This window comes from Lathyrus oleraceus, chromosome 7, assembly GCF_024323335.1.
Source record: "Lathyrus oleraceus cultivar Zhongwan6 chromosome 7, CAAS_Psat_ZW6_1.0, whole genome shotgun sequence".
NCBI classification, from domain to species: domain Eukaryota; kingdom Viridiplantae; phylum Streptophyta; class Magnoliopsida; order Fabales; family Fabaceae; genus Lathyrus; species Lathyrus oleraceus.
The window spans coordinates 155,055,958-155,128,046 of NC_066585.1; the positions used below are offsets into that span (position 1 = coordinate 155,055,958).

Genomic DNA, 72,089 nt, shown 5'->3' on the forward strand with positions numbered 1-72,089 from the left:
ACAAGCGAAGCCCAAACCAAAGGACAAAAATCTGGCTCAGCCAGATTTTGCCTTGTGGCGCCCGCCATAGGACCTGTGGCGCCCGCCACAGCGTCTGTTAATGGTCGGGGCAGACCCTTTTTCTTCACCATTTTTGCAACTTACAACCTCCAAAACCCATTTTTTCACCTTGGAAAAAAGTCCTTGAACCCCCAAAAAGCTCATACTTTCCTAACCATCATACCACACATATCATTGTTCCACTTTCCATTTTCGATTTCATCCGCCGGATTTTGTAAAAAATCCAACCTTTTCACCAACCACTTCATCTTCTTCACCCACTTTTCAAGAGCATTCAAATGGAGTTCAACGGATTCATTCTTCGAGGAGGGAAACCAGGGGAGAGACAAAGAAAAATCATTGAACGGTTGCAAAATCGGGAAATTCTCCCGACAAGGTACGTTGACGAAAATTGTCTCTATACTTTAGGTATCTACCATAGTATTTTCCATTTATTAGACAACTTAGGTTTGCATAATTTCTTTATCAACAAAGAACCCACCTATGAGCGGCTGACAATCGAATTTTTAAGTTCCTTAATTTATATTGTCAGCCCTAACACTGCTAGCACAGTCGGTACTGTCAAATTTAGAATGTTTGCTGTTGAATACCAATTCAGTACCGATGAACTAGCTAGTCTGTTAGGGATCCCTCATGGGGAAGGTGCTATTTGTGAGGCCCCTTTGGATTCCGAATGGTCTGTTGAGGTATTTTCCTTCTGGGAGCGTTTATCAAACACTTCAATAAACTCTTTTGAAGGAGTTCTTGCCTCAACCATCCATAACCCGGCCATCAGAGTTTTTAGATATCTGTTGGCATGCACTATTTTTGGCCGGGAGAATCCAAATAAGGTTAACGCTAGAGAGCTTATATATTTGCAAGGAAGTCTCACAAATAGGCGAATTAATTCGGTTCCGTTTATGCTCGCCCATATGATTTTAACTCTGAATAAGGCGGGACCGATATCTTTTGGTGGATTGATTACGTCTATTGCTCGGGCACTTAACCTGAACAATGAGATGGCTACCCTAGACCCCTTACCTCCTCGCACAATTAACTTAAAATTTCTGAGAGATATGAAATTGTGTCGTTCAAGGAGAGAAGGAGGTTATACACTTATGATTCATGGTGTAGCCATCCCATATGTTATTCTACCTTGCACTAGACGTACAGATATACGTGATGAGAGGAATTGGACCTACGATTTAGATGCTCCACTTGTTTTGGGTCCTCTTCCTTCTAAGATTCTTGATGAGGGGGGACCAGACACTGATGATGAATATGATGGGAGAGAGAGATCTCCTGTACCACATGTGTCCCCCCATCATCCTTCACCACCACACACCGCACCATCTTCTTCTTCTGCAGGTACCACTCCTGGCTTCTATATTACAGAGGAGATGTGGTGTGACCACCTGGCTAGAGAGCAAAGGCGTGACGACCTACTCTCTACCCTCCAACAACAAATGACGGATAATATGAACTTCATGCAAGAATCGCAGCGGAGGACAGACAGGTCCTACGACACTGTTCTACAGTCTCTACAAGAGATCACAGACTCATAGGCTCGTCAACAACATTACCACCAGCGACACATTGCTCTCGTAGAAAACACTCAGGTACCATTTTAGGTCACCTTCGAGATGTGAAGACCGCTTAGGATGCCCTGCAGGCGAGGATGGATCAAAGAGACCGTCGTCGTACCCGATCCCGTTGTCCACCTCAGGATGGCGAGGGCACTAGTGGTCAGCAATAGGTTGCCAGGTAACTCTTCCTTATCTTATTTCGAAACATTAGGGACAATGTTCGATTTAAGTGTGGGAGGAGACTCTATCGTCTTTCCTTTATTGTTTTTCTCGCTTTTCCTTTATCGTTTTTTTTATTTGCTATTTTAGATTGTTTATTTCCTTTTAGTTGTTTAATTTTCTTTTTAGTATAATGCATGAGTCTGACGAGTCACCAAATATAGTAGATCCTTAGTACAATCCTACCTCCCCATACCTTTAGCCCCACCAATTTTTTTTTGCAAAAGAAAATAGTGTTATTTCGAAAGTTTTCAGATTTTAAGGACATGTTTTGAGTAAGGATGCGGTGACTTGGGAGAACTTTGCGAAACATCAGTATCTGTTTTAGCACCATAAGCTTCGTAAATATAGGAATCATTCCCGAAACCCCATATACCATGGCCTTAATCATCATTTCCGTATAAGTCCTTAGTAGTTTATCTCAGCAGTCAGCTCCGGCCTACGCATCCTCTACGTAGGGGACCGATGCAAATAAGTGAATGATCCAGAAAAACAAAAAAATAAAAGAAAGCAAAAAGGCAACTCCGGTATAGGTGACCCTCACAAAGTCATTTAAACCAAAGAATTGTAAAAAATAGCTACAAAAAGAAAAATAAAAAGAAAAAGAAAAGCAGTATTCACTGTTAGTTGGTTCAGAAGTATCTGGCACTGAACTCGGTAGGGCGGATTACGATCTGATCCCCCACAACTACAGTTGGGTCCAATAAAAGGGTTTACACATGTTTATGTGCCAGAAACCCCAAGCTCTGATCATAATCACTAACAGGCCACTCTACTATGAAGTATGTACTGGTAACGGGCTTAATGTGATTGCGCCTGAATGAAAAGGACACAAAAGAGATGAAGAGGCAGGCCTAGGTATTGTGGGATAATATGGGTTGGTTAATATAGGAATGACGTTTATGTCCGTATTCGCGGATCAGTGTCATCATGATACCCTTAGTTCACTCAGTTAGTACCTATCACTGCATCCCGACTTGAACTTGGAATTTTTACCTGAAGCACTCGTTTACACAAATTTTCTTTTATGAACTTTTCAATGTTTTGCTTGAGGACAAGCAAAGGTTTAAGTGTGGGAGAGTTTGATCACACTAAAATTTACGTATTTTCGACTCCGATTTCACATGCATTCTAGTTGTTTTATTGTCATTTTGTTGTGTTATTACTGTGTTTTCCTTTGTTTTCAGGTTTTTACTTTAATCGGAGCCCCGATCGAGAAAAGGAGTGAAAAAGGGCTAAAAACCCTAAAATTCAGCATTTTGTGCTTATGGCTTACCCCATGGCGGGCGCCACAGACCAATCCATGACGTGTCCAAGTCCAACTTCCTCAACTCCCACGTTTCCCCACTTCGTCCACTAAGGCGCCCCACTTTGTGCTTGTGGCGGGCGCCATAGCCTTGTGGCGGGCGCCACAAGAAGGAAACGATTTCCTCTATTTTCAAGTTGAAGGGCATCCAAGTCAATTCCACCTTTTTTATTTGCTTATAAATAGAAACGCGAATTCAGTTTTATAATCATCCAAACTTAGAGCAGAGGCAAACTCAGAAGCAACTTTGTTTCACTTAGGCATATATTCAGTATTTTATAGTGGTAATCGCTTCGCGTTGGAGTGTTACCACAATTGTGTAATCAAGTCTGTGATAGAGTCTGTAATCGAGTTTGGAGCACTTTGGAAGGAAGTTAATCCTGCCGCCATTTTCTTTTCCGCATTGCAATTTACTCAGCCCTCCGATTGGAGCAGGTTTTTATTACTCGTTTTTACTTTATTTATTTCCCGCACTCGCCTTTACTTTATTTATTTCCCGCACTCGTTTTTACTTTATTTATTTCCCGCACTCACTTTTACTTTATTTATTTCCCGCACTCGCTTTTACTTTATTTATTTCCCGCACTCGCTTTAAATTTGTTTATTTCCCGCACTCGCTTTTACTTTATTTATTTCTCGCACTCGCTTTAAATTATTTACTTTCCGCACTCGCACTACTTTTATTTACTTTCCGCACTCGCACTACTTTTATTTATTTTAATGCTCTTTTACTTTACCATGTCTAGCTAAATTTATAAGGCTAGAATGTAAGGATCGTAATTGAACCGATAATCCGTACAATTGTTCGTAGAAACACTTAAGGGCTATTTTAACTTTCAAATTAAGTTTTCCCGCACTTCAATTCCGTTGGGTAAGATCGAAAGCCGTCCAACGTCTTTTTAAACTTAATTGTTTTTAACTATTTCAAAAACAGCGAAAGCGCTTTGTTTAGTTCATTAGGAGTTTTTAACATTAAGAAGAAAAGAGATTTTAAAACTATTTTCGGACGCGTTTATAAGTTTAGAGTCTGGTTCGTAAGAACCTCTTTTGGTTAAGAAATCCAGGTTATAATACTTTTCAACTTAGTCAAGATACTATATTTCTTAAAAATAGGTTTACTACTCTAACGCAATGCGCGCCTTTTTATAAGTGACAATAAAAGGGTTTGATTAGGGAGTACAACTCGGTTCTGAATACGCGAAAATGACAGTTCCTATTAAATTAGTTCTTTTCAAAGTAGGAAACACTGCCCATAAGTAGCTCTACTAGCAAGTACCTGGATTATCAATTAATTATGTGAATTACATTTGACCCTGTCTTTATTAATTATATTCTATTTTCAATACTTTACTTTTCATTGCACACTACAAAAACACCTATTTCGATTGCCTTTGATAAACACCATAACGACAGATAACGATAGATTGACACTTGGTCTCTGTGGATACGTTAATCTTTTATATTACTCTGACGCGTTCGTACACTTGCGAACACCACATCAAGTTATTGACCACATCACCCGCTATGAGAATACTATATAGAATGTTATGCAAAGTGTCATAAGTTATTCTCATGGTGATAATGGTGTATACCACCCTTCAACCTGAAGCCACTATGGACCCTAGATGTAGAGTTGAGTGCCTTATTGTTGATCAAACATTGTCCGTAACTGGATGACCATAAAGACAGTTGATGGGTACTCCACGAAGCATGCTAAGGGACATGAGTGACCTAGATGGAATTTGCCCATCCCGCGTAACAGGATAAATGTCTATGGGCCCAATATTGAACTGGACAAGGATGACACTGTCTATGCCTTGTGTTAATATAGACATAAGGGCAAAAGGGTAATTGTACACATAAGTATTATCAAGGAAGGATTTGTCAGATCACATGACATTTTCGTGTCTTGGGTAGCAGTGATGTGTTGCTAGATACCGCTCACTATTTATTATGTTAAATACATGATTTAATATAATTGCCAATGTCGCGAAAACTTACAGGGTCACACACAAAAGGACAGATTGATGAGAGATAGAGTAACTAAGGAATACCGTAATGTACGGTGCACTTAAGTGAATTGTAGAACATCGTAAGGTACGGTGTACTTAAGTAGAATACGAAATATGGTAAGGTACCACGCGCTTAAGTGATTTTTGCATATTATAAGATATATGCCACATACACTTGAGTGGGCTTTTTAGCTTGCAGCCCACACAAGTGGTTCTATAAATAGAACCATTATGTAGAAGCATTTATGCAGTTGTAATTTAGTTTCTTTCTCTCTCTCTCTCACTAAAAGCCTTCATTCGTAGCAGCTAGCACTGACATTGAAGGTATCCGTTCATGTGGACTAAGTAGAGGCGTTGTCATCGTTCAACGTTCGTGATTGCTCCGTAGATATGCATCAAAGGTTACAATCGCCACAAGAGGTAACGATTCTATCACTGATCATGCCCATTCGTAAGGATCATTAAAAGAGAAATTTTAAATTCCATTGCGTTTTGGATCACTCTTCTCCTTCAGTGGTATTAGAGCCACTTATGAAACCATGCATCTGATAGATGTTTATTTTCTGTATTTTCTGTATTAATACGATTAAAAGAAGAATGAATCAAAGAATAAACGATTAATTAAATTTGGCATCATGTGTGTACGATTTGGATGATTGATGTTGACTATGCTTCGGAATCCAACATTAGTATGGTGAAGCAGCGATACATCGATCGTCCATAGGTTATGCAATTGAGATCGATCAAGTTATATATATGATATAAGTAATCTTGATGCAAAATACGGTATATATGATATACTGTTTCTATTTCGTTCATTCAAACACTTAATGGTTGTTTTCCTTTGAGCGATCAATGGTCGTTTGCTTCTTGATCCGACATTAGTATGGTGAAGCAATGACGTGTTGATCAATCATACTAAATTAATAATCGAGGTGTGTTTGAAGGTCTGAAATTGGTGCATTAGGGTTAATGACGGCACAAGGGTTGTGTTGCCAAAGAGTTATGCGATTAGGGTTGTGACTGCGCAAGAGTTATGCTTTAAAGTATCAAGTGTTGATGCGAAAAATGACGTCAATTTCAAATGAATTGTTCATTAAAAATTTCGGCCAGGGGCGCTGCCCCTTGACCCCCGTCCGCTGATCGATCTGTGGAAACCCCGTCCCGCTGATCGGGCAGCGGACCCCCGACTAACTCTACATAGTGTGATCGGTCGCCGAAATTTAATTTGGTTTTAATTAATTAAAAAACTTAAAATTAATAATAATAATGTGTTTATTATTATTGTCTTGTGGTGATCGGTTATGGCCTTAGTTTTCCTTTATTGTGTTTTGGGTTTTTAAAATACGACCTGCGTGTCGTGCCTCTCTTTTAATCTCATAATGTAACTTCTTTTCTCATCTCACTTCCTCGTATGTAAAACGAGTTTCTTTTATGTAATGTAATGTTGTGAAGAAAGAGAAGAATTCAATATCAAAGGAGGACAACCTTGAAGATCTTGCTTGGAGAAGCTTAGATCATTATTAGGGTAGCTTAGGTTCTCTCATTGGCTTGGGAGAACAATTGCGCTAGGGGTCATAATTGTTTCATTATGTATGTTGATGCATGTGAATGTATGTTGATGCATGTGAGAGACGATTTATATGATAAATAAGCCGGTGAGATCAGAATAATTGCAAATTCCCTCAAATTAAATATTAAGTTTATGCTTTCCAAATTTTAGCACTCATCAAGACTAGTATCAGACAATGTAGGTTTCGCCTACGCGAGGTGCATGTTCTATATTAGTAAGGTGCGATTGGATAATTGTAGTATCCAATTGCTAAAACAATGGGTCAAACTTAACTAAACAAATTATAATAAGATTATATATGTTTAGAAGTAAGAGTTGGAAATGATCCATGTGATGGATTGAAATAAGGAGTTATTGACCCAACTAAAATATTCGAGAGTTGTATTAGATACAATTGGAAGGAGTTCCTACCTAAATAACCTAGTTTTGTGTAATCCGTCTACGCGGACTTAAAACAAAGTGAAATGTGGATCTCGACCCACTAGAAAATCTTCCAACGGGATTTTCCGAATCAAATGGTGAGGGTCATTTGTTTTGAGTAAAATAGTGGGAGCATATTTAATTAAAGGCCTAATTAAATATGTTATTGATACATATGTTTTCATTATTTTCATATAGATTACCATGACAACAAACACCTCTAATAACATTTTACGATCAATCCTTGACAAGAAAAAATTGTCTGGGACAAATTTTCTGGATTGACACCGAAATCTGAGGATTGTTCTCAAACATGATAGAAAGTTGTATGTCTTGGAGAAACCTATTCCTGAAGAGGAACCTCCTAGTTCTGCACCTAAGGCAGAAAGAGATGCTTATCAGAAACATGTCGATGATGCCAATGAAATTGCTTGTCTCATGCTAGCTACCATGAACTCAGAGTTGCAAAAGCAACATGAGAACATGGCAGCGTTCGATATGATCGAACACCTGAAGATGCTCTATCAAGAGCAAGCAAGGCACAAAAGGTTTGAAGTTTCAAAAGCCCTTTTTTCAAGGCAAGTTAGCTGAGGGAGCCCCTGTAGGTCCCCGTGTGCTTAAGATGATTGGGTATATGGAAAACCTTGAGAGGTTAGGTTTTCCCCTCGGAAAGGAACTTGCGACTGATTTGATTTTGCAATCGTTGCCAGATAGATTCAGTCAATTTGTCCTAAATTTCAATATGAATGATATGGACAAATCTCTTCCTGAACTGCTAACCATGTTAAGAACTGCTGAGCAGAATCTGAAGTCAAAAGGGAAGTTCATTCTGATGATCGGAAATGGATAGAGACAGAACAAAAGACCCACCAAGAAAGGTGATAAAGGGAAAGGCAAGGAAGTTGCCAAACCCAAACCCATTGTTGCTGCTTTGAAGCTTAGTGGAGGCAGAGCAAAGGAAGGCACCTGCTTCCATTGCGGTAAGACCGGACACTGGAAGAGAAACTGCCCAAAGTACCTAGAAGATAAAGAGAATGGAGTAGAGACTTCAACTTCAGGTATTTTTGTTATTGAAATTAATTTATCTACTTCTGCATCATGGGTATTAGATACTGGATGCGGTTCTCACATTTGTACCAATGTGCAGGGGCTAAAAAGGAGTAGGGATTTGGCAAAAGGTGAAGTTGACCTACGAGTTGGCAATGGAGCAAAGGTTGCTGCTTTAGCCGTAGGAACTTATGTATTGACTTTACCTAGTGGTTTAATAATTCAGTTAGAGAATTGTTATTATGTACCTGTAATTAGCAGGAATATTATTTTTGTTTCTTGTTTGGACAAGTTTGGTTTTTCAATTATAATAAAGAACAATTGTTGCTCAATTTATTTGAATGATATATTCTATGCTACTGCACAAATGAATAATGGACTATATGTCCTTGATCTTGAAATGCCTATTTATAACATTAATATTAAAAGGATGAAACCTAATGAGTTAAATCCAACTTACCTTTGGCATTGTCGATTAGGCCACATAAATGAGAAACGCATTTCCAAACTCCATAAAGATGGACTCTTGGACTCTTTTGATTATGAATCATATGAGACATGCAGATCTTGTTTAATTGGAAAGATTACAAAGTCTCCATTCACAGGAAAAGATGAAAGAGATAATGATCTTTTGTCCCTCATACATGCTGATGTATGTGGACCACTGAACATACCAGCCAGAGGAGGTTTTCAGTACTTCATCACATTTATTGATGATTTCAGTAGATATGGTTATGTGTATTTAATGAAACACAAATCAGAGTCCTTTGAAAAGTTCAAGGAATTCAAGAATGAAGTACAAAACCAACTAGGTAAGAATATTAAAACTCTTCGATCAGATCGAGGTGGCGAGATGACCCCAATGGAATCGTGTATCTGAGAGAAGAAATCGAACCCTGTTAGACATGGTCCGATCCATGATGAATCACGCCGATCTTCCAAACTCCTTTTGGGGACATGCACTATTGATAACAACTTACACACTTAACCGTGTTCCATCTAAAAAGGTAGAGAAGACACCATATGAGATATGGAGTGGTAAGAAACCACATATGTATTACATGAAGATTTGGGGTTGCGAAGTTTATATGAAACGACAAATTTCAACTAAGCTTAAGCCCAAATTTGACAAATGCTTACTTGTGGGGTATCCTAAAGAAACAAGAGGGTATTACTTCTACAATCCTTCTGAGGGAAAAGTGTTTGTCGCTTGAACTGGAGTTTTCCTAGAAAAGGATTTTATTTCCAAAGGAATCAGTGGGAGGAAAGTAGAGCTTGAAGAAATTCAAGAATCACAAAGCATTGATACACCTATGGAGGAATTAGAGCAGGAAACATAAGTAATTGTGGAAGAGCAACCTGCTCAAGTAGAACAAGACCAGCGTAGGTCAAGCATGATATGTCACCTACCTGAGAGATATGGATATCTCATAACTAATTAAGGTGATGTATTACTCATGGATCAAGATGAGCCTGTGACCTACCAAGAGACCATAATTGGTCCCGAGTCTGAGAAGTGGCTAGAAGCCATGAAATCTGAAATGGATTCCATGTACACAAACCAAGTTTGGACATTGGTAGAGCCTCCTGTAGGAGTTAACCCTATAGGATGCAAGTGGGTCTTCAAAAAGAAGATTGACATGGATGGTAAGGTACATACCTATAAGGCAAGACTAGTTACAAAAGGATATAAACAAATTCATGGGGTTGACTATGATGAAACCTTTTCACCAATTGCAATGCTTAAATCTGTTCGGATTTTACTTGTTATCGCTGCATATCATGATTATGAAATATGGCAGATGGATATCAAAACTGCTTTCCTTAATGGGAATCTTCTTGAGGATGTGTACATGATACAACCTGAAGGATTTGACATACATCTTCTTCAAATTATCCCATGTAGCAGATGAATTCCACAAGTCACAAGTTCAAAATAACAGCTTCATAATGATCATGTTGCAGATGAACTCAGAGGGATCTGGAATGATGTACCAGATGAAGTTCAAATTACAAGCACTTGGTTTCTCAATAAGTTGGCATTGGCCAAGTCCTTTAGCATAGGATTGTTGCCTAAGTTCTAAGTCCATTTGTCCAAGATCAAGCCAACAGTCCACACAATTTTTTAGGGTTTTTGTTGTTGTTATGTACATTAATGGTCAAAGACCACACAAACAAGCAAAGTATATACAAACAAGAAGTATCACACAATATGGTCCAAATGGACAAAGTGAAAATTGCATTAACATAAACAATTAAAATGATATGAACAAAGGCAAGAATTAAATGACATTAAAGTAAATGGCTTGAAATTAAAAGTTAGTTGTCAATGAGTTAGAGGTTAATATTGTTTGCTTTTGCTTTTCATTTTAAGACATTCTTTGGAGAACACTCAACCCATTTATCACAAGCATGAATCCTTGAACCAAGACATCTTCCAAAGGAAGGAAAAAAGACCAAATTTCCACACAATACCATGAAAGAGGGGAGACTTACAATCTGACTAACTAGAATGCTATGCCTTTTATGTCACAAATTTAGCGCTATGTTAAGCAATCGTAATTGGACTTATGTAGAAGTCACAACTATTTGAGGTCGGGCAATAGAATTTTGGTGTTAATGCATGTTAGAGACATAGTATTATAGACTATGCTCATGAAACATACCACACACACACAAAATATGCAAAAGGTGTGACCTAATCTCATTCATACTCATGTTAATTTTTCAATCAACTAGCTTTAAGACTTTGAGATATCATATGCCAAATGAGATGAATACATAAAGAAGGGGAATGAGATGAAGAGGGAGGGGAATGGATCAAAACTCAAATTGATCAAAGGAGGGCTTCTACCAAATTAATATCATTCATTCATTTTGGGAGATGGAATGTACATTCCATCAATCCCCTAAATCCAATGATATTAACTTGACAAAGTCAAACCAACCTTGACCTAGGCCCAACAACAAGAGTCAAACACAAACAAGTCATTACAATTGGTCAACAAAATTATTTGGCATTTATTCAAAATTAAAAAATACTAAAAATAAGGCATTTAAATTAAATATGGTTTGTCAAATTCCTAAAACCTCATCAAAATACCAAATAAATGGCCATGAGATTTATCATAGGTCAAACAAGGTCAAAGGACCTTGGAGAATTTTTTTTCAGAATTTTTGAAGATTTAAAAGTGTTTTTAAACAATTAAAAACAAATGCAAAATCAATTAAATCATGAAAAATATTAATAATGATCCAAAAAATAATTTTAATTCAGAATATGAAAGAAGAAATTATTTGAAATTATTTGGTGAAACTCTCATAGTTTTTGGATCAATATTAAAATTAATATGAATTAATGAAAATAAAGCAATTAAAATGAAATTCAAATAATCAGAAAAAACGTGGACTATTTGATCTCCCTCATTAATTAAGGTGGCAGATCAAGTGGCCACCAGCGCGCGTTCTATGGTGGACTTGAGTCAACGCGGCATAGGCTTGGTATTTAAAAACAACGTATGAGATTAAAAAAATTTGAATAGGATTAATGGCTATGAACCATGTGAACACATCACCGGCGTCCAAAGGCCGGTCATCTTCTCCGATGACCCTGGTCGGATTGGTTCACTCATCACCATCAAGAAAATGAAAAAGGAGGACATGATCTGAAAGAAAAAATGGCGTAGAGCACGAATCTGACCTCAATTTTAACTAACTCCAAATATATAGAAAGATATGAGGAGTTGAATTTTGAGGTGTGTCAACTGAGTTGCTTCGATTTGACCTCTAAGCAACTCAATCTTCTTGCCTACATTGGTAGGACTTCAGACAACCAAAGATCCAAGAGAATTGAGTGGAATTAAGAGAGAATTGAAGAGATGAAATTTTCTGGAAAATACCTTCAATGCAGGTCTGGATTCAACTATTCTTGCTTTGGCTCCTGCTTGATCTTGCTCAGGATGCTTGCAGGAGTAGATTAGAATGCACAAAAGCTCTTGGATCCCTGGAGTTTTGAATCTCAAAACAGTGAGAATTCAACTCAATTTCCAATGGAAATTCTCAGGATTATCCTCTCAAATGGAAGGGTTATAGGTTTAGGATCAAAGCTGGCGCGAATGTCTGTTGAATTCTGAGCATATGGAGCTCTATTTATAGCTGGATCATGTGATATTTTCACCTTCCAAATGACTTTCCAAAATTGGCAATGAGTGATGCATGTGTGCATGGGCGTGTACAGGCCCATGAAATCATTCCTTTAGGTCCATAATTAAATGTGAGTAAGTCTAAAATCAACTTGGGATGCAAGGCAAATGTAGACAGCTGTTTGAAGTTTGATCATTGCCAATTTATGATGCAATGTTCATGCCATGCGCAACCCTAGCAATTCTTATCCAAAATAGATGAAATTAGACTTTTTGGAAAGGTTAGATCAAGAGGAACAACTTTCATGTTCACCACTTTTTCATTTGGAGCTTGTAACATGATAAAATTTGAGGTGGAAGTTTGAAAATTTCAACATATTGAAATTTTTCTAAGTGTCAAGCCATATATCTCAATATTCCACCTTGCTTAACTTTTTATATGAGCTTCAAATGAGAAACGTGTCTTCATAAAGTTTGTATATATTTCAAAGACATTCAAAATGGTCACCAATTTCATGTCATTTGGATTTGAAATGATAGAGTTATGCATTTTTGAAGTTTGGAAAAATCACTTGTTCAATGGTATAGGTCAAAAGTGACCTATAATGTAACCTCATATCACATGGTCCTAAAAGTTGAATTATCTCTCACTCCAAACATAAAAGTTGAAGTAGACATATTGAATTTGATTGTGCAACTCGGAAATATTTCATATAATAAAAATTGAGCAAGTTATGACCTTGGGAAGTTGACTTTCAAATTAGGGTTTAGACAAAATGACCTATAATGTTTCAACATAGAAAATGATTTTCCAAGCAAAATTAGCTCTATGTCTCGACATGAAAGCTGTTTGGAATGTTATTTAGAGTAACTTTTATCTTGGAATTATTTTCATATGGTGAAAATTGTAGGAGATAGGGTCTAGGGAGACCCAGTTTTGATCAGATGAATTCATCCGGCCAACCACCACCAACCAACTTGCTAACCTTCAATTCTTTGGACTTTCTTGGCTCATGGTAGATCATATATGCATAAGATGATGAATTTTGAAGTATCCCTTTAGAAATTTGATCAATTGGTGAGATAGCTTGTTGGAGAAGTTACTCAAGATACCTAGTCAAACTAGGGTTTCCAAGGCAAATCACCCTCAAACTCTTGAAGAAAACTTGATCAATATAACATATAGGAATCAATGGAACTCATATATGATGCTCATAACCATTCTTGTATCAATTCATGGTTGTGCTCTTTGTCATGAGGGTCTCAAACCCTAAATATGAACTTGATAGATCAATGGTGATAATGTCCTACCTACAAAAGAGTTAGGCAAATGCAAAGACATATTTTTGTATTTTGGTTAGTAAAATGATGATATACAAGTATGATACAACCATATAGTGCTTGATGATCTCTCCCAAAACAAACCCAATGAAAAAGGGGTAAGGAGGATGCCAAGGTATGATCCCAATGCTAATGCTTATGATGAAATTGCATGAGGGATCTTAGGGTCAAAATTGAGGTCTTACAACAAATTTCTATCATGTTTGAGGATAATCCTCAGATTTCGGTGCCAATCCAGAAAATTTGTCCCAGAAAATTTTTCCTTGTCAAGGATTGATCGCAAAATGTTGTTAGAGGTGTTTGTTGTCATGGTAATCTACATGAAAATAATGAAAATAATGAAAATATAAGTATCAATAACATATTTAATTAGGCCTTTAATTAAATATGCTCCCACTATTTTACTCAAAATAAATGACCCTCACCATTTGATTCGGAAAATCCCGTTGGAAGATTTTCTAGTGGGTCGAGATCCACATTTCACTTTGTTTTAAGTCCGTGTAGGCGGATTGCACAAAACTAGGTTATTTAGGTAGGAACTCCTTCCAATTGTATCTAATACAACTCTCAAATATTTTAGTTGGGTGAATAACTCCTTATTTTAATCCATCACATGGATCATTTCCAACTCTTGCTTCTAAACATATATAATCTTATTATAATTTGTTTAGTTAAGTTTGACCCATTGTTTTAGCAATTCGATATTACAATTATCCCATCGCACCTTACTAATATAGAACATGCACCTCGCGTAGGCGAAACCTACATTATCCGATACTAGTCTTGATGAGTGCTAAAACTTGGAAAGCATAAACTTAATATTTAATTTGAGGGAATTTTCAATTATTTTGATCTCACCAGCTTATTTTTCATATAAATCGCCTCTCACATACATCAACATACATTCACATGCATCAACATACATAATGAAATAGTTATGGCCCCTAGCGCAATTGTTCTCTCAAGCTAATGAAAGAACCTAAGCTAACCTAATAACGATCTAAGCTTCTCCAAGCAAGATCTTCAAGGTTGTCCTCCTTTGATATTGCATTCTTCTCTTTCTTCATAACATTACATTACATAAAAGAAACTCGTTTTACATACGAGGGAGTGAGATAAGAAAAGAAGTTACATTAAGAGATTAAAAGAGAGGCACGACACGCATGTCATATTTTAAAATCCCAAAACATAATAAAGGAAAACTAAGGCCATAACCGATCACCACAAGACAATAATAATAAACATATTATTATTATTAATTTAAATTCTGTTAATTAATTAAAACCAAATTAAATTTCAGCGACCGATCACACTACGCAGAGTTAGCCGGGGGTTCCGCTGCCCCGTCAGCGAACGGGGGTCAAAGGGGCAGCGCCCCGACTCAAATTTTTAATGAACAATTCATTTGAAATTGACGTCGTTTTTCGCATCAACACTTGATACTTTAAAGCACAACTCTTGCGCAGTCATAACCCTAATCGAATAACTCTTTGACAACACAACCCTTGTACCGTCATTAACCCTAATGCACCAATTTCAGTCCGTCAAACACACCTCGATTGTTAATTCAGTATGATTGATCAACACGTCATTGTTTCACCATACTAATGTCTGATCAAGAAGCGAATGACCATTGATCGCTCAAAGGAAAACAACCATTAAGTGTTTGAATGAACGAAACAGAAACAATATATCATATATACCGTATTTTGCATCAGGATTACTTATCTCATATATATAACTTGATCGATCTCAATTGCTTAACCTATGGACGATAGATGTATCGCTGCTTCACCATACTAACGTCGGATTCTGAAGCATAGTCAACATCAATCATCCAAATCGTACACACATGATACCAAATTTAATTACTCGTTTATTCTTTGATTCATTATGTCTTTTAATCGTATTAATACATAAAATATAGAAAATAAATAGCTATCAGATGCATGGTTTCGTAAGTGGCTCTGATACCACTGAAGGAGAAGGGCGATCCAAAATGCAGCGAAATTTAAACTTTTTCTCCTTTAGTGATCCTTACGAATGGGCATGATCAATGATAGAATCGTTACCTCTTGTGGCGATTGAAACCTTTGATGCAGATCTATGGAGCGATCACGAACGTTGAACGATGACAACGCCTCTACTCAGTCCACACGATTGGATTCCTTCAATCTCAGTGCTAAGTGCTACGAATGAAGGCTTTGAGTTTGTGTGTGTGAGAGAGAGAGAAACAAAATTGCAACAGCACAAATGCTTTTGCACAAGGGTTCTATTTATAGAACCACTTGTGTGGGCTGCAAGCTAAAAAGCCCATTTAAGTGTATGTGGCACATATCTTATAATATGCCAAAATCACTTAAGCGTGTGGTACCTTACCATATTTCGTATTCTACTTAAGTACACCGTACCTTACGATGTTCTACAATTCACTTAAATGCACCATACCTTACGGTGTTCCTTAGTTACTCTATCTCTCATTAATCCGTCCTTTTGTGTGTGACCCTGTAGGTTTTCGCGGCATTGACAATTATATTAAATCACATATTTAACATAATACACAGTGAGCGGTATCTAACAACACATCACTGTTACCCAAGACACGAAAATGTCATGTGATCTGACAAATCCTTTTGTGATAATACTTATGTATATAATTACCCTTTTGCCCTTATGTTTATATTGAACACAAGGCATAGACCGTGTCATCCTTGTCTAGTTCAATATTGGGCCATAGACATTTATCATGTTACGTAGGATGGACAAATTCCATCTAGGTAACTCATGTCCCTTAACATGCTTCGTGGAGTACCCATCAACTGTCTTTTTGGTCATCCAATTACGGACAATGTTTAATTAGCAATAAGGCACTTGACTCCACATCTAAGGTCCATAGTGGTTTCAGGTCGAAGGGTGGTATACACCATTATCACCACGAGAATAACTTATGACACTTTGCATAACATTCTATATAGTATTCTCATAGCGGGTCAATCTAGTATAAATATTACTCTTAATATTCATACCTATGTTTAAGACTTGATAACTCCTTATCCATGATCCATGAGATGTGATCATCAGTCTATATACATAATAGTCTTAATGCTTTAATGTTATCCCACTTCACAATAAAGCTCGACTACAGATACTTTAAGAATCGTGTCCTTATGTTTAATATGATCTTATGATTAAGTCACACTTGATACATTAAACGGACTAGCTATTTTAGGGACTTTATTAAACAAACATAATAAAGAAAAAACCTTTTATTATTAATAAATAATTCGATACAAGTACCAAAAGTATTGGTCTCTAGAGCTTACATGGAAATAAGAGATTATGGTGTGTAGGTGGGATGATGGTATTCTCGTGTAGTTGACGTAAAAAATGGTATTTTTACGGTGTTGTGCTCATGAAGTTTGAATGGATGAGAAATGAGATATTATGTGGGTGGAGTAATATGTAGTTTTAATGGAGGTTTAAGTATGTGTTGTTCTCATTTATGGAGATGATGAAGTGAATAAGAAAAATAAAGGTCGGTTTTTAAGAATTGCAGCATAATTAAAATGAATAAAGGAGATGCATTATGATGTGTGAATGGTGATTTCTGTTTGAATATGGCGTAAGTGAAAATATATGAGAGAGAAATCCAATGAAGGTGTGGCAACGCATTATTGGCCGATTTCCTTTGTATTTTCTTTTTTCAAATTTGAGATACACTAATGATAGGAAGAGGTGCATCTTTCGTGTCTTTGGTTGGTTGAGTGATTTCCTTCCCGAGGCAATCAAATTATAAATATATAATAAAAGTATTAAGGTTGCAACCTATTTTTATTCTAAATATGCCCTTAGATATTTTATAATCAAAATCATGACACATCACAAAGTTAATGAAATAAAAATCTAAAAAAAGTATAATAAAACAAAATAAAAAATTAATTGAATACTTATTTAATTCTATTTTTTTATTTGACATTTTGATCAAAAGAACAAAAATAAAAGGAATAAAAATGAATAAAAGTCAGACGCAAAAATGCACGAAAAATTAAAATGAATGCACCAAAATGATTAGTGCGAAATAACTTTGGAAAAACATACATGTTGTGATCAAATTTTGAAGTAAAAAATGACCGGTTAAAATGGCTCAGACTGGTCAAAATTCGATGAAAAATGAGTCAAAAAAATCAAACGAACACGTCAAGTTAAACTACGAAAAATGTAAATTAATAAAATTGACGTCAAGTTCGATTTAGAATTTTTTTGCCCAATAATTTCACGTGCATTTGAAAATTCATTCAACTAGTCTGTCTGTAGATCCAAAAATTTATTGTCGATATTTTAAGCATTATGCAAGATGAAATGCATATTATCTTTGCAAGTGAAGCAAATGTTACAATGAGTGTGTTGATTTATTGAATGAGGGCAAAATTGTGGTATTATAATATTCTCTATGACAAAGAAACAAGTCAAGTAACAGAGGTAATTGAGTATTATATTTTTGATATTTTACTATTTTATATAATGATTACAGTTGTCGGTAATGTGAATTGCTTGATTATGCAAGATTTTATAATTCATTATAATTTGTACATTACTGTGTTTATTTTGTATGTAGTATTGAAATATAACCTCATGTAACCCATATTAAACAACTTCATTATTTGGTGTATTGTCATAGTTTATTTTTAATTTATTGTTTTTATCTAAGATAATATTAATATCAATCAAACTGTTGAAGCTTTATGTATGCTGGAATAGATTCTGCATAACACATTTTTTAATGTTTCAATTATTTCAAAGCAGATTTCAAATCAAATTCTAGATAACTAGAGGAAAATTTTACCTTGTACCCCTACAATTAACCCCATACCCCTACAAAAATTTAAAAAATTCCATTTTACCCTTAATTGGTTTTAACCAATTTACCATTTCATTTTTACCATTCAGTTGAAAATTGCAAAAATTACACTTTCACACCCCTCGCACCGGAACTCTTGCAAAAAGACTTCCGGTATATATTTTTCCAAACCGGAAGACTTTAGGAAAGACTTCCGGAACACAAAAAAAGCAAACCGGAACACTTAAGGAAAGAGTTCCGGTTCAGATAAAAAAAAATTCAAAAAAATTTGCATACCGGAACTCTTTGGAGAAGTGTTCCGGTATACATTATGTGTGTTCCGGAAGTCTTTCCTAAAGTCTTCCGGTACGTTTTTTTTTTAATTTTTAATTTTTTTTTTTTTTACAGAAATGAGGGTATTTTGGTCAAAAAAAATTTAATGTAGGGGTATGGGTACAATTGTAGGGGTATAGGGTAAAATTTTCTAACTAGAGTCGTCAAAATGGGCTAGCCCATATAGGTCGGCCTGCCAAACCCGAAAATTCATAGGGCTCAAGCCTTAAAATTCATAATACTTAAAAATGTGTTATATTTAACATAATAATTTTTTATTATATTTATAATAAATATTATGGAGTTTTTATATTAATTTTTATTAATTTTTTTAGGACCGGGTAGCCCGAAGTCCGTATAGGGTCGGACTCAGGTAGTAATTTTTGAGCTCATATTATAACAAGGTTTTTTGGGGCCAACCCTAAAAAGCCCGAGGCCCTTCAGGACGAGTCCGTTTAGGGTCAGATAACCCATTTTGACAGCTCTATGCATAACACATCTTTGAATCATAACATTTTTAAGGATCTTATTTTGTTCACCACTATATTCTACAATATTTATAGTCATCTTAGTGGTTACCGAATCTTACTGTTTCTGATTTAAATAAAGTTATGTTTTTTTATATACTTTCACATAGTTGGAATTGACAGAGGAAGATACAAGAACTTTGACATTAATTGAAACTGAAAATCTGTTGCAAGCAAATCGAAGAAGTTTGAAGGACTTTAAAGGTATGCCTTATCCAAATTCATATGTCACATGACACATAAGCAACAAACTGATTTATGAAGAACGTGATTACAATATCGATAATGAACAACAAACATTCCGTGATTTATTTCATTCACTTATAGGTAGTTTATTTATTACCATAATAATCCAGATGTTAAAAATATTCTATTAAGTGATAATGTGTTATATTTATTGATAATCCTTACATTTCAATTGATTGATAGATGATCAATATGTAATATATCATAAAATCATCCAAGCGATGAACAATCTAAGATGTGAGGTGTTTTTTTTACATGGTTATGGAGGCACCCAAAAAACTTTCATGTGGAAAACTTTATCAAGGGCGTTGCGCTCGCAGAAAAATATTGTTCTTGCTGTTTCTTCAAGTGGGATAACATCGTATTATTGCTATGTGGAAGGACAACACATTCAAAGTTCAAAATTATGTACCAACATTTGATAACTCTACTTGCAACATTGAGAAAAATAATGTGCATTCATAATTATTAGTACAAATAAATTTGATAATATTGGATGAAGCTCATATGTCTCATAAAAATAACTTTGAGACCTTAGATAAAACCCTTAAAGATGCCACGAGCTTCCAAGGTTTTGGGAATACCATATTTGGTGACAAAGTAGTAGTTTTTGGAGGAGATTTTAGATAGATTTTTCTTGTTGTTCCAAAAGGAGGTCACTCTGATATAGTACATGCTCCAATTAACTCATCTTATGTATGAGATTATTGTTAGGTTCTTACGCTAACAAAAAATATGAGACTCCAACAAAGTTTACGAAATACAAGTTCGTCAGAACTAGCTGAATCCTCAAGATCTCTTAATATCCATCTTTTAGGATCCTATAAGGTTAATTGTTGAGAGCACTTATCCTAATTTGTTAGAAACTTACAAAAATGAAGAGTTCTTACAATGCAAAGCTATTCTTGCTTCAACCATTGAAGTATTGGAAAAAAAATCAATCATTATGTATTAAACTTGATTCCAGGTAAAAAAGCGCCAAGTTACATTAATTTGTGCATATAACAATTCTGTTATTATATTATATTACTATTGTTTTAATGTTTTATTTTTATTCAATTTTGAAGGAGAAGAAAAATAATATATGAGCTCTGATTTAATTGATAAAGTGAAAGGCAATTATAATCAAGCTTATGATGTTCTAACACCAGAATTTTTGAGTTCTCTAAGAAAATCAAGTTTATCAAATCACAAGATTAAATTGAAAGTTGGAATCCCCGTCATACAAATTCGAAATTTTATGTAATGAAACAATATTGATCGTGACAAGGTTACTAACTCTCGCCATTGAGACCAAAATTATGTTAGGAAAGAACATTTGTATCATAATTTATATTCCTCGAATGTTTATGTCACATTCTTAATCACCATGGCCATTTAAATTGGTTAGGAGAAAACTTCCGATCATTGTCTCATACACAATGACAATCAATAAATCCCAATGTCAATCACTTGACACTGTTGGATTATATTTGCCTACTCCTGTTTTTATTCATGGACAATTGTATGTAGCATTTTCAAGAGTTAAGAGCAAGAATGATTTGAAAAGACTAATACACAACAAGGACAATGAATTATGTATGACTTCTATCAATGTAGCGTATAAAGAGGTATTCCAAGCACTAAGTTAGTTGGTAAACAACTTTTCCTTTTTCTTTGATGCTTCAATACTAATCTTAATCTTAAAATTTCTTTTTTATGCGGATGTTTTTATGCAAATTGAATTGAGATAATCAACGGTACGTGTTATACACTTCAACAAACTTTTAATTGATGGATCACTGTAAATATTTTTGTTTTCAAAATGTTTGATATTGACATACTTTCTTTTTAAAAGATTTGATGATTTTATATGAAAATTGATAAATTATATTGATTCAGATAGAGCCTATTGATGAATGGTATATTTGATCTATGATAATATTTTACACCTTACTCTACATATGACTTAATATCACAATTGATAAATTTACGTATCTTTATAATTAAAACTCTAAAATATAGATTTTGCATTTTAAAAATTGAAATATAAATCTTTGCGGACCCATATATTTTTTTAAACTATATACACTATACTATATTTTAATTTTTTTCTCAATATTTTTATGATTGACTTGTGTAAATCCTTAAAAGTATTTTAGTTTTTTTCTTAATAAAAAGGTGTTATATTATATCCTAAAATGCGATGACAACTTTTTAAGAGTGTAAAAAAAATAAAGAGAACGGAAAATGGTGACACATACACGTTGGTTGGTAGCAACAAGAGCAGCAGCAATAAAGGATTGGAGCTGTTGCGAATCCATCAGGAGAAAATCCATCACCACAACCCTCTCTTGTTTCTCGTCAACGACAAGATCCTCTTCACTGTCTTGTACCTGGTCTCCATTAACGACAATAGTTTCTTCAATGTCTTACGACAAAGAGCTCGCCGCTGCTAAGAAAGCAGCCACTCTCGCTGCTCGTCTCTGCCAGGTACGCCATTCCCCAATCTCTTCATTCTGTAACCCTAAAACAACAACAATTGATTTCTTGCTTGTATTGTATGGATTGGTTTGTTGATTCAGAAAGTGCAGAAGGCTCTTTTGCAATCTGATGTTCACTCTAAATCAGACAAAAGTCCCGTCACTGTTGCTGATTATGGTTAGAAACGCTTTCATTTCCCTTGTTTTTTCATTCAAACATTCATACAGAAGCTTGTTTCTGCTTCTGTTGTGACTAGTTTATTATGCTCAAGCCTTTCGGATTTTGGTGATGGTGTTGATGTTGGAGGTTTAGTCCTCCACTAGGTCTGCATATTTTGCCATATATAAGCAAAACACAGGCTTCGGCTTTTGCTATTATTCTGTTTCATTAGGCTCTTGCATGAGGGTACCATTCTTGAGCCTTCACCAATAAACTTTAGCTTTTAGGACCTATTTTGTATAAATAACTTACTTAAGTGCTTATAGCATAAGTGCTTCTCACATAAGTGCTTATGTATAAGCTATTTCTATAGCAAAAGATGATAAAGTCAAAATGTTTTTCATATAAATTATAAGCTGTTTTCATGAACTATCACGGAGAATTTAAATAAGCTAAAACTAGCTTATGGACATGTCATAAGTTGTTTCCATAAGCTTTACCAAAACAGTTTCACAAGTGTTTATCCCTGTAGATAAATTCAAATAAGTCGATCTAAATAGACCCTTAGTCTTTGAAGAGCTTCTAATCTCATTTGGTTGACAGGTTCACAGGCCTTGGTCAGCTTGACACTTGAGAGAGAGCTTCCTTCTGAACCATTTTCACTAGTAGCCGAGGAGGTAAAATGGTAACTCTTGCAGATTTCTTGAACATGCAGAATCTGTTTCTTTTCTTAAAATCCAACTCTTATCAGGATTCAGGGGATCTTCGTAAGGAAAGTGGCCAGGATACACTGAGGCGCATTACAGATCTTGTCAATGATACTGTCGCTAATGAAGGATCGCATAGCTTTTCTACTTTAACAACGGATGATGTGCTTAAGGCCATTGATAGTGGTAAATCCGAAGGTGGTTCCGTTGGTCGCCACTGGGTTTTGGATCCGATAGATGGGACTAAAGGGTATGTTTCGTTCGTGAAACAAAAATTCATCGTGCTGACTAAAATTCATTGTGCTGAGTCACCAAGTAGATTTTGCTTGTCTGATGACATTACAGGTTTGTAAGAGGAGACCAATATGCCATAGCATTAGCTTTGTTAGATGAAGGTAAGGTCGTATTGGGTGTCTTGGCTTGCCCAAATCTTCCACTGGCGACCATTGGCCGTAATGAGCAGCATTCTTCTTCAAATGAAGTTGGGTGTCTTTTCTTTGCTAAAGTTGGTGATGGAACATATATGCAGGCATTGGATGGCTCTACACAGACTAAGGTGGTTCTGATAGAATGTTGTGTTATGTGAAACCTTTGCTTATGACAATTGTGTTATGATCAACTGTCTTGTTATCACCATCCAGGTGAATGTTAGTGCTGTTGATAATCCAGAAGAAGCGTCATTTTTTGAATCTTATGAAGCAGCACACTCCTCACATGACTTATCCAGCACTATTGCAGAAGTAATGCTATCTCTATTGTTAACCATTTTTCCTTTTTATAATTATTTATTTATTTTTTCTTTTATCTCGCAGTTTTTAGATTTAATCTGATGACATTCCTTGAATTGAACATTATGATTTCATGAACAGAAACTCGGTGTCAAAGCACCGCCAGTCAGAATTGACAGCCAAGCAAAATATGGAGCTCTGTCGAGAGGAGATGGAGCTATATATTTGCGTTTCCCCCACAAAGGATACCGTGAAAAAATATGGGATCATGCTGCTGGGTGTATTGTTGTGACAGGTGTGTTTCATTCCTGTTTGTCTTTTGGTTACAAATGATTTCCTTTCAGTCAATGAAGCATGGATACGTTATGGGTGTAAGATACGTCAGTCATTGAAAAATATAAGATACAACATGTTTTTGATACATGTATAAAAAAATAAATTTAGACATTAGTTAAATAATTGTCTTACAAAAACCAAACATAAAACACAACTTTTAACACATTACTAAATATTAAATCTAAACTAAGATATTGGAATAATGGATAATATTAATAAGTAACTCACTAACCCATGGAATTGAATTTGCAACAATTGATAATTGGTAAAGGAATTTTGGGAAAAAGAAAGCAATCCTGAAAAATGGTAACTTCCAGAGAATATTAAATGGGTGCGTCACAAATTACGTTGGAGAGAGAAGTGGTAATTAAAGTTGAGAGAAGAGTAATTAAGGAAGAAAAAGTTTGATTCATGTAATGGAAAAATGAACAATCAAGAGATAAATTGGCAGTACCTGTGGTGTATTGGAGATCTATCAACCGCCCGTCGTTTTTTTTTTAAAGAAAAAATCCGGATACTCCTTCAATACGTGTCAACAACATATCATAGCGTATTGGGTACGATTTGGCAGATTTTAGCGTATCTGTGCTTTATTGCCCCCACCTTTCAGCTATCATGTTCAAGAAGTGGGCCAATATTTTCTTGGTTGTCCTACTTAAAGTAAGCCACAATAACTTCCAGATTTAGGGCTTGTTTGACTGTGTTCTTTCTTGTTTTGAAAAACTGTTCCATGAAACAATTTTATTTTTAAAAGCAAAAGAAAAATCTGTTTGGTTAAAGTAATTTGAAAACAATTTTAGTGGCAATTCAATTGGTAGCTGTGTTGGGACATCAGATGCAGATGCGCAGGTTCGAACTTGCGACATCCCACTTATTCACCTTTAAAAGGTGAATTCAATCCACTAGGCTAGTTGACAAAAAAAAACAATTTTAATGCTGAGAACATAAAAAAGTGGTTGATGGATTTATTTTGAGCGTGAGCACACGTTCTGGAAATGGATGATGAGAGAAGCACAGTGAGTGGGGGCAGGTTGAAGTCATGACGACGATGGAGGATGTTGGGTGGAAGAGGAGGCGGAGTGTCAATTGGCGGAAACAACGGATGGTTCTCTCTTACATCTATGTTATAAGTCTTTGAACATACATCATGGAGTATGAGTTTTGTCTTTTGTTCTCTTAAACATCATGTTATTGCTTACAGAATCAAGCAGCTACTCTGTTTAACGATCAATAAGCCTTCAATTTTTCCTTTACTACCATAAGTCTATCATACAACTTTACTTGCTTCTGTTTGAATCCTAACTTCCTAAGTCAATGCTTCACTACACCATTTGGCCAACATTTTCTTCGTACATGATCACGACGCCATTCATAGTGAAACGTTGGAGTCGAAAGGTTAATGGTTTTTCTATGATTCAGGGAAGGATCTGCAGTGAGACTGATTTAGAGAACCAAACTACTGTATCTGTGGAGTTTTTTTTCTATTCTTTTCTGAACTCTGGAGCTAGTTCAGTGTCTTGGAATTTATATGCAGTAATGATTTAAGTTGTAACACCTTGAAGGAAAACATAATTTATTTTCAAGAAAATAAATGCCAGACTAAAATTTGAAACAAACAGAATAGAAATTTATGTAGCTAGGATTAATATTTCTATGATTGAGATTGGAGCACAAAATTGTGATTTTGGTTGACATGTTGCAGTATTTCGTTCCGGTACTGTGAAAAAGGTCTTTTGATTGTGTCTTCAATTCACAACTTCTAATCTTGTATCCTAATTGTTTGACAATTGAACTTGTGCAGAAGCTGGAGGCATTGTCTCAGATGCTGCAGGGAACCCTTTGGACTTCTCAAAAGGAAAGTTTCTTGATGTTGATACTGGTATTATTGTTACAAACAAGAACCTGATGCCTTCGCTTTTAAGAGCAGTGAAAGAATCCCTCAACGAGAAAGCATCATCCTTGTGATATCTGCCAAGCATATGATTCTACTATTGAGCTTCTTCATTTTGTATTCAGCTCCAGTTATACGAACCTTCCCTTCAATTATGCATTTCAATTAAAACCTTAAATTTCGTGAATGTTAAGATAACAAAAAACACCAATGATGTTTCAATATCAAAAGTGGACACCAAATACGGTGTCACTATTTTTATATGTATTTTAGAAATCAGTGTAGTATGTATAAGGATAAGTGAGAGATAGATATCAAGATATAATGTTATGTATGCAATCTGAAATCTTGTGTTTAAATAACACAGCTCAACAAGAAATGGCTGACTCTGACATCATGCATCTAAAGTTTGTTTCATGTTTTTAGTGTTTATAACATCACAATATTTTGAGTGTATTCGGTGTAACTTGTGATGTTTATTTCCGTGCAAGATTATTCATTAGACACGCATTTGTTTGTTTTCTAATCTTAGTTATGGTTTTACTGTGTCAAACAACAGTATCTTACCCGTGTAAGTAAAACAAATAAAAAATATTCAATGATAGAAGAAAATGAGAACAAAATTGATAATAAAAATTTAGGTTAGTGGGCCCATCCATGACACAGCAGAAAATGTTAAAATATTTGATAAAATCAAGAGCATATCCAATGTATGTATTTAAAAAATGCTCTAGCCTAATACAATAATAAATATGCCCGGGTCGATTGGGTGTGTTAAAGTAAACAGTCAAAACTTAATTATCATAGCATATATAGTTTGCTTGAAGATGCAAATTTCTACTTTAGATACTTAACAAACAATATTGTATTCACAAATTAAATAAAATGTGCCCTTGTGATGGGTACTTTTGAATCAGAACATTGCAACTAATCTAGATCTAACATCACAATTTCACAATAACATGTACTCCAATGCTATCCAATAAAACAAACAACTTTTTAACTAGTACTATTTCATGAAGTCAAAAATCAACCAAAGTAGCTTTTTAACCACTAATTAATCAGTATTAGTAATGCTGAAGTGGATTAAACAACTGTCGAAGTTTATTGCTATCAAGAATGAGATAGGAGTAGGAGGGGCAATTTGGTAATTGGATGGGAAGGAAGGAGGGTGGTGGTTACTGATTCGATTCTTGTCTTCTTTGCCACAGTTCCCCTGTCACCATAACCAACTAACAATACAATTAACAATTTAACACCAACAACACTCAAGCTCAATCACTTCAAATATTTCGAGATCTGAAATCAAGAGAGAGAGAGAAACGGAAATGAGGGAGCTGTCGTCGGTGGGAACTGAAAGCAGCAGCGTCGCTTCTCCGGCGCCGCCGCCTCGAGCACTTCTCGAGAGACTCAAAGACTACGGTCAGGAAGACGTTTTGGCTCTCTGGGATGAGATTTCTCATGAGGAACGTGATTTTCTCGTTAAGGAGATTGAGGTAAATTCATCCCGATCCATACTGCCTAATTCAATTCGAACTATTAGATTTGCGATTCGATTTCGTCTCGTTTTAAATTTACGGATTGTTTTCATTTCTGAAGTGCGAGGTCTTGGAATTTTGTTCTGTTTTTGCAGAGTTTAGATCTTTCGAGAATTGACCGGATTATTCGGTGTTCGTTGCGATCTCAAGGTTTTGATTGTGATTCTTATAGTCGAGTTGTTGCATGTTGATGATTTTGTTTTGTGCTGCGTGATTGCTAGTTTTTTTTGTCTTCAGCTCTACCGGCAGCTGTAATTGAACCTGTGCCGGAGAGCAATGTTTCGAAGGTGGAGGAGCGAAGTCAAGAGCAACGAGACAAATGGTGGAAAATGGGGTTGAAGGCTATTTCAGACGGCAAGTTAGCTGTTTTGCTTTTATCCGGTGGCCAGGTATATCTTTCAAACGGTTACGGAATTCTGATGAAGATTAACACATACACCTAAACATGCTTTATTTAAATTTAAAATATATTATCTTTTGATGCCACTCTATTCATGCAATGGTGCTTTTTTTTTATTTTTATGTAAACTTTATTAGTAGTACACTAATAGGTGCATTATGTATGTGCCGAGAACAATAGTAATAAAGATAACAAGCAATATGATTACTCTTTTGTTTCCCTCTATAGGCATTATTTTGTTATAATTCTACACTTTTTGGGTCTTTACTCTATAGGGACAAGTTAGAATTCGGGAGTCTTCCATTTTTATTGTCCCTAAAAAGCAACATCATTGGCTGAAAAGATGTGAGAGTGTAAAAGCAGATGCTTTTTTTTTTTTAAATCATAAAAAAGGAGTAATAATCTGCTTTCAAATGTTATCATATGCTACTATTAGTAATTTAGTACTATAATATAAAGCAATTGGCCCTTGGTTTATTGTAATGATTAAGTACGGTATATTATATAGTCTATAAAGTTGCTTTATGTTATATGGGTTACCCCTCGTCTCTTTTATCTTCATGGATTCTAACCAAACAGCAAATAGAGTATAATGTTAATTGGTAATGGCGTTGCCTTTTCTTCTAAGTAAAATTAATGTGAGTCACATCACTTTTTCTTAGTATAAATTGGGGTCAATCGAGTCTTATCACTTTGAGAATGTGTTCATTCAAATTACATATTTTGGGTCAATACAGAGGGTATACTAATTTATGATATGTTCTTACTTACAAGTGTTAATATACTGATGAATACAAATATAGTACTATATTAATTTTTTTTATGATTACAAAAATAAGTATCAAATAATTTGTACATTTTTTTCATTGCATATCTTACTTTTGTTTTCTTAACCAAAGTAGATATCTCATCTAAGTTCAACCCACTAGTCAATAGAAAGTCGCATGCTACTAAATAGAAAATCACTTTAAATACTAAACTCATGAATAATTTCATGCCACTACTCATTAATTGAAAGCAAGCAGAACATTGAAATAACTCATGAAGCAAGGTTGCTCCTGCATTATATTTGAAATTTAAAATCTAAGTCCTTTTCAATTTTGGATAAATAACAGTGAACAGACAGTAGTAGTAGTAGCACATTTTAAGGATTTTTGTTGTTGACTAGTAGTTTTTGTTATAAGGTGCACAACTACTCAACTACTTAAATCGACCCATTCCTCCCTGTATAAATACCTCACACAGAACTAGTAATATCAAATGCACCCTCCCTCCTCAAGTTGCCAATACAGATTTAAATGATTGTAATAACCTTGTAGAAGATATATTAGTCATCTCAATTATAGCATGTCAAGATAATGTCCCTTTATCTCTCAAAAAGAAAAAAGACAAATGTCTTTTAGCTTTTACTGTAAAAATACAAGTCCCCTGGCCGCTTCACCAAATCATCAACTATAAACACAATAATATTATCATGAAAGCACAATATCATGAATCTCACAATTTATTGCAATTAAAACTATGACTGTTTTTGCAGCGGGGTATGGGTTTGCTATAAGGCAGAAAAATATTTATGTCATTGTTTTCTTAGTCCATCTTCAATTTCGGAAATTATGTATTTGCTTGTTTTCTCGAGATTCTTCTTGCTGCATGAAGTCTTGAAACTTTGGAAATTGTGGATTTGCTCGAATGACATATTTTCTTGATATTTGAATCAAATTATTCTTGAAAGTTTATATTGGTTTTGGAAAAGATACCAGCACCAACAATACATTTTGAGGAAAAAATGATTAAAAGCATAGTTTACTTGTATCATGTCCGTGTTATACATGACATGCATACGACAAATCTTTGATTAAAAGTAGCTGCATGGAACTGTTTTCTTTTCTTGCAGTGTATTTGATTTTGATACATACTCATGAACAATACAGGCAGAAAACAACATGACAAAACACTTGGGACCCAATACTGATTTTTATCATGTATATTGTTCAGTGGTCAATACAAAACACAAAACACAAAACACAAACAAAACACTTAGCACCACATTCTCAGTAGACTTGATGCACATGGGCTATTTTATGTCCCATTCAGTCTCTGCTCTTAACTTTTAAGTTTCAATTGTTTTCCTCTTTGGCTGACTTGAGAACGTCTGAAAACTATAAATGCAGGGGACTAGGCTTGGAAGTTCAGATCCAAAAGGATGTTTCAGTGAGTATTCTCACTTGATATCGAAAGCCAATTTTTCAAGCGTCGAATTTCTGACTTTCTTCTGTTGGGCATGTGTTTCTGTTAACTATTAACTACGAGGAAATTCGTAAATTTTTGTATAGTGTCAAAAACAATTATGGTCTGTTTAAGCTCTCAACAAAGTACAAAAAATTATCGCTATTCACTACTCATTGTATTCATCATTTGAGATCTGATGCATGATTCTGGGCCTTAGATGAATTTGTTTTCCACTTCTACGAAAATGTGAAGTGTGTTTTGTGTGTTTTCTTAATTTTTTACTTTTTATGGGTTTTAGTGGTGTTTATAGCTTACTATCTATTGATGTACTCACCCCTACTTGGTACATTCTTACTGAAAACTGTGGTAGATGCTTCTTCCAAACAAACAAATTTGGGAAAACTACAACTTTGAAAGAAATGAAAACAAACCAAGTTTCTATTTCTATATGCATTTTTTAATTCAAATCCTTGGTAGAAAGAAAACAGAATTTGTAAAGCATAAAGATAGTCGTTGAATGCAGGGGCAGACCTATAGTGATGGCTACAGTGGCAAACGCCCCTGCCAGTTTTTCCTTTTTGCTGCATAAATTTATAGGTATCCATAGATAGATTTCATAAAGGATATAGATTGTGCTGTAGCCGCCTTATCCAATATAAAACAGTTCTTAAAGATATAATGAAGAGCACAATTACAATAATAGTTATCGATTGCTTTTATAAATTTAGTTCTAATCACTATAGTGTTTTTTCTCTCAATTTCACTAATCATATTTAAGTGACTTTATTTTTTATATAGTGTGTATACACCTACCTATTAAATTGACTTTCTTATTCATAAGATTTTTTCTTAACTGGAAAAGAGCTTTCATAGGATGAGACACATTTATTTTTGCTCATGGCCCCCTACCATTTCATTCTGGGTCCGCCCCTGGTTACAAGCAAGTCAATATTTGCATGTATAGATAGAAGGCATTTGAATATTTCTGATCCTAGGTTTATTGACATTTTTACTGATTCTAAATGAGTTTTCTCTAATCTGCTTGAATTTTCTTTCCCTTTCGTTGCCAAAGTTTCTTCTAAATTCTAAATAGTATGCATTCCTTTGACATTTGCATAAGTCTTCCTTTTTTCTGATGTCATATCTACATGTGATATTTCTATCATTATAAGGTGTTCTGAGAGTAAATCATGAAATATATCTTTTAAATATATGTTTTCATATTTTATTTTAGATATTGGACTTCCATCTGGAAAATCACTTTTTCAACTTCAAGCCGAGAAGATTTTGTGTGTACAGAGATTAGCTGCTCAAGCTACAAATGAGAGTAAGTCTTGTATATCTTGGTTCAGTTTGTTCATGCATTATTCTCTGTATCATCCTCATCTGTTTGTCTATTGCAGGTTCTGCTTCTTCGGTGCAAATAAACTGGTACATAATGACTAGTCCATTCACTGATGAGGCAACGCGTAAATTCTTTGAAAGTCATAAATATTTTGGTCTTGAAGCAGAACAGGTAATATGTCTGTAATTATTTTTCTTGTGTTAGTAGTACTTATTTTACAATGGTTTGCTGACTTTCGGCTCACCTCTTTGTTATATAGGTTACCTTTTTCCAGCAAGGGACCATCCCGTGTGTTTCCAAAGATGGTAGAATTATTTTGGAGACTCCGAATAGGGTAAGGTCTCATTATTTACTGAGCTTAAGCCCAAAATGTTTTCTTCTCATTATTTTCTTTCTTAAATTAGTGTAAACTAATACATAATTAAATTTATAAGAAAATAGAGGGTTTTGGGAACAAATAGTGCAGGATGGAGAATTTCTAAAATTCTAGTTATTGATAACTACAGATATTAACTCTGTCAATGCTAAACATAGTTCAGCATTCGAGAGCTGAATGATAATGATATACTATTTACATACAATCAAATGGTGATTTATCTAGTAGAATTTGTTTAACAATACTCCTGTTATGCAACCAACTAGGCAGATGCTTATTTGTTTCAGTTTTTAGTTTATTAAAGAAATTTTATAAGAGAATTGCGGATTAAAAAATATGAGAAATTAGCTTTTGCCAAGAAACAACTTTCCCAAAAGCTTAAGCATGAAATTTATGAATAGGTTTATATCTAAAAATGACCCTTACCAGGCCAAGAGCCGTTTAGAACTGAAGCATGGACAATGCTCAAATCCATCTTGCCTTGTGCTGAAGTTCTGTTTTATTTATATATTTTGAAAAATAGGGACGGCTAGGATGAAACATTTGACCACTTGATCACAGAGGCTATAATACCATGTCAAATACTAACGCTTTCAAAAACTTGAGAATTGAGATGTTAGATGAAGGTTGATGGATAGCTCTTAGATCTGGTATAAACCGGCAAGGAAATAGTAAGCCTAGTCTCTCCCAAATCAACCAACATAAAAATACTCAATGTCCTCTCTTTTCCCTTTGAGCCTATCTAATTTCATGTCTGTGTTGCTACATTTGAACCTTCTAGTCCTTTGTTTTATGACCCTATTTGAGTTCTGTCTGGTGGATTACTAATTTAAGCTTTTAAATCCAGGTAGCAAAGGCTCCTGATGGGAACGGTGGAGTGTATTCAGGTACCTATACGAGCCCCCTCTATTACAATACATGATCCAGGTTGGATAAAATTGGATATATTTGAATAGTCTTTTTTTTGTGTGTTCAGCTCTGAAGTCTACCAAATTATTGGAGGACATGGCCTCAAAAGGAATTAAATATATTGATTGCTATGGAGTAGACAATGCACTGGTGAATTTTCTTTGGTTCCTCTTTTGACCGTTGAATAAATATTTTTTCTTGGTCATTTCTTACTTCTTATTTAAAGAAGTATGTATTGACTTGGACTTGTGAATCAGGTTCGAGTTGCTGATCCATCTTTTTTAGGTTACTTCATTGATAAAGGTGTCGCTGCTGCAGCTAAAGTCGTCCGCAAGGTAACAGACTGATTAAGTTACTCCTGACTAGTCACTTGGTCATCTTTGTAGAGTATATTTGAATTTGAAAGGACTAGATATCCATTACCTTTATTTTTCTGATCATTACAAGTAAAAATCTTTCTAATCTTTTTTATTTCTAGATTAAGTTATGCTTGCATTGCGTATGATTGGATTATTAAAATAGTCATTCTGCATGAGTTATTTTTGCAAGGACAACTCCTTTTAGTTTACTTCTTTGAATCTCTGTTACATTCAGAGTTCCTTTTCATATATCTCTATAGTTGAGATCATCACCGAAATAAAAATACAGTGCTACGCTTTCTTCTATGAATCCACAGAAAGAAAAGAAGACTGGGACTGTAAGAACACATTAGAATGTCCCAAGCTGGTCATTAGGTAGGTGGGCTGAGGGATGCTGAAAGAGTTTATAACTAGGAGTTCTAGGTCTAAACCCTGGAAACTAACATGACTAGTAATTTACCTACATTTTCCTATATTTAAAGAGGACATGTTTATCTTGCCCTCCTTTTACTCCATCTTTTCCTTTCTATCTCTCTCTTCCCTACCCCGCTCACATCCTTCATTGGGTTGTGAGAATGTTTGTTCTACATATTTCCATGGATTATAATTTTGATCCCAACTTCTGATCCTTTAGCTGTAAGTATTGAAAGCATAACTCAGAAAAAAAACCAGAACTCGGGGATCTAATTATTTAGGAAATTGGGCTATAAATCAGAACAATAAAATAGAACCCATAGATCCAATCAGTTAAGTTGGACAATAATTCAGAAAACTTAAATAAATCTCAGGGATCCAATTATTTGATAGAAGTAAAAGTCTAAAACACAATGTAGCATCTATTAAGTAATTTAAAGTTTATAGTGCTTTTATTCCTTGCAAATGTGACTCCTTTTGCTCATTGTTATTTTGTTTAGAGTCTATAATATTTGTTGTGTGCTTAGTATGGTTTTTGTTGATAAAAAGTTCAATATATTTTGTGCTAGTTTATGTTTATTAATTTGGTTGTTATATGACAGGCATATCCCCAAGAAAAGGTTGGAGTGTTTGTACAGAGAGGTAAAGGTGGTCCTCTCACCGTAGTTGAATACAGCGAGTTGGACTCATCACTAGCTTCCGCGGTTAATCAAGCAACTGGCCGTCTTCGTTTTTGTTGGAGCAATGTTAGTCTGTTCTTCTTTTTCTTTATAATCTCACCTTCTGCTTTTCAAACTTATTTTTGTGAGATTTGAGGATCATTTCCCTTGAATTTAGGCACGATCTTATAAAAAACGAAAAGGTAGGCGTTGAAGAGTTAGCACCCTCTTAATTTAGTGGAAATCAAGTATCAGCCAATCAAGTATCAGCCAATGTAGCACCGACACCTCTGAGAAAAGACGTATCACTGCCAGACACGACACCGACATTTGTGTTTACGTTCAGTTTATTCTTTTTTTTCAAATTATTACTGATGTCAACATGTCGGTGTTGTGACCGTGTGTGTATGTGGTATCAACTGTTGATAGTGATAAGCTGAAATCAAAACAGGAGCTTTGATTGTATCATATATTATCAGTTAGAGTTAGAAGCTATGGGAATCTTATGATGATCTAATTTGCTTATATTATTATTGTTGGGATTCAAATGAGTGGTTAAGTCCCACATCGATTAGAAATGGAGGAAATGTTGAGTATATAAGAGAAATGACACACTTCTAATGCCTTAAGGTTTTGGGTGGATATGTGGTGTCAAGGTCTCTTGGATTCATGAACATGATTCATGAATATTTAGTCTATTGAAATTTCTGGCGCTTGCTCCCCGGACTCCCCAACAAGTGGTATCAGAGTCTGGTTAGACCTTGTGAGGGAGTGGAAGTAGATCCTAGTAGATCAAGACTAGTGATGTGAATGATTCACACTTGTGGGAGAGGTTGTGGTTAAGTTCTACATCAACTAGAAATTGAGGAAATATTGGATATATAAGAGAAATGACCCACACCCCTAATGCCTTTCATTGACATTTCAGATGTTTCGCATCCCGAACTTCCCAACAAGTGGTATCAGAGCCATGGTTAGACTCGGTGAGAGAGCAGAAGTGGATCCTAGTGTGGATCAAGACTAGTGATGTGGGTGACTCACACTGGGGAGATTGTTGGAAGTGTGAGTGATTAAGTCCCACACCCACTAGAAATGGAGAAAATGTTGAGTTTATAAGAGAAAGGACCCATACATGCCATAAGGTTTTGGGTGGATATGTAGTGTCAAGGTCTTGGATCCATGAACGTTTAGCCCATTGACACTTCTGGCGCTTCGCTCCCCGGACCCTCCCCCGACAATTATCTTACATAGGTTGCCATATTTCCTTGATCACAATTTGTGTTGGCAACCAAAACTTAAATTCAGAGGTCAGATTACGTGTCATGATGGTGTGAATCAACCTATTTGACTGACCTCATTAATGGGACAAACAACCTATTTTCTATGATCGGTAATCGTGGATAACTTATAAGCATCGGTATTGAGTGTGTATAACCTCTAACATTTTTTTGCTTTGTATTTGAAAGTTGATTATCAGTCTTGCCGGATGCGTTGTAAGTTATCTTCCAGATTTCTTATTAACTCATTGATTTCAGGTTTGCTTACACATGTTTACTTTGGATTTTCTAAACCAAGTTGCAAATGGACTTGAAAAGGACAGCATGTACGTGTCTTTTCTTGCTTCTCAATTCTCATTGTTATAAGGCTTCCTAGTGTTAAGAAATTAATTTCTTGCTAGATGTGCAATCTTGTTGTCTTAATGTCTTATAACCAAATTCAAACTAAAAACCAATGTGAATGTCATGTTGCTGTAGAATCAATTTGCTGCAGTAAAAAATTTCAGCTGCATCTCTAGTTAATTAGATGAAATGGACTTCCTGCCAAGATTAATCAGGATTCTTTTCGTGCCGAAAGATGTCAGATTTATTAGGAGTTGATCTTAATAGCCAATGTAGTTTTAATATGAATATAGTAAAAAATGGTCTTGATACCACTTTTAGGTGTTTTGTAGATTACTGATCCATGCATCGTCTATATACAGTTACCACCTTGCCGAGAAGAAAATCCCTTCCACACATGGATATACTATGGGATTAAAACTTGAACAGTTTATATTTGATGCATTTCCATATGCTTCTACCACTGCACTTTTTGAGGTGACTAAAATTTTAACTTTTACATGAAATTGTGCGGTTTCTTTCCTGATGATATGCTTGTTTAAGGATGCTAGTCTTATTGTCTCTTTTATGCATCCATTTCAGGTATTACGGGAGGAGGAGTTTGCGCCTGTAAAAAATGCAATTGGATCCAATTATGACACTCCAGATACTGCTAAAATGCTTGTTTTTCGACTACATACTCGTTGGGTAGTTGCTGCAGGTGGCTTCTTAACACATTCAGTGCCCTTATATGCAACAGGTAAGTTCCCCTCTATTCTTCCAGAAAGTAATTATAACTATGGGCCGGGTGTTGCGTCTATGATAGTGATCAAAGCCACGGCACTGGGCTGTTACATATACTTTTCATTATGAAAATTATCATCTAATCTAACTATTCCTTTCCTTTCATGAAACTGGTTGCTTTTTGTTCAGGTGTTGAAGTGTCACCACTCTGTTCATATGCGGGTGAAAACCTGGAACCTATATGTCGAGGAAGAACATTTCACGCACCTTGTGAAATTACGTTCTAGTTTCACCCTGTTTGTGCTGCTTCGTTGCGACTTAATCTGCAATGAGGGAGTTCTCAGCCCCATACAGGTGTCTGAAGATAATTTTTTATCTATGCCACTCATCATTCACATGTATCAATATATCTAATTATCTGTATCTTCTCCGATTCGTTTGGCTTTTTTGGTTGTTTTTTTTTGAACTTTTTTTCTATCACTGGTCTGTTTTATTGTTGCTTAAGTGATGTACACGTATCATATTCTTTATCGGCCATTTATTTACCCATGTAAAATCAAATATTTCCATTTTTTTCTCCTATTCCCCGTGGCTCATAATGAACTGTGGTACTGTCAATACTCAATATTGTTTTACTTGCTCCATATTCTTAGAAACATTGTATAATAAGAGAAAAAATTTAAATTTAAATTCTTTTTTAATTGAAATTATGGAGTGGTTATGATAATGAATGAGAGGGAAGATATTAATTTTATTTTTTTATTAATAAAAAAATTGTGATCAAAAGTACGTCTTATGTTTGTGTTTATCTAAGAATTTTTCTAGAATCTACTATAGCAATCCTTTATGGTACAAAGTATAAGACATAACTATTGAGAACTTTTTATCCCAAAGTGGAAAAGTATCATAAGGAAAATTCAAAATGTTCTTCAAATATTGGAGATACATCTTCGAACGCATATTGTCTTAATTCAAAATGTTAAATGATCAAGAGATGTATCTCTGTACTATTTTAACACATGTCCTATGCATTCATCTTTGAAAGGTCCATTTCATATGTTTACTGTTTCGGAGATGCATATCTGTACTATTTTAGCACATGTCCTATTCATCTTTGAAAGGTACATTTTATATGTTTACTGTTCCGGAAATGCATCTCTGTTTAAGGTTTACGGAGATGAATCTTTGTACCCTGTCAGAACGTTGCAAGTTTTGTTTGTTTTATGATTACACAAATGAAAGTGATGATTTATAAGTGTTAAATACCATATCATGTGATGAGATTTAAATCATAGAATCGATATGCAAAAAACGCCATATAAATCTAGATGGTCTAAAAATGATATATAAATAAAGTCGAAATGCAACGATAAAATATAATAAAGTAAAAATAAAATACAATCCATAATGAATCAAAAGTACAACTACTATATACTATTGTGTATGTCGGACTACAACTCCTCGTGCTCTTCTACCCCCGTTCTCCGACGCTGTCTCCAGTACATCGTTGTCTCTCGTGCCTCCGTCATAATGGCATCTAGGACCTGCCTCACCTCAAATCAATTAGAGAATATACCTCTATCAATGCCTGCTAGCGCAATCTCCACAATGCAACAACATCTAGGCAAGACATCATGAGCATGATCTAATTGTGCATGCTCCTCCCCTAGTATCTTCTGATGAGTGCTCATCATCTAGTATCTCATGATGAGCTATCCTCGATGGATCTTCTAGAGCAACCTGCACCATATACAAATGTGACACGCTGAAGAATCACCTGATGTACCCATCGACATAGCTTTGGTAGCTCTCATCTATGGCACTTCGTGCCTCCTCTGGTACTAGATGGCTAAGATAATCATCAAACATGACATTCATATCTCAACGTATCATAGCAAGAGGAGCAGAGACAACAGGGTGTCTGACAGATGAGGAAATGTGTGACGTGAGCCGCAAACCAACCATCCTGAGTATAACACTATATCGTCAAATGGTCGTGTCTCACGGTGATCAACATAGCTGTTAAGATGCATATTATCGACAACAAAATGGTCAAGATACACTATAAACATCTCTATTGCCTGGTTCCTTATGAGTGGGCTAAATGCAGAAGCACACAACATATCCTAAGTATAAGTCAGTACACACGACCAACCGGAGATGCACGGGAAGTGCCGGAGGATCCAAGCGTGAAAAGTGTTGGAACACACGAATCATCAGTAAGGGCATTGCAAAAATGTAATAAAAATGACACAAAAATATTAAAAGACCAATAAATATTAATGTCAGTAGTGTGATGCTGCCTGTGACCTGCTTCGTCTTCCACATACAACCCCCAGATATCTTCGAGTACAACTAGACCAAACAAGCGACCCCTAGTTATACTCATGAATCTGCTTGAAGTCCTTGAAGTGCTATAGGTAGATGACATCCACATAAGTGACACTCTTGTCCATAAAAATCGCAGTGCCAACCAAATATAAAAGGTAACTCTCATAGCATATGCTATATGGAGCCTCACCTGCTCGTCATTGCCTCTAGCATGCTCAGCTCCAAGGAGCTCATATGTATATACTCTTTTCAATCATTCAAACCTAGCATGAACCCCTCTGGTATTTCAAACTCTCTCATGGCATCCTATGGGTCAACTCCTATATAGTCTACCATAATCCCGAGTGCCTCGTCTTTTCTAATCCTCCCATAATCTAGAAGTTTCCCCCTGATCAAAGATGCAACAAACATGACACATCGTCAAGTGTGATTGACATCTCACCAAGCGGTAGATGAAATGACGAGGTCTTGGTGTGCCATCTCTCCACGAAGTATTAAGCATCCCGTGGTTGACCTTAACATAACCGGTCATGCACAATTCCTTCATCCCGGATAGGGACAAAGCAGTTTGAAACCACTCGTCATTCGACTGAGGCAAGTCAGTAATCTTCCGCCGATGATTAATAAACTTCAGCTAATCACGGTCTTGTAGAAAAATAAATCTGTTTCAGAAACTTATAATATAATAATAAACGTAATTTAAAAAGAATGAATCCAACTAATTTGACCTATTCTCCCCAAATATGTATGACAATATGGTTTGGGTACAGAGGTAGTAGTGACAACTCTACAGGGTCTCCTCCAAATGCTTAAGGTGGAACTAGCTCATCATTATGAGTTCCCTCTTGTACCTAGGATGGCACTGGGGCCTCAGGTACCACTGGTGACTCGAGTGCTTTTAGTGCCTAAATAGGTGAAACCTGTCGCTTGCGGGATGATGAAGGTAGTGAAACGCTAGTAGGCGACACCCGTCTCCTACGGGTAGAAGAATATGGAGAAGCGTGAGCCCCAGAAGTCGATGCCTTTCCATGAACTGGGCTAGAGTGAACAAGAGCCTTCGAAACCTACCCCTTCTCCCTCCGGAATGATGCACGTCGTGCAATCTTCCCGTGCCTCAGTCTGTCATCTCTATCAACCATAATTCATGTAAGTAAACTAGATAATTAGTACAAGCAACCCTATAAGCAAGAAAAAAACAGACTGATAGTTTAGGGAGATGCATCTCCGTTTACTTTGCAATCCAAATGTTGAACAATTCCGGAGATGCATCTCTGGAATTTTCTGCAACTTTTTCATGTTCGTTAATGGCGATAATGCAGACCACCAAACCCAAAAAATAATGGTTTGATCATTATTTTTAACCATCAAACCTTTTTTTACAGTTGGTCCGCTGTCGCGCGCGGGTCAAAACGAGTGTTTTTCAAAAACGTAGTACGACGACAATTTTAACTCAGATATCGTTCTCACAAGGATTCTTGATTATAATTACCCAAAGGTAAATCGAATTAGGGGGGGGGGGTGTTTGGTTTGGTGTTCGATTAAGAAAAAATGATTATTAAAAGCAATTCTTGAAATAAGCTGTTATGAAATAAGTGATTATGAAATAATTCAATCTACCGATCCAGTTCCTACTATCATCGATTAATATAATTTTAATATCCTAAGCGGATTGTCTATTCCTATTTGGATACAAATTCAATGACAAGCGCGATGAAGTTTGTGAGATGTATGATCCTATTGTTCGAATTAAGCAAACGGGATAAGTTTTCATGGATTAAGCAAACATGATTGATCAGACACAAAAACGAAATAAGCAAACGTGACATGCCTATGTTAGGATCATACAATCAACCAAATTGAATCAATATATTTCATGCAATCGAATTAAGCATACAAGAACATAAAATATCATTGAAAGAAATTAAACTAAAATTAACATTATAATAATCTCAAGTTTTGGAACCTGAATTACGGCAGATCGAATCAGAGGAATTAATTCTCCATGGAATTCGTACAAGCTTTCAAATTTTCGTGAATAGTGATACCGTGTACTGTTTTCGGCTGCTTAGGTTATAGGAAAAGTAGAATAAACCTAATTTGGTCAAAACATAACCCAGGCCCAAACTAAATAACTCAACACAAAATATAGATCTAGTGCTGAAGGCTTCAATGGATTTTTCAACCATGCTATAGTCCGAATTATCTTCTGACTTCTTCATGAAAGTCGTAGCTCTTTCTCTTAGATTTCCAACGACTGGTAGCACGTCTCGATCCGATACTCCTAGCTTCAGTTATGAATTTATTCGTGCAGACTGCTAATGCTGAAAATAAATTGCGAAAAACAAATAAGTGTAAAAATAAGATAAATTATAAAACCCCATTAAAAGGGAAAAATAACCAAACTAAAACATGGAAATGCTAAGTATAAATATAGAAGAATGTGCATCAAAATTCACTGATCAAATTCCCCCACACTTGAACTTTTGCACTCCGAGCAAAATTTAAAATAAAACAAAGAAAACCCAAACACATCATTAGTTAATCATCCTAGGCTACAAGTCTTCTTCTGTTAAGTTTGCATCGATAGATACTAATCTTGCACACTAAGGATATCGTAGGAACACTAATCCACAATTGTGCAGTCATAAACCTCCTGAATACACAAATCAACTCGAATCATGTTATTATGTTAAAGCCTAACTTACTCATCCTTCTTTTTGCTCTTTTTCATTCAGGCGCAATCACATTAAGCCCGTTATCTCCACACACCCATAGCAAGAAGACCGGTTAGTGACTATGATCCTTTTTGCACGAGATTCTAGTACTTACGTGGCATAACCCTTTACTTACTCAGTTGTAGTTGCGGGGGATCGGGCCGTAATCCGCCCTACCAAGTTCAGCACCAGAAACCGCTGAACCAACTGACAACGAGTCTTATTTTCAATTTTTTTTGAAGGTTTTACATCCGTTGGATTAAGTGACCGGGTGAGGGTCACCAAACTTAGAAGGTGCATTCCCTTTTTTTTTCTTTTTTTTTTCTTTTTCGGAACACTCACTTATATTCATCGGCTTCCCTGCATAGAGTGTGTGTGAGATGGTGCTGACTGCTGAAATAAACTACTCAAGAGCTGTCAGAGAATGAGAATTTAAGGCTAAAACATAATAAGAATTCGAATCAATTTCCATATGCAGGAGACTTACTGTGTTAAGACGACACCGATCTTATGAATTTTTCCCAAGTCTCCGCAAACTAATCTCAAATTAATCAGTTTATAGCCTAAAACTTTCAAGAAGATGCATTTTTTTATTTTTTTTATGACTGAAGACAAACAAAACACTAACAAAAACAAGGAAAACAAACGAAACAAACGATTCCCCTCCCCCACACTTAAAATAAGCATTGCCCTAAATGGAAAGACATTACTAATAAAGTAGAGAGAAGGAAAGAAAGACTCCCTGATCAAGTTGTAGGGTAGTTAGGTGCTTCTAAAGAAAGCTCCTCTATGCTGACATCTCCAGTCATTGAACTTTCATGGAATAGTTTCAAGTGCTGCCCATTGACTTTGAAAGTCTTGTTAGTACCTGCACTTTTTATTTCTACTGCACCATAAGGGAAAACATTCGTAATAACAAAATGGCCAATCCATTTGGATCGAAGTTTCCCAGCCATAAGTTTAAGGCGGGAGTTAAACAGTAAAACCTGTTGGCCCACATAAAATTCCTTCCTAGAAATCAGTTTATCATGGAAGTGCTTAGTTTTCTCTTTATAAATCCTAGAGCTTTCATAAGCCTCTAGTCTAAGCTCTTCCAGCTGTTGTAATTGGAGTTTTCTTTCAATACCTGCTTGTTGCATCTCCAAATTACAACTTTTCACCACCCAATAAGCATGTCGTTCTATCTCAACAGGAAGATGACATGCCTTACCAAAAATAAGTCGATAAGGAGACATCCCAATGGGTGTCTTGAAAGCTGTTCTTTGGGCCCAAAGTGCGTCTTCTAGACGACGGCTCCAGTCCTTCCAGTTTGGCTGCACCATTTTCTCTAAAACCTGTTTGATCTCCCTGTTTGAGATCTCAGCTTGCCCATTAGTTTGTGGGTGATATGCAGTAGAGACTTTGTGCACAACTCCATACTTCTGGAGCAAAGCTTCCATGGTGCGGTTACAGAAATGAGTGCCTTGGTCACTTATGATAACTCGTGGTATTCCAAACCTACAAAAGATATTGGACCTGACAAAATCTGCAACAACTCTAGAATCATTAGTCCTAGTGGGGATAACTTCCACCCACTTTGAAACATAATCAACAACAAGCAAAATGTAAAGGAAACCAAATGATACAGGAAATGGACCCATGAAGTCGATTCCCCATACATCAAATACCTCACAGAAAAGCATAGGTTGCTGAGGCATTTCACTCCTGCGAGTGATGTTTGTACCTGCTATCTAGCATTCTTTACAAGTGCGGTAAGTCTCATAAGCATCCTTAAAAACAGTTGGCCAATAGAAACCTGAATCAAGGACTTTTCTTGCAGTCCTTTGCGAACCAAAGTGTCCGCCGACTTGAGATGCGTGAGAAAATTTCAAAATGGATTCAATCTTATAGCCGGGGACACATCTCCTAATTACCTGATCACTACAAAACTTCCAAAGATATGGATCATCCCAAACATAATATTTGGCATCACTCTTGAGTTTGTGAATCTGTGATCTAGATGCACCTGTAGGAAAAACACCATCAACAAGAAAATTAACAATGTCAGCAAACCAAGGTGTAATCCCATGCAAAAGAAAAAGCTGCTCATCAGGAAAGTCATCCTGAATAGGAAAAGGATTTGCATCTCTCTCTATCCTGCTCAAGTGGTCAGCCACTAAGTTCTCAGCTCCACTTTTGTCTTTAATCTCTATATTAAATTCTTGGAGCAACAACATCCACCGAATCAATCTCGGTTTTGCATCCGGCTTCTTCAACAAGTACTTTAATGCTTCATGGTTAGTAAAAACAACAACCTTGGAACCTAGCAAATATGATCTGAATTTATTAAGAGCAAAAACAATAGCTAGCAGTTCTTTTTCAGTGGTCGTGTAATTTGACTGTGCAAAATCTGAAGTTCTAGAAGCATAGTAAACAACATGGGCAACCCTGTCAACCCTTTGTGCAAGGATAGCCCCAACAACATAATTAGACGCATCACATATAATCTCAAAAGGGAGGGTCCAGTCCGGTGGCTGGATTATGGGAGCGGAGGTCAATGCTTTCTTCAAGAAGTCAAACGCTTGTTTGCATTTGTTATCAAAGTTGAAAGTGACATCATTCTTTAACAAGTTTGACAGCGAAAGAGTTATCTTGCTGAAATCCTTGATGAAACACCTGTTAAAACTTGCATGACCAAGAAAAGAACGAATCTCGCGAACGCAAGAAGGGTAAGGCAGTGTAGAAATCACATCTATTTTAGCAGGGTCAACAGAAATTCCTTTTTCTGAAATTATGTGACCCAATACAATTCCATGATCAACCATAAAGTGGCATTTTTCATAATTTAAAACGAGATCAATTTCGATGCATCTTTCTAAAATCAAGCTTAAATTGCTCAAGCATGCATCAAAAGAGGAACCATAGACAGTGAAATCGTCCATAAAGACTTCCATGCAATTTTCAATGAAATCAGAAAAAATGCTAATCATGCATCGCTGGAAAGTGCCAGGAGCATTGCAAAGACCAAAAGGCATCCTCCTGTAAGCAAAAGTACCAAAGGGACAAGTAAAAGTGGTATTCTCTTGATCTTCCGGTGTAATATGAATCTGAAAGTAACCTGAAAACCATCAAGAAAACAGTAATGTGATTTACCAGCAAGCCGTTCAAGCATTTGGTCAATGAACGGTAAAGGAAAGTGATCCTTTCTCGTAGCCTGGTGCAATCTCCTGTAATCAATACAAACTCTCCAGCTGTTCTGAACTCTAGTGGGAACAAGTTCATTCTTTTCATTTTTTACCACTGTGAGTCCTGATTTCTTAGATACAACCTGCACTGGGCTTACCCATTTACTGTCAGATATAGGATAAATGACACCTGCTTGCAAGAGTTTGGTTACCTCCTTCTTCACAACATCAAGAATCAAAGGATTAAGCCTCCTTTGGGGCTGCCTTACTGTTTTTGCTCCATCCTCAAGTAATATCCTGTGCATGCACATCGACGGACTAATACCTGGGAGGTCGGCTAATGTCCACCCGGTTGCCTTCTTGTGCTTCTTTAAAACCTGCAAAAGCTTGTCTTCCTGATCGAAATCAAGGTTAGAAGAAATAATAACAGGGAGTTTTTCATTAGTCTCCAAATAAGCGTATTTCAGGTTTTCAGGGAGCTGTTTCAGCTCTAAAGACGGGGGTTGCTCGATGGATGGAATTCTTGGGGCAGTCGGGATGTCAAGAGCATCAACTTCAAAAACAGCTTCATCGGCAACAACTTCACTTGTAGGAAATGTATCAGGCTGCAAGGCAGCATCAATCTCAGCACACACAACACAAAGGTTAGTGTCAGTACAATCAACACATGAGTAGATATCATCGAAACCAGATAAAGATGGAAAATCAAGTGAAAATAAATCAGAACAAGTGTCCTCAACCAGCTCAGATATCAATTCCATATGAAAAATAGAATGCTCTTCCAAGGGGTGTTTCATGGCATCGAAAATGTTAAATTTTACGATAATGTCACCAAATTCCATTGACATGGTTCCATCGTCAACATCAATTTTTGTCTTCGCCGTTTTCATGAACGGTCTGCCTAAAATGATGGGAGCTCTGCTTGTCTTAGTCTCTCCTTCCATGTCCAGAATGTAAAAATCTGTAGGAAAAATTAAATTGTTAACTTGGACAAGGACATCTTCCACTACGTCAGTCGGGCGTGCATTGCTCCTGTTCGCCAGTTGGACGATCAAACCTGTATGCTGCAAAGGACCAAGATTAAGGTTATTATAAATAGAAGTAGGCATAACATTAATGCCCGCTCCCAAATCAAGCATGCAATTCTCGAATTTACTATCCCCGATGGTACAAGGGACAATAAAAGTTCCCGGATCCTTCTGCTTTTGTGGCAAGAGCTGAGTGATGGCTGAAACATTTTGCTCGCCTGTAACTTTTTCAAATGAAGGCTTGGGCTGAATAAAAGCAGAAATATTTCTTCCTAAGTTAACTCTCTCACTTCCTTTAATCCTCCTCTTATTTGTACACAAATCCTTCAGAAACTTTGCATACTTAGGAACCTGTTTAATTACATCAAGAAGCGGAATATTTACCGCAACTTTTCTAAAAACATCCAATATCTCTCTTTCCATGTCTCCCTCCTCAATTCTTTTATTTTTCAGAACTCTATGTGGGAAGGGGACTGGTGGCACATACTCCCTTTCTTTAATTTTTTCAGATGAAACAGGTTCAGATGGAGTAGGTTCAGGTTCAGATGTTACCTCAATAATTTTTTTATTTTTTTCAGGGGCTGTTTCTGTAACCTTTCCAGATCTCAACGAAATCGCACTCATATTAGCATTAGAATCCTTTGGATTGACAACTATTTGGGCTGAAAGCTGGTTCGACCCTTGGGCTTGCATGTTATTTATTTGAGTAGCAAGTTGTCCCATTTGCGTGTTCAAGGTCTGAATGCTAGAATCGGTCCTTTGTTGGAATTGGAGATTGTTGGCGGCCATTTGTTTGACAAGATCTTCTAAGGATGGTCCGGAAGGTGTAGGGGCAGCCACTTGAGGTGGGTTCTATTGTGGGTTTCCATATCGAAGGTTGGGATGATTCCTCCAATTGGGATGGTATTTGTTGGTGGACATGTCAGGAGTATTATTGTACCTATTTTGATTGTAAAGGTTGGCTGCATAAGCTTGAGGCAACTCAGTAATGGACTCGTCTCTCAGAATAGGACAAGTATCGGTCGGGTGCTCATGAGAAGTACAAATACCACACACTGTTGCTGTTTGAGATTTTGCTATTGCCAGCTGTTTGACTAAGGCAGTGAGCTCGTCAACTCTGGTCTCTAAAGCTTTGTTGGAAGAAACCTGAATTTGATTCACGCCTTTGCTTTGCACAGAATTGTCTTTAGTAGTGAACTATTGGGAATTAAGGGACATATTTTTGATAAGGGCTTTGGCAGCAACTGGAGTCTTATCAACAAGTGCTCCACCACTAGCAGCATCAAGAACGTCCCTATCCATCGGTATCAAACCCTCATAAAAGTACTGGATGAGTAGTTGCTCGGTGATCTGGTGCTGAGGGCAGCTGGATACCAAGTGTTTGAATCTCTCCCAATACTCGGTCAATGACTCATTACTCTGTCTAATACCACAAATATCCTTTCTTATCGAGGCAGCTCTGGAGGCAGGAAAATATCTCTCTAAGAACACTTTTTTCAGGGCATTCCAGCTTGCAATTGAATTTGGCTTGAGATAATATATCCAATCCTTTGCTGCACCCTGCAATAAAAAAGGAAAAGCTTGAAGTTTGATGTGGTCTTCAGTGATCCCTCAAGGCTTCAATGGTGTAGAACACACCACCTGGAATTCTTTCAAATGTTTGTGCGGATCCTCACCTGCAAGACCACTAAACTTGGGCAACAAGTGTATTAAACCCGATTTTAATTCAAAAGGAACAACAACAACATCATATTCAATACACAAGCCATTATAATTCACATCAGGTGCAACCAATTGCCTTAAGGTTCTATTGTCAGCCATTTCAAAAACAAGTTCAGAATCAGAAGCAAACAAGTTATGCAAATAGTCGGACTCAGAATTAGACTCAATTGTGGGTAACGAACTAGCCTGGACTGCTCTACATTGTGTGTGCAAAGTTCTCTCTACTTTAGGATCAAAAGCAACAAGTTTAGAACAGCGAGACCTAGTAGCCAGGACTAACGCACATCAATATTCAAAATGTCGACAATGTCCTTAAAAGTAAAAAACAAACACAAAGAAGGGAATTGATCAAAATAAATTTAGAAAAATAAAGTGACACCGAATTTAATCTAATGACTTAAAAATATAATTTTGAGAATTTTTTCGATTTTTTTCGACTCTATGAAAACAGTAAAAAATTCATAAAAAATAGAAAAAAGAGGAATTTGGGAACAAAGAATTTTTTTACACAAGACTGTCAGAACAAATTTTCAATCGGACGCAATTGTCCCAAATACCCATTTTTTTTCACTTTTTGGACTCTAAAACGCGAGTTGGGAAGAACTGTGAGGAAACTAGGACTATGACTCTAAAAACGATTAATATAATCAAGAATCCCCCGCAACGGTGCCAATTTGGTCCGCTGTCGCGCGCGGGGCCAAAACGAGTGTCTTTCAAAAACGTAGTACGTCGACAATTTTAACTCAGATATCATTCTCACAAGGATTCTTGATTATAATTATCCAAAGGTAAATCAAATTAAGGGGGGGGGTGTTTGGTTTGGTGTTCGATTAAGAAAAATTGATTATTAAAAACAATTCTTGAAATAAGCTGTTATGAAATAAGTGATTATGAAATAATTCAATCTACCGATTCAGTTCCTACTATCATCGATTAATATAATTTTAATACCCTAAGCGGATTGTTTATTCCTATTTGGATACAAACTCAATGACAAGCGCGGTGAAGTTTGTGAGATGTATGATCCTATTGTCCAAATTAAGCAAACATGATAAGTTTTCATGGATTAAGCAAACATGGTTGATCAGACACAAAAACGAATTAAGCAAACGTGACGTGCCTATGTTAGGATCATACAATCAACCAAATTGAATCAATATATTTCATGCAATCGAATTAAGCATACAAGAACACAAAATATCATTGAAAGGAATTAAACTAAAATTAACATTATACTAATCTCAAGTTTTGGAACCTGAATTATGGCAGATCGAATCAGAGGGATTAGTTCTCCATGGAATTCGTGCAAACTTTCAAATTTTCGTGAACAGTGATACCGTGTACTCTTTTCGGCTGCTTAGGTTATAGGAAAAGTAGAATAAACCTAATTTGGTCAAAACATAACCCAGGCCCAAACTAAATAACCCAACACAAAATATACATCTAATGCTGAAGGCTTCAACGGATTTTTCAACCATGCTAAAGTCCGAATTAGCTTCTGACTTCTTCATTAAAGTCGTAGCTCTTTCTCTTATCTTTCCAACGACTGGTAGCATGCCTCGATCCGATACTCTTAGCTCCAGTTATGAATTTATTCGTGCAGACTGCTAATGTTGAAAATAAACTGCGAAAAACAAATAAGTGTAAAAATAAGATAAATTATAAAAACACATTAAAAGGGAAAAATAACCAAACTAAAACATGGAAATGCATAAGTATAAATATAGAAGAATGTGCATCAAATTGCACTGATCAATAGTATGTATAAACTATCATTCATGAAATTTCTACTCATGTCTTACCTAAATCATCAATTTATACTCATTTATACAAGAACTATTTTTTTCTTCAAAATATTGAAACTTACAAATTGAGAATTTACTTCAGTGTTGAATGATGTCTCTGATGTACTTGATGTTAACGGAAGAACCTTTGAACTTGGTTGATGGAAGAACCTTTGAGAGAGTTAGAGAAAATTGTGTTTTTTAGAAGTGAGGAAAAAGAAGGATTCTGACGGGATTTAGTACCAATACCGTTCGGAGATGCATCTCTGAAATAATTACGAAGAAGCATCTCCAGAGTTTTTTAACGTTAAGGCTAAATTCTATTTACTCAGGGTGCATCCGGAGATGCATCTCTAGAAACTATGAGCATTTTTGTAATTTCACGTGGTGCCCTAGTAATACCTAGGGTGCATTAAGAAATTTCCTAACTATTTTGTATTAAGAAAAGTCTTGTAAAAAGGTAGTTAGAGAAGTTTGTAACTGTTTAACAAACTCTCCTTAATATAAGGGGATTGCTTTCTAGACCCCATTGGATGTTTCTCCACCAACGTGAAAAGTGACTGTTACTCCTGAATTTGGAAGATGCATCTCCTGAGACATTTTTTTACACACTCGTCAGTCTAAATTATTGAGACATCTTTGTTAAAATTTAGTTCAGAGATGCATCTCTGTATCAATATTAGGATGAGTTCGGAGATGCATCTCCGTAAAAACCCTTAATTCGAAATTCGGTGAATTTTTTGGAGATGCATCTCCAGACGCGTTTGTTTCATATACTTGCGCCAAACCCTTTCTTCTCCCTCCTTCATTTTTTGTAAACGCTGAAAAAATCCAATTTGAGATCTTTTTGCAACAAAGTCATTTACAAATCCCATTTGATCAAGTTTCTACAAGATTATTCAGGTTCACCCACTCCATTCTACCCCATTTTCAAAGTCATTTGCTGCATTCAAGCTTCTTATCCACAACTCTAATCTAGTAAGTTTCTCATTTCACTTATTTTTTTGAGTTTTAAATGATGTTTTAGGTAACATAAATCATTTAAGATGCATTAGATGATAGTACATTCCAAATAGGCAGGTAGTATAGACATGCATTCCCATTTAGTTGGAGTTTAGGGCATCATTAAGGTTTCTCCCACTGTTGAGAATCACGAATTCATCCGGGCATGTATCTTCAAAATTGTCCTGACTGCATTTTGGTTGCATTTTGATGTGACTTTCTAGTTTTATTACTGATGCAATGGCTGAAAACAACCAGGACAAACTTAGAATCGGTCGTGTGTCCCACCCAATGCGCGCCTGTACGACGTGAGAGGGCCAGGTTCAGGGCCACGAGGTCACGAGTCGATGCTACCTCGTTTGATGGTTTACAAGGTCGAGGTTAACAACCATCTAATTTTACTTCCCATAGTCTCCTATTTGATAACCACATAATATACCGCATTTTCCGACTCGATTCACTTATCATTTGATGTTATTTTGTCCCCTTTTAAAGTGTTATACTGGTAGTTTGTGTCTGTTTCAGGTACTTTACATGTAGGAGTCGGTACACGAGAAAATGAGATGAAAATGGACAAAAACGGAGGAGAAATGAAGAAAATGCACTGGTGGCAACCTTTATGGCGTTCCTCATGACGTGGTAGCCATAGGGTGCCACCCACCTTGAAGGAAATACAAAGAAAATGGGCACTGAAGTTGATGGTGTTCTCCTTCAGGGGTATTGGGTTCACCATAACCCCCCAACCAGCCACGTTCGCCATTCTACACTCATGGCGTTCGCCGTGAAGCCATGGTGTCCTCCATGAGCTTCGTTACCTGGAAAATAGCAACAAACTTGCCCAGTCTCCTCCCACTTCAGCAGGCTTTTCTCCACTACTCCCACACAAATTGAATCACTTTTCATCAGTTGGAACATTATATATAGTCTTAGTTTTTATGTTTTCCATATCCAAGTTTTTAGAATTCAAGTAGGAAGAAAAATAACTTATTTGCTCACATCGAGTGATAAGTGCACCCTAGAGTTAAAATTTGAAAAAATGTTGACTTCGCTTGGATTATTCGTTTTGTATTCGTGCCGCCCTATTAATTTCAAAATTTTATTTACAAGTTTTTCGTTTCCAATCTCGCAGTTGTCTTACTTTGCAGTACATATTCCTTTACCATTTTTTTTCTGCACTTTATTATTTTAGTACTTAGTATTATAATTGTTAGTTTTGATTGTTTTATTGCTACTGTTCTGATCACATGTTCTACCTGCATAATTGTCTACTAGTATCACTTGCACAAATACATCAAATTGAATTCTAAACGTATTGTTTTAAGGAAATTACATGTGCATCCTAATTACTACTACTCACTATCATCATTATATCATTATGTTTGAATTTCTACTTGATATGCATAATATGAATATTATGTCAAATATGTCAGGCTAAACCATTTAGGATCTGGAATGTGAGGATCGTCGTTTCGACGATACACATATCTAAGTTGGAAATTATCAGTTAAATTGGGACTCATTTTTGGGACTGGTTTTTATAATGTTTTAAACTGAGAGTAGTTACCGGGAAAGCGCTAAACTCAGAGATATCGATTCCATTTCGAAAGAGAGGAACCCGTATCTAAGCTAGAAAGTAAAAATCAGATTTTAAATTAAATCAATTGCGACAACAAGGCTTATTTTAAATTGAAAATAATCATTTTCAAAATTAGAGTTTAGAAGAATAAATGTGCTGCGACATTAGGCGTTTGTAAGTTTAAACTCCGGTGTTACGCGAGCGACAACCGATATCGCCTTTAAACTTGTTATTCACCCAAAAGACCTTTTAATTAATTAGAAGTTCTTGCTTTTCAAAAACATAAGTTTTATACTTTAATACGCTGAACCGTGACAACGATAATATAGATTTTAGAATAAAGCTCGGGTCCGATTTAGCGAACGCAAACAATTTATTTAAATTAAGTTTCTTCCTATTAAAGAAAAATATTTTCCTGATTTAATTAATTAATCCGACTTATCTGTGAGCACTATTGATCAACGTGACCCATATTCCGGTCTCGCTTTTTTTAAATATTTTAAACCAACTTGCTTTATTTTCTACTTTAATTTCCCTTCTCATTCTAAATTCATTGCCTTAAATTTACATAGCAACAATAGATAGAAATAAGATTTACTATTGTTCTATGTGAGTTAGACAACCTTTTATATTACCCTGATACATTCTGTGCACTTGCATAAAGCATCAACGAGAAGGAACACATCAAGTTTTTGGCGCTGTTGCCGGGGAACAACAGTCAATATTATGATTCTGTTGTAGCACTGTATAGATTAAGGCACTCTTGTTTCAATTACTTTAATTCTAGGTAGATGGATCACCAAAATTTTCTTTACAATTACCACTCCCGATATTTTGAGAAATCACAAGATTTCCGTAAATACAATCTCGAAATATTAATAGAGGATTTCATTGCGATGCAAACTCTCTCTAGACTATAATCTATGATGGAGCACTTTGTGGCGATACAAACTCTAAAAAATGATGAGTTTAGAAAAAAAGGCTCCATACTAATGAAAACCTTAGGCAGTTGAACATTATTGCTGAGTCCCTCGAGACCCACAACAAAGGCATTGGAGACTCAAATCTCCTTGCTTGCATAGACGCCTCTAGGACCCTTCCTTGAGAAACATGCGGAGGTTGTAACAACTATTAGTGAAAACAAATCGAAAACCTATAAAAGAATGAGGAGAGTTTTGGTGAGAAAAAAAGTAGAGATTGAGAAAAATCCACCGACACCACCCGAAAGGGAAGTTGTAAAAAAGGTAGGGAAGGAAGCACCTTATGTTGTTCCTCCTCTCTATAATCCACCGATTCCTTTCTAAAAAAGGTTTGTGTAAGCTAAGGTAGACTGCCAATCCAAAAGATATGTGGAAGTATTGGAAAATATCCACCCCAATGCACCTTGGTCTGAGGTCCTGCAAAAAAAGAGGAAATTAGAGGACCGTGAAACTAGGGAAATCATTTGTGTTAAGAGGGGAAAGTTAGACTTTAAGGTGGTGGATGAAAGAATTAAACCCAAACCTAAAAAGCTGATACTCAGGATAGAGCCAAAACCATCCCCATAAGTTCAAAAGAATGAACCAACCCGCAGAAGGAAGAAAAGAAAAGGTGAGGGATATGAGAGATGAATTGATAAGTGGCTCTAGAAACCGAAGATTATTAAAATTTTGACCAAGGATTCATTCTTGAAAGAACCATCATGGGTGCTTACACTCATGATCTGCCGAGCTAACGACGTTAAACAAAGTTCTGTTTGGGAGGCAACCCACTGATTTTTTTTCATGCTCTTTGAATATGATTTCTTGATTTTTATATTTAATTCAATCTAATCATTTTCTAGAAGTATTTTTATTCATTCAACAAATTTTTACTAAGCGTCATAATTCCTTAGGTAGGACTGAGATACAAGATGGACCCCAAAATGCACCTGAAACACACCTTTAAGGTCCACGACATTCGCCATGGGGGGTATGGAGTTTTCCACGAGTCTCACAAACCTAAAAGTGCCCATTTTAAACTGATGGCATTTGCCACAAGTTCATGGCGTCCACCATGAATCTTGAACACATTAAAATATGCATTTTTACCCCTTTTTCCATTTAAACTTCCATCCTCCCAATTCCCACCCACTCAAATCCACTCTTAACCTCCACCAACTGACATTTACTTTCCCCCCATTTCCAAAACCTACTAAAAACCTTCAAACCTCCATTTTCTTTTTCCTTTTCCCACTTTTATCAAAACATTGAGGAAAATGTTTGGTTTAAGTGTGTGTGTGGAACTTTATTACTTTCTATTTACTGCTTTCTAGTTTAGATATTTTATCTTTTTTTTTGCTAGTTTCTTTATTTTAATCTAAATTTTTAAATTTTTAGCTTAATTGTTTAGTCAATGCATGTGTTGTCGAATCATTTATGCATGGTTTATGTCGGTTGTTAAAGTCTCCTTAAAAGTTGAGACCCAACAAGTATTTTCTTTATGATTCATGATCTGGTACACTCCGAAAGTATATAGGTTGTTTTAGTGTATTAGCTATGTTTGAGAGACTTGGGAAAGTCCCGACAAAATCGGTACCGTCCCGACACCTTAAGTCTCCCAATTCTGCAAATCAATTTGGATACTTGTTATGCCGAAACCTTAAGTCTTGTTTTTAATTAACCCTTGAGTAGTTTATATTAGCAGTCAACACCATCTTAGGCGCACACTACATATGAAGACCGATGCAAATAAGTGAATGATCATGTGCTAAATGAATAAATGAACAAAATGGAAATATGCTATATAAGTTTGGTGACCCTCACCGGGTCATTTAGCCCAATGGTATCTGAACCTCCAAAAGTTAATGCTAAAGCCAAAGTGCATGAATTAGTTAAATAAAGATCATAGTGACTAACATGTTTCCTTACTATCTGTGTGAAAAGATAATGATCTTAATGTGATTGCGCTTGAATGAAAAAGGGTGAAAGATGATAAGTGACCTAGGTTGAGCCATAATTGCATGATTCATATCGGTTTGCATATGAGGGAGATTTTTGACCATAAAATATGGAATTGTATCCTTACAGTATCCTTGGTGTTAACCCACTAGTACCTATCGATCTAACGTTAGCCAAACCAAAATGAACAAGCACGTACAAGTAGAAGTGATGTTCTATCTATGTTGCACTTAAACTGTTTGTATCTTGTTGGTTGTTTGCTTAAGGACAAACAAATATTTAAATGTAAGGAAGTTTGATAACCATATAATATACTGTATTTTCCGACCCGATTCAGTTAACATTTGATGTTGTTTTGTCACCTTTTATAGTGTTGTGTTGGTAGTTTGTGTTTGTTTCAGGTACTTTACATGTAGGAGTCGGTACACGAGATAACAGGATGAAAACAACCAAAAGCAGAGGATAAATAAAGAAAATGCACTGGTGGCGACCTCCATGGCATTCACCATGACGTGACAACCATATGGCGCCACCCACCTTGAAGGAAATACAAAGAAAATGGGAACTAAAGTTGATGGCGTTCGCCATCAGGGGCATGTCATTCGCCATGATCCCTCGACCAGCCACGTTCACCATTCTACACTCATGGCGCCCGCCATGGGCTTCGTAACCTGAAAAATAGCAACAAACTTGCCCATTTTCCTCCCACTTCAGTAGGATTTTCTCCATTACTCCCATACGAATTGAGTCACTTTTCAGTAGATGGAACACTATATATAATCTTACTTTTTAGGTTTTCCATATCCAAGTTTTTAGAAATCAAGAAGGCATAAAAAACACTAATTGAAAAGGACTTATTTGCTCACATCGAGTGATAAGTGCACCATAGAGTTAGGATTTGAAGAATCACTGACTTTGCCTGGATCGTTCGTTTTGTAATCATGCCGCCATATTAATATCAGAATTTTATTTACAAGATTTATGTTTCCAATTCCGTAGTTGTCTTACTTTGCAGTACGTATTATTTTACCATTTTTTCTTCACTTTATTGTTTTGGTACTTAGTATTATAATTGTTAGTTTTGATTGTTTTATTGTTATTATTCTGATCACAAGTTCTACATGCATAACTGTCTACTAGTATCACTCGCACAAATACATCAAATTGAATTCTAATTACTATTTTCAGGAAATTACATGTGCATGCTAGTTGTTACTACTACTCACTATCATCATTATATCATTATGTTTGAATTTCTACTTGGTATGCATAATATGGATATTATGTCAAATCTGTCAGGCTAAACCATTTAGGGTTCGGAATGTAAGAACCATCGTTTCGACGGTACTCACATCTAAGTTGAAAATTATCGGTTAAATTGAGATTCGTTTTTGGGACTCGTTTTTATAATGTTTTAAACTGAAAATAATTATCGCGAAAGCACTAAACTTAGAGATATTGGTTCCATTTTGAAAGAGAGGAACCCGTATCTGAGCTAGAAAATAAAAATTAGATTTTAAATTAAATCAATTATGACACAACATGACTTATTTTAAATTGAAAAAATAATCTTTTTCAAAAATACAGTTTAGAAGAATAAATGTGTTGCGACAACATGCGTTTGTAAGTTTAAACTCTGGTGCTACATGAGCGACAATCAGTATCGCCTTTAAACTTGCTATTCACCCAAAACGACTTTTTAATTAATTAGAAGTTCTTGCTTTTCAAAAATATAAGTTTTATACTTTAATACGCTGAACCGACAACGACAATATAGATTTTAGAATAAAGCTCGGTTCCGATTTAGCAAATGCAAATAGTTCATTTAAATTAAGAGTCTTCTTATTAAAGAAAAATATTTTCCTGATTTAATTAATTAATCTGAATTACTTGTGAGTACCATTGGTCGATGCGAGACATATTCTGGGCTCACTTTTATTAAATATTTTAAAACAACTTGATTTATTTTTTGCTTTAATTTTCTTTCTCATTCTAAATCCATCGCCTTAAATTTACATAACAACAATAGATAGCGATAAGATTGACTATTATTCTTGGTGGATTTGACAACATTTTATATTATCCAGATACATTTTGTGCACTTACGGAACGCATCAACGAGAAGGAACACATCACTATGTTAGGAATCTACTACTCAGACTTCTGCTTATGAAGCCCATGAAGACGCCCTTAAAGCCTATGAGGTCAATCAGGAGGAATCGGTTGCCGATGTGGATGTCCCTATAAGTAGTTATCTAGGAGGCCTATTAGACACCTTCTTACTTTATTTCTATGGAGACCATGTTGCTACACATGTATGGTAATGAGACATGCATGTGTTTGGTTGAAGATTGTTTCGACATCTTAGGTAACACTTGATACAGATGGAATTGGGAAAGACACTTGAGGGAAGGCGAGCACGGATTTTTGGAGAGGAATGAAGCGTTTGAATGTAGTGGGTAGCATATTTTTGTCCAAAAGGATAGACAAGCATGTCTTGTGTAATGATGATAGTTAAAAATTTGTCTGATACACATAAATAACTGTAATTGCTATAAATGCTCATTAACACAAATCCCAAGTTTTCCTCTTAATTTTTCAAACTGAACTGCATCCAAGGCTTTGGTAAAAATGTCAGCAAGCTGGTTTTCAGTGCTAACATGCTCAAGTGTTATGACTTTGTCTTTAACAAGTTCTCTAATAAAATGATGCATGATGTCAATGTGTTTAGTCCTACTGTGCTGAATAGAGTTTTTGGAGATATTAATAGCACTCAAGTTGTCACAAAATAATGTCATGACATCCGTTGTGACATTATATTCAGTCAACATTTGTTTCATCCATATTAGTTGAGAGCAACTACTACCTATTGCTATGTACTCAACTTTAACAGTAGATAGGGATACACAATTCTATTTCTTGTTGAACCATGAAATCAAATTGTTTCCTAAAAAGAAACAACCTCCATAGGCACTCTTCCTGTCATCAACACTACCAGCCCAATCAGCATCATAATACCCAACTAATATGGAGTTTGAATCATGAGAATACAACATTCTATACTCACATGTGCCATTCACACACTTCAGTATCCTTTTCACTTGATTGATGTGACTCACTTTGGGTTCTGCTTGATATCTAGCACAAACTCCAACAACAAAAGTTATATCTGGTCTGCTTGCTGTAAGGTATAGAAGACTACCAATCATGCTTCTATATAAACTCTGATCAATACTTATACCCTTTTCATCTTTTAATAACTTCAAGTGAGTAGGAGCAGGATTTCTTTTGTGATTAGCATTCACCAATCCAAAATTCTTTACAATATTCTTTGCATATTTGCTTTGACAAACAAAAATGAAGTTTTCCATTTGTTTGAGTTAGAGTCCAAGAAAGTAAGTTAATTCACCTACCAAACTCATTTCAAACTCATATTGCATTTGCTTGACAAAATGTTGGACCATCTCATCTGACATCCCTCCAAATACAATATCATCCACATAGATCTAAGCTATCATAAGTTTTCCATCCTTCTCTTTGACAAAGAGAGTCTTATCAATTCCACCCTTTCTATATCCATGGTTGATGAGAAACTCAGCCAACCTTTCATACCATGCTCTTAGAGCTTGTTTTAAACCATATAGTGCCTTCTTTAGTTTAAACACATGGTTTGGGAAAGCAGGATCAACAAATCCTTTTGGTTGTTCAACATACACATCTTCATTTAAATAGCCATTTAAAAAGGCACTTTTAACATCCATTTGGAACAACTTGAACTTTAAAAGGCATGCCATTCCAAGTAACAATCTGATAGACTCCAAGCGAGCCACATGAGCAATTGTTTCATCAAAGTCCACTCCTTCCATTTGTGTGTATCCTTGAGCAACAAGTCTGACTTTGTTTCTAGTAACAACCCCTTGTTCATCTGACTTGTTCTTATACAACCATCTAGTACCACTAACATTTGTCCCTTCAAGTATTGGTACCAAATCCCAAACCTCATTTCTTTTGAATTGGCCAAGTTCATCTTGCATAACATTAATCCAGAACTCATCAGTCAGGGCCTTCTTGATATTCTTGGGTTCAAATTTAGAAACAAAACAAGCATTTGACACAACTTCACTTGATCTGGTAATTATCCCTTCATTTAGATTTCCTATTATAAGCTCCTTAGGATGATCTTTCTAAATTCTGATGGAAGGTCCTTTGTCAGTTGACTCAGTCTCTGCAGGTTCAGTATTAGTACTTGAGTCTGCAAGATCTTCAGGAATATCATTTATAGATGTTTCAACATCATTTGTGACATCGACTTTTTTAGTTGAGTCATCCACAACTATGTTTATAGATTCCATAATCACTTTAGTTGTGGAGTTGAATACTCTGTATGCTCTCCTATTTGTAGAGTATCCCAGAAAAATTCCCTCATCACTTTTAGGATCCATTTTCTCCTCTGCTCATGATCTTCCAGAATATAACATCTACTTCCAAATACATGGAAATTTTACACAATTGGCTTTCTTCCTTTCCACAGTTCATACAGTATAGAAAAAGTACCAAATCTGATAGTCACTCTATTAAGGATATATCAGGTAGTGTTCATGGCTTCAGCCCAAAAATGATATGGTAGTTTCTTAGCATGAAGCATGACCCTAACACATTCTTGAATAGTCATATTCTTGCGCTCAACCACACCATTCTATTGAGGGATGATGGGTGAAGAGAACTCATGACTAATCCCTTCAGAAGTGCATAATTCATCAAACTTATTATTTTCAAATTCCTTCCCATGGTCACTTCTAATTCTGACAATACCATAATCCTTCCCTCTTTGTATATTTTGACAGAGTTCTTTACAAACTTCAAATACTTCAGACTTCTCTTTTAAGAAATTCACCCAGGTGAATCTTAAGAAGTCGTCAACAACAACATAGGCATACCTCTTTCCTCCAAGGATTTCAACTTGCATAGGTCTCATCAAGTCCATATGAAGTAGCTCCAAAACTTTCGAAGTGGTCAGATGTTAGAGCTTCTTATGTCACATCTTTGTTTGCTTCCCAATTTGACATTCACCATAGATTCTTTCTTCATCAATTTTAAGCTTTGGAATACCTCTGACTACATCCTTTGACAAAACTTTCTTCATCCCTTTCAGATGTAATTGACCAAGATTTTGATTCCATAGCTTAACGTCATCTTCTTTTGACATTATACATGTGGAAAAACAATTTGTTTCTTGAGGAGTCCACAGATAGCATTTATCTTTAGATCTGGCTCCTTTTATGATAACTGCATTCTTCTCGTTTGTTACCGTGCATTCAGATTTATTAAAGTTAACTTTGAGACCTTGGTCACATAGTTGACTAATATTGATCAAATTAGTAGTCAACCTTTAACAAATAGTATATCATCAAGGCTAGGCAGTCCAGGATAGTCCAGCTTACCAACACTCTTTATTTCACCTTTTGATCCATCCCCAAAGGTGACATATCTAGTGGAATATGATTTAATATCCACCAAGAATTTCTTGATACCAGTCATATGTCTAGAACAACCACTATCGAAATACCAATCCTCTCTAACAGAGGCTCTGAGGGAGGTGTGAGCTATGAGTCCAGAAGTGTCATTTCTGGGAATCCATTTTTTCTTTGTTTTAACAATAATCTATTTTCTTCTGGGTTGTGCAGCAGGTTTGGGATAACCATATAGTTTGTAGCAGTAGGGTTTTATGTGACCAAACCTTCCACAATGATGACATTTCCATCGTTGGGTCTTGCTTCCTGAGTAATCATCCAAATGTCTTTGTTGATGTTGGGACATTTGATTTTCAACTTCGAAATACCTCTGACTACATCCTTTGACAGAACTTTCTTCATCCCTTTCAGATGTAATTGACCAAGATTTTGATTCCATAGCTTAGCGTCATCTTCTTTTGACATTAAACATGAGGAAAAATAATTTGTTTCTTGAGGAGTCCACAGATAGCATTTATCTTTAGATCTGGCTCCTTTTATGATAACTGCATTCTTCTCGTTTGTTACCGTGCATTCAGATTTATTAAAGTTAACTTTGAGACCTTGGTCACATAGTTGACTAATATTGATCAAATTAGTAGTCAATCCTTTAACAAATAGTATATCATCAAGGCTAGGCAGTCCAGGATAGTCCAGCTTACCAACACTCTTTATTTCACCTTTTGATCCATCCCCAAAGGTGACATATCTAGTGGAATATGATTTAATATCCACCAAGAATTTCTTGATACCAGTCATATGTCTAGAACAACCACTATCGAAATACCAATCCTCTCTAACAGAGGCTCTGAGGGAGGTGTGAGCTATGAGTCCAGAAGTGTCATTTCTGGGAATCCATTTTTTCTTTGTTTTAACAATAATCTATTTTCTTCTGGGTTGTGCAGCAGGTTTGGGATAACCATATAGTTTGTAGCAGTAGGGTTTTATGTGACCAAACCTTCCACAATGACGACAATTTCCATCGTTGGGTCTTGCTTCCTGAGTAATCATCCAAATGTCTTTGTTGATGTTAGGACATTTGATTTTCAGCTTCGGAATACCTCTGACTACATCCTTTGACATAACTTTCTTCATCCCTTTCAGATGTAATTGACCAAGATTTTGATTCCATAGCTTAGCCTCATCTTCTTTTGACATTAAACATGTGGAAAAACAATTTGTTTCTTGAGGAGTCCACAAATAGCATTTATCTTTAGGGCTCCCTTTATGATAACTGCATTCTTCTTGTTTGTTACCGTGCATTCAGATTTATTAAAGTTAACTTTGAGACCTTGGTCACATAGTTGACTAATATTGATTAAAATTGGTAGTCAACCCTTTAACAAATAGTATATCATCAAGGCTAGGCAGTCCAGGATAGTCCAACTTACCAACACTCTTTATTTCACCTTTTGATCCATCCCCAAAGGTGACATATCTAGTGGAATATGATTTAATATCCACAAAGAATTTCTTGATACCAGTCATATGTCTAGAACAACCACTATCGAAATACCAATCCTCTCTAACAGAGGCTCTGAGGGAGGTGTGAGCTATGAGTCCAGAAGTGTCATTTCTGGGAATCCATTTTTTCTTTGTTTTAACAATAATCTATTTTCTTCTGGGTTGTGCAGCAGGTTTGGGATAACCATATAGTTTGTAGCAGTAGGGTTTTATGTGACCAAACCTTCCACAATGATGACAATTTCCATCGTTGGGTCTTGCTTCCTGAGTAATCATCCAAATGTCTTTGTTGATGTTGGGACATTTGATTTGACATATTTTATTCCTGTTTTCTTTTAGGTTGAACAAAATTCATTGCAGACCCTTTTCCTTTGTTCATCACCACTTGATTATCATAACCAAGGCCTCGAACATTTCCAACATTCTTACCGGTTTGAACAATCTCATCCAGCACATCAGAACTGCTGTTAAGCATTCTTACAGACTTAGTCATATTGTCAAGTCTTGAATTTAGCAGAACAACTTCATCCTTTAGATCAAAGATTATGGACAAGTGCTCCACTTTTTCAGCCTGTAATTGAGCAATAACTTTCTTTTGATCTTCTCCCAATTGACATACTTCTTCACTTCTTAGGCACAACTCCTTGTAAGATTATGCAAGTTTCTCAAATGTGAGTTCCTCACAATCTAATTCTTCATCAGAATCACAAATATCAGTCGGGGCAGTAACCTGTTTGGTAGGTTCCACTTCAGGATCACTTTCAAAATCATCTTCTTACCATGATACAAACAAACCCTTCTTTTGCTTCTCGAGGTAAGTTGGGCACTCATCTCTTTTGTGTCCAAACCCTTCACATCCATGGCATTGGATTCCTTTTCCTTGGTTAGATTTTTCTTCAGTTTTGGGCCTTATCCCAAAATCCTAATTTTTGTTGATGTCAAATGACTTGTTCTTGACATTTGATCTTGTCTTCCAGTCCATCTTCTTTATCACTTTGTTGAATTGTCTTCCAAGTAATACAATAGCATTAAATATCCTTTCATCTATATCCATGTCACATTCATCTTCGAAGTCTTCAACATTAGAAACAAAAGCTATGCTTTTCTTCTTTTCAGATTTTTCACTGATCCCTAATTCAAATATCTGAAGAGATCCCATAAGTTCATCAACTTTCATGTTGTTTATATCTTGGGCTTCTTCAATGGCAGTAAACTTCATGTCAAATCTCTTTGGAAGAGATCTGTGAATTTTTCAAACTAACTTAGCTTCTGACATCTTCTCTCCCAAGGCACTTGAGGCATTGGCTATCTCAATAATATTCATATGAAATTAATGAATGCTCCCACCCTCCTTCATTCTTAAGTTCTCAAACTTGGTGGTAAAAAGTTGAAGTATTGACATCTTCACCTTAGAGGTTCCTTCATGAGCAGTCTTTAAGATCTCCCAAGCATATTTAGCAATAGTACAATTATTTATCAGTCTGAAGATGTTCTTATCCACTCCATTGAACAAGGCATTCAATGCTTTGGATTTTCCTTGAGCTAATTTATCATCTTCATCATCCCAGTCTTCCTCATCCTTCAGCACATAAGTAATATTACCATCTTTATCTCTAACCATTGGTGGATTCCATCCTTTGACCACATATTTCCAAGCCTTGTTGTCCATGGATTTAATAAAGGCCATCATCATTCATGCTTTTCAGTAGTCATAATTGGTTCCATTAAGTATGGGTGGTCTGTTTACAAATCCTCCTTCCTTGTCCATTGTACCAGAAAGTATCTTACCTGAATCTCACACAAACATAGAGTAGGATGCCTGCTCTGATACCACTTGAAACTATGGTATGTAGATATCAGATGTCCTAAAAGATGTCGAGACACCAATATCTGATCAAAACATAATGACACTGGAACAAGTTGATATGAGAATATAAAGTAACAAACACACAAAGTTGTTAACCCAGTTTAGTGTACAACAACACCTACATCTGAGGGCTACCAAGCCAGGGAGGAAATCCACTAAATAGTATCAGATTGTAGACCTTCAGCAAACTATCTCTAGTTTACAACCTACTCCCTAATCAATACCCGTGCTTAACTTCTACCTAAGACACACCTAGGTATGAAACCCTTCTCACTTCCCTTTCAATCACAACAGTGATGAATCAATACAATTACAAAAGATTCAGAAGTCACACTTCACAAACACACAATCACTTAATGCTTAAAAGCTTATGAGTGATTGACAGAACTTACAACTCAATAGAAATAGCCCTGTTCTTATATCAAGATGATATTAGATAGACTCACAATTAACAAGAACACTCAAACCCTAACAACTCACTAAAACAATATTTGATTCATCCTTCAATTAGGTTTGAGGTATTCTGTATATAACCAAAGTCTGGACTGGATTTGGGCTTCATACACGCACGAGACAGTTGCACAAAGTTAGGTAAATAATCAAGAGTTTCTTAAAATGTCTCAACATTTAGAAAACAAAATAAGTTTAAATTCAAATAGAATCTCTGATTCTTCAATCTTTGACGCCACATAGGATTACTTAATATTCCAAGAATATTCAGTAATTTGTTAATCAATAACCGTTACTAAGAGTAAACCTGTTTCAGACAAGATTTTGGATCCACATGTTAGGACATCTTGTTCAACATGTTGTTGTTAAGTTAGTTTTACCAAAATTACTGCCAATCATAATTACAGAGAATTAACACCATCTTTCCTCTCATTTATAGGTGGGAACTTGTGCCTAAATACACTAAGGATTGGACAAATCTTATTTCGTTTTCCCTGCTCAGTGGGAATTAGGTGATCGAGCCATTCTAGGTGTATCTTGACTGTCATGTAGCAGATGACATTGCCTTCTAACCATATGGTGGTAGCCGCGGGAAGCATCACCTAGACGTCATTTTGTTATACTTCAGATGCTTGACTTGTGGGTTAAATCTGATGCATGTATATTTTACCTAGCGAGTGACGCGTTAGTTTGGTTATTTACAAGTTATTTTGAGACACCCCTCAAAGTATGCTCATCCTACCACCCGCCACAAAGATCTTGATGCCATACATAACGATTTTGAGCATCATTTGGTACCAGAGGACTATCATAGGGTGCCAACTCTTATACGATGGGCTTATGCAGACGATAACATGACATGGTTCTATAGGGTGTCACACCCTATCATGACATTAGACGCTCCTGGAGGCTAGGGATGACCACACCTAGGATGCACGTAGCGTCTGGCGACATATTATGGATATGGAGAGATCGGGAATACAAGTAGAAAATTTGGAGGAAGACAATCCTCAGTTAGCCCTCGTATAAAACATTATAGTTGAGACCCATAATTCCTTGTAGTACAGGCGGAGAAGCCATGGGGTTAGGCATACACAATACTTTAGGTTTGGTTGTATTTTTTTTTTTTGCATTTTCAGACAAATTTTATGTATGACTATTTTAATGTATGTGTAGTATGTTTGAATCAATTAATGTATGTGTTTTCTAATTTATGGTTTAAAATTTCTTAAAATATAAGTTAGCCTAAAAAAATGTTATAATTAGGACAATGTTGCTGCCTAAAAATATTCAGGGGTTTTTGAACATGCATCTATGAAATATCCCCTATGTCATGTGCAATAAATACCTACCCAATAGCTTAAAATGAATTCATGATAATTTAGGGAGATACATCTCTAGACACACTCCCAATAATTTTCATAGATGCATCTTCGCACCATATATTTGTAAAATGAGTGACTATGTGTATGTGTTTGAAATATGAGGGATGATGTGATTTTAAGTACCTCCGGAGATGCATCTTAGGACACACTAAGGGAATTTTTAGGTGTTAAAAGGTGTGGGCATCACCCGATAGGGTGGGATGAGCATTCCTATAATATAAAACCAATATGTGTAAAGGTATGAAAGTGATTATGCACTTTAATGAATGTGAGAAAGTCTAATTACTACGCAATGTGTACTTGTAACAATATTGTATGATTTAGAATATGGTATCAACTTTGATCCTATTTTTCACTTTTGCAACTGAGTTTTACATTGAGATTATTTTAAAGAAGCTCATTAGAAAAGCTTCAGAGATGCTCACCAATCTCTCGTGAACTTGTTCAATTGCCTCCCGCTTTTACATCATTCAACTCAAATTCATCCTCACATAAGTCATTTGGTTCAAAGCTATCAATCAAATTACAAGATATTAAATTCTTGTCGTAGAATCAACAAGTCGAGGATGTGATTCTTACACATGAAATGCATAAATTTATGGTTAATCGACTAATTTTTGAAGGAAAATTACGATCCAAAATGCAACGAAAATTACAAATTTCTCCTTTAGTGATCCTTACGAATGGGCATGATTAGTGATAGAAATCGTTACCTCTTGTGGTGATTGAAACCTTTGATGCAGATCTAAGGAGTGATCACGAGCGCTGAATGGTGATAACGCCTCTACTCAGTCCACACGAACGAATTCCTTCAGTATCAATGCTAGCTGCTACGAATGAAGGCTTTGAGTGAGAGAGAGAGAGAGAGAAATGGAATTTCATCTAATGAAATGCTTTTGCACAAGGGTTCTATTTATATAACCACTTGTGTGGGCTGCAAGCAAAAAAGCCCACTTAAGTGTATGTGACCCATATCTCATGATATACCAAAAATCACTTAAGTGTATGGTACCTTACCATATTTCGTATTCTACTTAAGTGCACCGTACCTTACGGTGTTCTACAATTCACTTAAGTGCACCGTACCTTACGGTGTTCCTTATTTACTCTATCTCTCATCAATTTGTTCTTTTGTGTGTGACCCTGTAGGTTTTCGCGACATTGGCAATTATATTAAATCACATATTTAATATAATAAACAGTGAGCGATATCTAGCAACACATCATTGTTACCCAAGACACGAAAATGTTATGTGATCTGACAAATCCCCTTTTTGTGATAATACATGTTTATACAATTACTCTTTTTTCCCTTATGTCTATATTTAACACAAGGCATAAACCGTGTCATCCTTGTCCAGTTCAATATTTGACCCTTAGACATTTATCCTGTTACGCAGGATGGGCAAATTCCATCTAGGTCACTCATATCCCTCAACATGCTTCGTGGAGTACCCATCAACTGTCTTTGTGGTCATCCAGTTACGAACAATGTTTGATCAGCAATAAAGCACTCGACTCTACATCTAGGGTCCATAGTAGTTTCAGGTCGAAGGGTGGTATACACCACTATCACCATGAGAATAAGTTATGACACTTTGCATAACATTCTATGTAGTATTCTCATAGCGGGTCAATCCAGTATAAATATTACTCCTAATATTCATACCTATGTTTAAGACTTGATAACTCCTTATCCATGATCCATGAGATGTGATCATCAGTCTATATACATAATAGTCTTAATGCTTTAATGTTATCCGACTTCACAACAAAGCTCGACTACGGATACTTTAAGAACAATGTCCTTATGTTTAATGGGATCATGATTAAGTCACATTTGATACATTAAACGGACTAGCTATTCTAGGGACTTTATTAAACAATCATAATAAAGAAAAAGCCTTTTATTATTAATAAATAATTCGATACAAGCACCCAAAGTATTGGGCTCTAGAGCTTACACCAATAATCTCCCATTAGCACTAGAGCCAATCAGGCATACCCCTAATGCCTATAGATCTAGTATGGCCATCATGCTTCTGCTGTGCAAGAGGCTTTGCCAGTGGGTCAGAAATATTGTCAACTGTAGGTACTATGCACATTTTCACATCTCCTCTATCTATTATCTCTCGAATAAGGTGATAACACCTAAGTATGTGTTTGGATCGTTGGTGAGATCTAGGCTCCTTAGCTTGTGCCATAACACCATTGTTATCATAATAGAGATCAATAAGATCCATAATGCTAGGAACTATGGCAAGTTCACTAATGTACTTTTTATCCAAACAACTTCCTTTGTTGCACTTGAGGCAACAATATACCTGACCTCGATTGTAGAATCAACAACTGTATCTTGCTTTGAACTTTTCCAGCTCACAACGCCACCGTTTAAGCAGAACACATAATCAAATTCTTCCTCGCATAAGTCATTTGGTTCAAAACTATCAATCAAATTACAAGATATTAACTTCTTGACTCAGAATCAACAAGTCAAGGATGTGATTCTTACACATGAAATGCACAAATTTATGGTTAATCGACTAATTTCTCCCAAATACAAGACAATTCTTGATCGATAAAAAGATTTGGTCTTAGATGAGTTTAAAACTTGGATCATTCAAGATCAATTGTTCTTTATCTGGCTATTATCCATAATCTATGATTTAGTACTATCTGTAAGACCCCAATTTTGGCCCTAAGATCCCTCATGGCATCATAACATTGCATTTACAAAGCCTCAAGGATCATGAGCATCTTGGTTCCCCTTTGCCTTTGAGTGGGACCTCTTGTGAGTGGTTTGAGATCACCAAGCATGTTTGAATTGTATATCATTGCTTTTCTTATTTTTATTTACTAACCAAAAGCACAAAATATGTCACTAACATCTTTTGTTTGTAGCTTGAGCAGTCACAAGGTCAAAAGCTTCTAGGAGATCCTATGTGCAATGATAAGGTCAAGAGAAGATGAAAGCAAGCATGGAAATGGTTCCCAAAGCTCTCATCTATCAAATATGCCTCCCTAGTATCTCAATTCATCATGTTTGATCAAAGCAAGTCAAGGGGTTTGAGGTTTGTTCCCAAAGAAACCCTAATCCATCTGTGTACCAAGTGTGCCTTGCTCTTGAAGCAACCTCAGCCCATGGTCAAATACAATCAAGGTAAGTCCTTTAATTCATCATTTCATGCATATTTGAACTTATTTAAGTGCCCTCAATCATCAATTTACCAAGATATGAGTTGTGGACTTGAGAAGTTGATAAGTCAATTCATCTGACTATTTTGAAATGCACTGAGACCTAACGTTTTATGTGTTGGTCAAATGGATATGACCCCAAGAGAAAAAATGTTATTAAGGACAATATTAACAACTTTCATGTTCATTAAAATTTGATTTTAATCTTGGAAGGTCATCATCCATTCCAATACATTATAGGTCATTTTGACTGAAACCCTAATTTTGGGTCAACTTCCCAAGAACATAACTCATCCATTTTTTATGATTTTGAGGTGAAACTTAATGCATTGGAAAGATTATTGTGTCTACTTCAAATGTTATGTTGAGAAAAATTTCAAAATCTCAAAATAAATACATGTGATAATGCAAAACATTATCGGTCACTTTGTGCCAAATGCATTGAAATGGAAAAAAGTCCAATGTCAAGTGCCCATAACGTCTTCATTAAAAATCCAAATGATGCAAAATTTAAGTCCAAATTGATTGTCTTGAAAATACCTATAACTTTGATGTTGAAGATTTTATCATTTGAAACTTTCATCATTGAGACAGAAGGGCTTGAACATTGGCCAAATTTGGAAACTTCACTTATGCATGTTTTGCACCCTACACTTTAAACTCAAAATTCACTAATTTCCAAGGCCCAATTGAAATTTTGATCAACATATCATTTGTTCCTTATGCAATAAGCTTTCTAACCATTACTCATGAGGTAGCATTTGGAGTTTGGAAACACCATTTTCGAAGATATGAAGATTAAGTGCATTTTGTGAAATTCCATGAAATTGCCATGTATGAGCTGATTACACTTAATGTACACGTCCATTTGCAATTCACATGAACTCAGCAGGTCATTTCAGTCTTCATTGGGCCTTCCACATGATCACACAAGCCCATGCAATGAGAAATCCATTTGCCATGCACACGAGCTAACTCATGCACTCAGCCCTTTCCAGCTATAAATACATGTGCTATGCTTCATAATTCTCCAATGTAAATGCGCCTGAAATGCTGCAAGAGTGAATCCCTAACCATACCAAAGGAACAAAGTTCATCTTTCTTCAAAAATTCAGATCTAAAATTCAATTGCATTTGGTTGAATTTTCAGATCTAAAGTTCCTAGACCTTCATCATTTGATCTATTGAAGTTCTGTTTTGCAAAAGGAACCAAGGAAAGGGACTCAAATCTTCATAATCCAAAGGTTTTGATCAACTATTTTTTGCTTCGAATCTCCTTATACTTTGATTCATTGGCCTTGATGTTGTGGATTCTGAAGTCCTCTCTATAGAGGCATCATTATTGAGTGCTTAATTGTTGAAATCAAGCAAGTTCAGTTGAACATCACCAAACTTCCATCTCTGATTTCTCTCTTAATAGGAATCTAGAGTGGAAGTGAGTGGTATAGGAGTGATGTACATCACTTCACCTTTCGAACGGTGCCTGGATCGTCCATTTTAGTGAGCATTTGAATCTTTGCATTTTTTGACCTTCGCCGGAGCTCACCGGAGAAGGCGGTGGCGCTGACCACCGTCTCATTGCCAGATTGATTGTGAGCCATTGATCTCAATCTCCAGATCTAATCTCCACGGTCCATTGTTATGACTTTTTTTAATTCAATATGTTTCTCAGTTGACTAATGACTAAGGTACGCGAGCGCTCCTGATCCATTGGATGTTGCCATGTCAATTAATGAAGTCATCCAACGCTTCCTGGTTTTTTCTATTTTCCTTAATTTCTGTTTATTTTATTTAATTCCATTTTATTTCAAAAATTCATAACTCTCTCATTTTAATTCCAAAAAATATGGGACCAATTGCATTATTTCTCTTTTTAATTATAGTTTCTAAAAATGATTTTTAATATTTTTTATCTTATCATTTGATATTTTTTAATAATTTTCTCTTTTCTGGTTATTTTTAATTCATTTTAAATAGTTTTGATGTTCAAAAAAATACAAAAATATTTTCCTAACCTCTTTGAATGATGATGGATCTATGAAAAATATTCTCATCAATTTTTTAATTGATTTGAGATTTATTTGAGATTTTAGTTCAATTAGGTTATTTTTATTCATTTTTAATTGATTAAAAAATGCCAAAAATATTTTGTTTATTTCTTGACTTCCAATCTTCATCTCATTTCTGATTTTTATGGTTTGACCTTGATCTTTCCTATTTTTGGTCAACATTTACGGATTGGTACATTCCTTTTCATTTGATGCACTATATTTTCTTCATTTTCATTATCCATCTTCTTCATCTTCTTCTTCTTCTTTTCTTTTTTTGATCAATGAGTTAAAGGTTGATAAGTTAGCATTGATTAGGGAGGTTTAATCTTCCTTGATTCAAATCTAATTCATCTTGATCAAATGATCAAGTGAATGGCTTTGCATTAAGGATAGATTGCTTCTTAAATCATGCAAAGGACTTAAACCAATACAATATCATTTCTCTTCCTCTTTTTTTTGGCATGGCAAGTTGTTGGAACTTGGTTCACTATTCAAGACTTCTAACTTGTGTTGTTGCCTACATTATTATTGACCGGCCTCAGATAGTTGTGACTTCTACATAAGTCCAATTACGATTGCTTAACATAGCGCTAAATTTGCCTTATGGCACACTAACTACTAACATTAACCATTAACAATTAACAGTTACTTCTTGCACTTTACTTTTATGCAATTTACTATTCTTGTACATATTATTCATTTGCCTTTTCCTTTGCTCACTTGAGCACATGTTTATGTTAATGCAATTTGCCTTTTGCTCACTTGATCACATAATTGTGTATATATCATTGTGCTTGTGTTTTGTTTTGATTATTGTGGAGCAAATGCAAAGAAATGGACAAATGGACTTAGACTTTAGGACTTTCCCTATGCAAATTTGGAGTCAAAGAGCAACTAGGCATTGGGCCTTTAGAGTGCTATAAAAGTCAAAGAGCAACTAGGCATTGGGCCTTTAGAATGCTATAAATGTTGAAGAGAACTTTGAAAGGACCAATCTCTAAAACTCCTTCTTGTTCATTCTTGATTGTTTGATGGAACTTTTTAATGTGTGTGTTCTTGTGCTAGGGATTCCAACATTGAGCCTAAGTGAGGGACCATTGTCATGAGCTTCTAAGAGAGAGACATCTAAGAGCCATTGAGGAACTTTCCAAGAGCTTATTTTGATTGTTGATTGCTTGAGCTTACTATTATTTTGCTTGCATATTCCAAAGGATGAGAGCTACTTGGATCATCAATATGATCTCAAGAGAGGAACTCCATTTGTGGTCTTGTTCTCTTATCCCTTATCTCTTGTATGATTAGGACTTTAGCCATTCTTCTTCTTCCCTCCACTCTAACCCAAGCCAAAACTTTTGTGCAAACATTTAACACTTCTTTCAAACATTAGAAACCTAAGCCTTATGCTTTTGATTTTCAAACTTTCTTTTCATAACACTTATTTTGAA

At 35.9% G+C, this 72,089-nt stretch overlaps 2 protein-coding genes across 2 annotated transcripts; both read left to right on the top strand.

Moving 5' to 3' along the window:
- Positions 1 to 21,824: 21,824 nt before the first annotated feature.
- On the top strand, positions 21,825 to 26,251 carry LOC127107913 (SAL1 phosphatase). Its single transcript, XM_051045259.1, has 8 exons — positions 21,825 to 22,100; positions 22,193 to 22,268; positions 22,854 to 22,927; positions 23,002 to 23,207; positions 23,303 to 23,513; positions 23,599 to 23,697; positions 23,827 to 23,980; positions 25,823 to 26,251. Exons 1-8 carry the CDS (start codon positions 21,858 to 21,860, stop codon positions 25,984 to 25,986), a joined length of 1,227 nt encoding a protein of 408 aa, XP_050901216.1. The 5' UTR covers positions 21,825 to 21,857; the 3' UTR covers positions 25,987 to 26,251.
- Positions 26,252 to 26,995: 744 nt separating this feature from the next.
- On the top strand, positions 26,996 to 37,108 carry LOC127107912 (UDP-N-acetylglucosamine diphosphorylase 1). Its single transcript, XM_051045258.1, has 15 exons — positions 26,996 to 27,408; positions 27,546 to 27,600; positions 27,688 to 27,839; positions 30,022 to 30,061; positions 31,314 to 31,406; positions 31,483 to 31,595; positions 31,684 to 31,758; positions 32,648 to 32,687; positions 32,777 to 32,859; positions 32,967 to 33,044; positions 34,085 to 34,228; positions 35,677 to 35,744; positions 36,123 to 36,237; positions 36,343 to 36,499; positions 36,673 to 37,108. The coding sequence occupies exons 1-15, from the start codon at positions 27,241 to 27,243 to the stop codon at positions 36,768 to 36,770; spliced, it is 1,479 nt and encodes a 492-aa protein (XP_050901215.1). The 5' UTR covers positions 26,996 to 27,240; the 3' UTR covers positions 36,771 to 37,108.
- The last annotated feature ends 34,981 nt before the right edge of the window (positions 37,109 to 72,089 follow it).

Coding starts and splice junctions, on each gene's coding strand:
- LOC127107912 (XM_051045258.1), top strand. CDS start 27,241: ATGAGGGAGCTGTCGTCGGTGGGAACTGAAAGCAGCAGCGTCGCTTCT. Junction 31,759..32,647: donor TTTTGGAGACTCCGAATAGG/GTAAGGTCTCAT, acceptor TTTTAAATCCAG/GTAGCAAAGGCTCCTGATGG. Junction 36,238..36,342: donor CTACCACTGCACTTTTTGAG/GTGACTAAAATT, acceptor CATCCATTTCAG/GTATTACGGGAGGAGGAGTT.
- LOC127107913 (XM_051045259.1), top strand. CDS start 21,858: ATGGTGACACATACACGTTGGTTGGTAGCAACAAGAGCAGCAGCAATA. Junction 22,269..22,853: donor CGTCACTGTTGCTGATTATG/GTTAGAAACGCT, acceptor TTTGGTTGACAG/GTTCACAGGCCTTGGTCAGC. Junction 23,514..23,598: donor ATGGCTCTACACAGACTAAG/GTGGTTCTGATA, acceptor ATCACCATCCAG/GTGAATGTTAGTGCTGTTGA.